At 44.7% G+C, this 50,508-nt stretch overlaps 2 protein-coding genes and 1 long non-coding RNA gene across 3 annotated transcripts; 2 read left to right on the forward strand and 1 right to left on the reverse strand.

The window, feature by feature from the left end:
• Nucleotides 1-7,130: 7,130 nt before the first annotated feature.
• Nucleotides 7,131-10,402, reverse strand: LOC138974163 (uncharacterized). The gene is made up of 2 exons (XM_070346866.1): nt 9,725-10,402; nt 7,131-8,717 (listed from the first exon to the last, which is right to left on the reverse strand). The coding sequence occupies exons 1-2, from the start codon at nt 10,326-10,328 to the stop codon at nt 7,444-7,446; spliced, it is 1,878 nt and encodes a 625-aa protein (XP_070202967.1). The 5' UTR covers nt 10,329-10,402; the 3' UTR covers nt 7,131-7,443.
• A 9,045-nt stretch (nt 10,403-19,447) lies between these two features.
• Nucleotides 19,448-40,754, forward strand: LOC138974157 (uncharacterized). Its single transcript, XM_070346860.1, has 8 exons — nt 19,448-19,540; nt 20,199-20,618; nt 20,959-21,077; nt 31,428-31,704; nt 32,315-32,344; nt 38,460-38,600; nt 39,274-39,516; nt 40,033-40,754. Exons 1-8 carry the CDS (start codon nt 19,483-19,485, stop codon nt 40,110-40,112), a joined length of 1,368 nt encoding a protein of 455 aa, XP_070202961.1. The 5' UTR covers nt 19,448-19,482; the 3' UTR covers nt 40,113-40,754.
• On the forward strand, nt 25,980-28,862 carry LOC138974131 (uncharacterized). The gene is made up of 2 exons (XR_011458323.1): nt 25,980-26,476; nt 28,185-28,862. It is a non-coding gene; the product is annotated as an uncharacterized lncRNA (long non-coding RNA).
• Nucleotides 40,755-50,508: the final 9,754 nt, after the last annotated feature.

Consider the following 50,508-nt stretch of genomic DNA (forward strand, 5'->3'; position numbering starts at 1 on the left):
TCTTTCTCTGCTAAGAGATTTTAACAAATCTCGGAAGAAAGTCTCTGCTGACTTTCAATTGTTTCTTTCACAATTTCTGATGTTTTATAATGTGGTCACCCTGAAAGTTGCATCGCCTTTAAAGCGATCCAATTGAACAAGTCTTGCAGAAGACTTCTTCTTTACCAAGTCCTGTGTTGAACAGCAGTGAAAGCAGACTGCTTTTCCTGTTTAACCTTTTCAAAATTAGATCTAACTTGTTCGCGTATCCATTTCTGGATCTGCAGGCTGGTACAGAGTTACCTCCCTTTAGGCTGTTTTCAAATTTCCCTTGTTTTAACCTAATTTTTTGGTTAAAACTTGTCTAAATTTCTAAATTCTTTCTTAATAAATATCAATTCCACACTTTGGCCTTAAATCAAAGTGTTTCCCTTCACAGATATCCCCTTGGGGTTGTCAGATGAGGGTAGTCTTCCATGCCAACAGAAGCTACCATTCAGAGAGTGGTTTGCTTCTTAGTTGGATACCATGGGTTGACAACTCTCCCCATCAGTACCACCTGACCACTGATGAGACACAATAGTGTGGTCTTGGTACAAAATGGTCCTCCTCAGGACTAGATTACCTTGTGATACGTCCCCCACAACGGGACTTTACTCTGCAAATCTCGGTCCCCCTTGAGGAGGGTCAAATGCTCCCAATAGGCTGTCTGTAAAAGGATACTTTTTTCTCTGTGTCTTTCTCTGCTAAGAGATTTTAACAAATCTCAGAAGAAAGTCTCTGCTGACTTTCAATTGTTTCTTTCACAATTTCTGACAAGGGGGACCGAGATTTACAGAGCAAAGTCCCTTTGTGGGGGACGTATCGCAAGGTAATCTAGTCCACACACACGTACACACACACACATCTACACACACACACACACACACACACACACACACACACACACACACACACACATACGCACTCTTTTCCCTATCTCTCTCTTATACTCACACACGCACACACACTTACCATTTATTCACACAAAACACAGGCACATAGAAGACAGACACACACACAAACAATCTCTCCCACACACACACACACACATATACACACCCACATACACACACACACACACACACACACACACACACACACACACACAAGTCAACGTTAGTGCGTACCAAAATCTAAAAATTGTCTTCTTATATTTTCCCCCAAACAGCAAAGAAGCATACAAAGAAGAAGAATATGCAACTTTTCCTGCGGAAAAAAGGTCGTAAAGCTCTGAAGAGAAAAATGCAGCAACAAAAAGGTAAAGCTCTAAAGAGAAAAATGCAGCAACAAAAAGGGAAAGCTTTAAAGAGAAAAATGCAGTAACAAAAAGGTAAAGCTCTGAAGAGAAAAATGCAGTAACAAAAAGGTAAAGCTTTAAAGAGAAAAATGCAGTAACAAAAAGGTAAAGCTCTGAAGAGAAAAATGCAGTAACAAAAAGGTAAAGCTCTGAAGAGAAAAATGCAGTAACAAAATGGTAAAGCTTTAAAGAGAAAAATGCAGTAACAAAAAGGTCGCACAGTTTTAAAGAGAAAAATGCAGTAACAAAAAGGTAAAGCTCTAAAGAGAAAAATGCAGGAACAAAAAGGTAAAGCTCTGAAGAGAAAAATGCAGTAACAAAAAGGTAAAGCTCTAAAGAGAAAAATGCAGCAATAAAAAGGTAATGCCCCAAAGAGAAAAATGCAGTAACAAAAAGGTCGTAAAGCTCTGAAGAGAAAAATGCAGCAACAAAAAGGTAAAGCTCTGAAGAGAAAAATGCAGTAACAAAAAGGTAAAGCTCTGAAGAGAAAAATGCAGCAACAAAAAGGTAATGCTCCAAAGAGAAAAATGCAGTAACAAAAAAGGTAAAGCTCTAAAGAGAAAAATGCAGCAACAAAAAGTTAAAGCTCTAAAGAGAAAAATGCAGCAACAAAAATGTAAAGCTCGAAAGAGAAAAATGCAGTAACAAAAAGGTAAAACTCTGAAGAGAAAAATGCAGAAACAAAAAGGTAAAGCTCTGAAGAGAAAAATGCGGCAACAAAAAGGTAAAGCTCTAAAGAGAAAAATGCAGTAACGAAAAGGTAAAGCTCTGAAGAGAAAAATTCAGCAACAAAAAGGTAAAGCTCTAAAGAGAAAAATGCAGTAACAAAAAGGTAAAGCTCTAAAGAGAAAAATGCAGTAACGAAAAGGTAAAGCTCTGAAGAGAAAAATTCAGCAACAAAAAGGTAAAGCTCTAAAGAGAAAAATGCAGTAACAAAAAGGTAAATCTCTAAAGAAAAAAATGCAGTAACAAAAAGGTAAAGCTCTAAAGAGAAAAATGCAGCAATAAAAAGGTCGTAAAGCTCTGAAGAGAAAAATGCAGTAACAAAAAAGTAAAAGCTCTGAAGAGAAAAATGCAGCAACAAAAAGGTAAAGCTCTAAAGAGACAAATGCAGGAACAAAAAGGTAAAGCTCGAAAGAGAAAAATGCAGCAACAAAAAGGTAAAGCTCGAAAGAGAAAAATGCAGTAACAAAAGGGAAAGCTCTGAAGAGAAAAATGCAGTAACAAAAAGGTAAAGCTCTGAAGAAAAAAATGCAGTAACAAAAAGGTAAAGCTCTGAAGAGAAAAATGCAGTAACAAAAAGGTAAAGCTCTGAAGAGTAAAATGCAGTAACAAAAAGGTAAAGCTCTGAAGAGAAAAATGCAGTAACAAAAAGGTAAAGCTCTGAAGAGAAAAATGCAGTAACGAAAAGGTAAAGCTCTGAAGAGAAAAATGCAGTAACAAAAAGGTAAAGCTCTAAAGAGAAAAATGTAGTAACAAAAAGGTAAAGCTTTGAAGAGAAAAATGCAGTAACAAAAAGGTAAAGCTCTAAAGAGAAAAACGCAGCAGCAGAAAGGTCGGAGAAACAGATACACGAAAAACTTCAACGGGACCAAAAAAGGCTATCCAGAGAAAAATGCCTCCGGAGAAGTCATCATCGAAGAAGACATGGCAAAGGGTAAGTCATATTTGTGTTTATTTCCCCGTTTTTGGCTCAAGCCAAAAGACTGTAAGTCTCGATCACACACCTTATTCCCCACTTCCACCATCACACCTCTCCGCATCGCACTTTTCAACGCTCAGTCTGTTTCTTCAACTCAGCAAGCATGTAAAAGAACAGAAATCGTCGGGTTTGTCACAGACAATGACCTAGACATTTTGATTTTGACCGAGACTTGGCTCAAGGAGAACGGTGACGACAGTGTTATTGTTGACTTGACACCAGCAAACTATTCCCTCCGATCGTTTCCCCGCAGTGTCACTCGCGGTGGTAGAATAGCAGTGATCTTCAAAAACTCTCTCTCTAGTCATGTGTCGTTTAATTCGGTACTGCCATTTACAAATCCATCCTTTGAGTGTGTACAAGTGACACTAGCCCTTCATCAGAAACCAGTTCAGTTGTTTTGCATCTATAGGCCTCCTCCAAACTCAAAAAACAAATTGACTGATGTCATGTTTTTCTCTGAATTTCATGACCTTGTTGACCATTGTAACACTTTGTCTGGAACTCCTGTTTTGCTTGGTGATATCAATGTTCATTTTGATGACTGCAACCACCCTTCCACTATCAAGATGTTAGATATTTTAGATGTTTTTCAATTCACACAGTCAGTCAGTCATCCAACGCACAAGAAGAATCACATACTGGATTGGGTTATGCATAGGCCTGATGATCATATTGTTCAATCTGTGTCTGTTACACATGTCTTAGCCTCAGATCATTTTTGTGTTTTGTTTGATCTGATGACCCAGTGTCCTCCTCCTCCACCCATGTTTAAGTCTGTCCGCTGTCTCCGTACGATGGATAAAGACGCTTTTAGGGACGAGCTGTAGAACGCGCTGCCCCCCCCCCCCCCCCTCCGCTGACCAACTTGATGCCACACTTCGTGCTGCTCTTGATGTTCATGCCCCCGATTGACCGGCCGCAGTAAGGTATTCCCACTTCCCACTGTTTTCCCCGCTAGTCAGCTGCCAGATGTATTCAGTGATTATTTTATCAAGAAGGTTTCTGATATTCGTTCTGAACTTGATCAGATGAGTGCACATTCTGCTTCCTCCAGTCATGTTGATGTTCCCACTGATTGTTCTTTTCCATCATTTCAGCCAATCAGTGAAAAAGACCTTAAATCCATAATTCTGAAGTCCAAACCAACAACTTGTCCACTTGATGCCATACCCACACCACTGCTTTTTGAGAATCTTGATGTGTTGTTCCAACTCTTACTCAAATTGTCAATGATAGCCTGTTATCTGGTGTTTTTCCATCATTGTTCAAAACTGCACTTGTCAAACCACTTCTCAAAAAACCTAGTCTTGATGTCAATATTTTGAAGAATTATCGTCCTGTATCTAATTTATCATTCTTGTCCAAAGTTTTTGAAAAGGTAGTTTTGAAGCAGCTGTTGTCATATTTGAACACCCATGATTTGATCTCGCACTCTCAGTCCGCTTATCGCCCTTCTCACTGTACTGAAACAGCCCAACTTAAAGTAATCAGTGACATTCTGTCTGCTCTGGATGGTGGTGATGTGTCAGTGCTTACCCTACTTAACCTTTCTGCAGCGTTCGACACGATTGACCATGTCACGCTTCTCCATAGACTTCAGACTCTGTACGGCATATCCGGTCCACCACTAGCATGGCTTGAGTCCTATCTCATTGGCAGGACTCAGGCTGTGCTTGTCGATGGCCAGATGTCTGCTCCAGCCCCACTTTCTTCCGGCGTTCCTCAAGGTTCAGTACTCTGTCCCATCCTTTTCATCATGTACACTAAGCCCCTCTCCACACTGATTCAAAACCATTCTGTTTTAAATCAGTCTTTTGCTGATGACACCCAGCTGTATAAACCCAGTCCCCCTGCAGAGACACATTCCGCCATCCAGACCATTCAGACATGCATCACTGATGTTAAATCTTGGATGGTCGATAACAAACTCAAGCTGAATGATGATAAGACTGAAGTCTTACTGTGCAAAAAGAAGAACACTACATTTCCCCATCCTCAACCTGTTTCTGTTCAAATAGGCAATACCGACATTCTTTTCTCACCATCAGCTAGAAACCTTGGATTCACCCTTTCATCTGACATGACCCTTAACAAACATATATCTTTAGTCTGTAGAGCAGCTTATTTTGAGCTTCGTAAGATCAGCACCATTCGCCACACACTCTCCTCTCAAACAACTAACACTCTTGTCTGTGCCTTTGTTCTTTCTAAACTTGACTACTGCAACTCTCTTCTCTCTGGCTGTCCTCTGTGCCTCCTGCATAAACTACAAAAAGTCCAAAACTCGGCAGCACGCCTCATTCTCAAAGCACGAAAACGAGATCACGCAACACCACTTCTTCACACACTGCACTGGTTACCTATTCAAGCCCGCATTGACTACAAACTGTCCACCCTCTGCTTTAACTTCTTTTCTGGCTCGTCTCCTGCTTACTTCTCTGAACTCCTCACCGTCTATTCTCCAGCAAGACAACTCCGTGCCTCTTCTGACTGTCGCATCCTTACCATTCTACACACCAAAACCAAAACATACGGACAACGCACTTTTACTTTCTGCGCACCCACACAATGGAATTCTCTCCCCTTTCACATCCGCCACTCTTAGTCACCCCAAGCATTCAAACGAGCACTTAAAACGCACCTCTTCAAGAAATACAACCCCTGATTTTGTTTTCTCAGTCCATCAGTGTATTTGTTGTTTTAGTGATAATGTATATAAACATCTAGGACTGTTTTCAGCATTGTTGATAACATGTTCTGTTTGATTAAGGGTATTCAGCTGGTATTTCCTTGTTTTTTACTACCTATTTTATTCATGTTTTTATTACTTAGTTAGTGGAAGAATCTTTTGTAATGTATGTTTGATGGTGTATGCTTTTAATTAAGCGTTGTTGACTATGAATGTAGATGTAAATGCTTGTATAACTGTGTTTTAATTTTAAATGTGTCAAGCGCAAAGAGCATAATTGTAAAGTTATGATGTTGCGCTATATAAATGCTCATTTATTATTATTATTATTATTATCACGTAAGTGTAGCCTATGCGAGGGTAATTTTTGTCTGTCTGTACATGCGTGCGTGCGTGCGTGCGTATGTATGTATGTCTGTGGTAGACACTTTAACATTTGACTGAACACCGAAATACTAATTTTACCTGGTTATTATTCAAGCAACAGCTTCAAAGTATTCAAGCAATGATCAACATTTCGTCGGCACGTATGTAGTTAAAGTGTGTATCCAAAGAAAACGGGTGGTGGTTTTTTTTGGGGGGTAAAAACAGCTGACTGGTTTGTGTCGTGTGTTCAGTCAAATGTTAAAGTTTCTACCACAGACATACAGACATACAGATATACATACGCACGCACGCACGCACAGTTGACAAAAGTTAGCATCGCATAGGCTACACTTACGTGAGCCAAAAAGGGGGACCATGACCAGTTAAGTTCAGTTTTACAAAAAGTTGTGCTTAATCTATCTATTTATTCATGGATCAATTACCGATTCCTCAATACTTTTATTTAATTCATTTATTTTGTTTCAGAAAAATCACAAAAAAAGAAATCTGCAAAAAAATCCAAACGCAAAAAAGTGTCAACGCCTAAATCAAAGAAGAAATCTCCAAGGCATTCAAAGCCTAAATCAAAGAAGAAATCTCCAAGGCATGTTAAGGGCAGGCACTGGTGTTAAAAGTGATGTTTTTTGTTTCATAACTCTTGGGTCAACAAGTGTTTTAGAATTTAAGTACTCAGTCTATCTCCTGAGAAAATGAAAAAAAAAATTGGACCATCGGTTGCCATGGTAGCAATCCAAGATGGCCGCCAAACTGCCCCTTTTTAAAACCCTAAGGCTTTTTTAAAACTGCATGAAATTTTGTTTTGATGCTTGTTATTTATACTTTAGGACAATACCGAAAAACTGATAGAGGCATTTTTTGATATCTCAAGTCATTTAAAAAATATCAGTGATGAAAGTGAATGATGTTGAACTTCATGAAAAAACGCCACCAAAAATGGTATAACTTCTCAAGAATTTTTTTTTTAACAAATCACTCTATCAGTTTCTGCAAAATAACACACTCAAGATGTATGCAAAGTTTCAACAAATTAACTTTATTAGAAAAAAAGCCTTAGGCTTTTAAAGTGTCAAAAATGATATTTTGAGAAAACGGACAAAACGTGTTAAAAATTGAGTTTTTGCTCAAAAATGTTTAGAAACATGTAACCAGACAACATGGACTTCAAAATCAAGTTTTTGAGAATACTGTAGAATAAAAAGAAACTGCATTCAACAAAATATTAACAAGATATCGGCCAATGTTTCAAGGTCATTGTGGTAAAAAATCATCAGCAGCATGCATTCTGCCTTCAGAATGCCCATTTATGATTAGCTAATGAGCTTGGCACTTGCCACAGTGTTCTGGTTAGGCCATCCCAGGGCCGTAGACCTGACCTTCTTGTGCGTGTTCCGCTCTGACGGCTAGACGACGCTGACGGGCGTAGTCCCTGCGCTGGTGCCTGGCACGTGCAGTGACAGCAGCATCGGCCTTGCGAATCCTGTGTTGGTCCCTGTTGCCCAGTGACTCAAGGGTTGACAGTGTGAGATCAACATACAGTTTGTTCATTACACGAGTGATCTCAAAGGCTCCCTCGTTGAAGACCGCCACTGCCCTTGCCGTCGCGCCGTCGACCCGCCCTTTGCCCATGAAGACTGCCTTGGGGCACCTCAGCCACACCAGGTTGTTGAGGGACTCGTTGGTGTTCTGAGTCCCCCCATGCTGCATCCTCTTCAGAAGGGCCTCGTCTGACATTCTCCTGAAGACAGGCACCATCTTCTCTGCCACTCCAGGTGCCAAGAAGGTGTGGGAGGGGATGTCGTTGTGCGATCGGGGCTCTGTGCCAGCGATGAGGGCCTTCTGGTAGAAACACCAGGTGTCAGGAGAAGTAGGACACCTGTAGTGATAAGGCCTCTCATCAGTTGACATGCTGTGGAAGAGGGTGGACCACACCGATGACCGCATCCTGTCGATGTTGTCCAGGTTGTTGACAATGGCCCCCCTGTAGTAATTTTGAAGGCTGTCACATTTACCCTCCGTGAGGCGCCCTACGCCCTTTCCACCCAGTCGTTCATCTTTTGCCAGCTTTCTGAGGGCGGTACCCATGCGCTTGTGGGCGTGGTTCACGCAGTCCAACTTCTCGACCTGCACACCTGGGTACGGGTCTAGCTCCACCACAGCTTTAAAGGCAGACGAGTCCCCGTCACAGAGCATCTCGGTGTAGCGAAAGTTGTGCAACCTGACTGATCTACCCCACAACACCTTGGCGGCTTCCTGCTCCATAGCTTTGCTAGAAGCATGATGGTTTCTGCAACATTTTGGAGCATGGGTTGCACGCCAGGCTTCCATCTCTTGAGCTGGAAGGTTCTTGGCCTCCTGAATTCTGCAGGCATGGCAGTATTTGGACAGCACATGGAAGTCCACAACCAAACCTGTCAAGACATCGATGGCAACCCCAACTCCGTATAGAGATGTGAAGCCCCTCTTCTGCCATGTGCCATCAAAGGAGACACTGATGTCAATGGTCCTCGTCTCCCCTCGGTTCATCGCCTCCTGCAGGTCTGCGTCGACTTCTGCGTAGGCCTTGCGGATGTCGTTGGCACTTTGGTAAAGAGCCTCTTCCCCAGCTACCACCTCAGCTTCTGTAAAAAATAAAAATAAAGATACATTATAAATTGGTCTTTTTATCATGGAAATATTCACATAGATTACCACCACCCCCCTCCCCCAACAGTCTTGAACACAAAATCTGTTCTTGTTGTGGGCATGTGTGTGCGCATGTCTGGGTGCATTTGTGTGTATATATACATGTGTGGACAGTTTAATAGTAAACAGTTGAATGTTCATTGGAAGGGGAGTAACTTCGAGCTTGTACATGTATAAAACATGTAGTCATTTACTGCTACCCTGCATTCTTTACAAAACAAATGGTATGATGCACACAACAGCAATGACAATTTTCACTTTTCACTTGGCAGAGTGAATGCTTGTGTGTTTGTTCCACAATGATATGAATTAGAGAGAGTTGCACCAGTGACAAAAGAAAAACAACAAACAAACAAAACATCACCCAGCGGGGACTATTAATAATTATGTTATGTACCCAACCAACCCCAACAAAAGAATGGGAATTACTGAATATCTACCACACAGCAAGATTCCAGTACATTTACAACTTCCTTCTCTGAATCTGATTTCTAATGTTATTCAGTTACCTTGAAACATAATATTGCTGTTTTTGTTATTTGTGTAAATCACACACACACACATACGTACAGTATGGTCTCTCTCTGTCAATTGTATGAGTGTGTGTGTGTTAGTATGTGTGTGTGTGTTGGGGGGGTAACAATAAGCCTATATTGCTTATGTGCTTTGGTTTTAGTTGTTTTATCTCAGTTATCTGTATACATGTTTGTATGCTTGTTTAATTTGTGCTAGTTTGTTTTAGAATTAATTTGTAAAGCACCTGGAGTCAATTGATGGGACTCCTGCTATAGAAAAGTTATTTATTATTATTATGTTTAACCACTACCAGCAACAACTGCTACTAAGTTCATTCACTACCAGCAGCAGCAACAACAGCAACAACCACTACTACACTACTACAAAAACCATGTACAAAGTTTTCTAAACATGAAAAAATACATACCAGTCACCCGCTTATCCGCTGCTTGAAAGCTCTGCAAAACTGGGGCTGGCATCCCCATAACAGCTCCAAACTTTTGAAGAGATGCATGGCTGGCTCCAATCTCATGGCTGAACAGTGCCATTCTGGTGTTGACATCAAACGGCTTATTCTTCTGTTCCGCGTAGTTTTCTCTTGGAGACGACATGTCCATCTTTTCATAGCCACACCCGGAGCACCGAAGCTTCAGCTTGTTGGCAAACCCCTTGTTCTCTTTATCACCGTCCGAGTTTCTCTCCACAATACTGACATCAAGTCCTGGTTCCAGGCACTCGGAGCACAGCACTTCACACAACAGCATCGTCAGTTGATGAACACTGACGATGGTGTATTGTTGCTCCATCCCATCAGCTGCAGGGATCTTTGCACTGGCCGCATCAATTTTTCTCCTTGATGAAGAAATTTGAAGTGAAGCATGTTCTTCAAGTTCGTCTTCGATCGCGCTCGTACTCGTAGTAGTACTTGAAGCAGACGAACAAACTGCGTCGTCGAGTCGCACTTTCTTTTCTGCCTTTTCACGAGCATTCGCCATTACTGCAAATCTCCCCAGTGTGCTTCTTCTTGGCATATCTAACGTTGACAATGTGGCAAAGCTGATGAAAAATTGAAGTTTCCAGAAAACGAGAAATGCAGTCGTGAATATTTCGCGCTGTTTCGATTCGATTCGCGCTGATAGTCGTCGTCGGCTTCTGTGGCGCACCCGCCAACCACCAACCCAGGCGGGTTATCCAGATCCAGATCCAGATTCTCAGCAGACGACAGAAACATTGCATTGTGGGAAGACCGAATTTCGCCAGAGTGTACCGGGAATATCCGGAGTTTGTCAGTTGTTATACGATTGGTCAATAGTAAAATCTATTTATACGAACTGTTCCGAACTAGTCATCGGCTTTCTTCGGCCCGATACGAACAGTTCCGAACTTATCATCGGCTTACTTCGGCCCGCAGGAATGTCTCCCAGTTTGTTCACAAACGCCAGAAAAAACCGTCAACGGATATTCCCGCTGGTCGCGTCACAGCTGATTTGCATAAAAGGAAAGACAACTCTTTCCAGTCATGCAAAAATGATCGCTGTTCAAAGAACTCGAAGAGCATTATCAACTCGCCAACAGACAACAACATTTGCTTGTTTGCGTTTTTAAAATCCAGAATTGCATACACAGACATTGTGTACTTTGCCGTTTAGACCGTTTATTAATATTTCTGATGTAAGATATATGCACCAGTGTGACCAGAAGAGGTTCAACATCCAAAATCAGAAAGAAAAACAAAATGACCAGAGAACAAAAAAATCACTTTTTTCACTGTGGTGTCTGCCCTACATTCAAAGCCTAAATCAAAGAAGAAATCTCCAAGGTATGTTAATCATTCAAAGCCTAAATCAAAGAAGAAATCTCTAAGGCATGTTAAACATTCAAAGCCTAAATCAAAGAGGAAATCTCCCAGGCATGTTAAACATTCAAAGCCTAAATCGAAGAAAAAATCTGCCAAGCCTGTAAACCTGTCAAAGCCTAAATCAAATAAGGCATCTCCCAGGCATGTTAAACATTCAAAGCCAAAATCAAAGAAGAAATCTCCCAGGCATGTTAAACATTCAAAGCCTAAATCGAAGAAGAAATCTCCCAGGCATGTTAAACATTCAAAGCCGAAATCAAAGAAGAAATCTCCAAGGCATGTTAAACATTCCAAGCCTAAATCAAAGAAGAAATCTCCAAGGCATGTTAAACATTCAAAGCCTAAATCAAAGAAGAAATCTCCAAGGCATGTTAAACATTCAAAGCCTAAATCAACGAAGCAATCTCCAAGGCATGTTCAACATTCAAAGCCTAAATCAAAGAAGAAATATCCCAGGCATGTTAAACATTCAAAGCCTAAACCAAAGAGGAAATCTCCCAGGCATGTTAAACATTCAAAGCCTAAATCAAAGAAGAAATCTCCCAGGCATGTTAAACATTAAAAGCCTAAATCAAAGAAGAAATCTCCCAGGCATGTTAAACATTCAAAGCCGAAATCAAAGAAGACATCTCCCAGGCATGTTAAACATTCAAAGCCTAAATCTGCTAAGCCTGTAAACCTGTCAAAGCCTAAATCAAATAAGACATCTCCCAGGCATGTTCAACATTCAAAGCCTAAATCAAAGAAGAAATCTCCCAGGCATGTTAAACATTCAAAGCCTAAATCGAAGAAGAAATCTGCCAAGCCTGTAAAACTCTCAAAGCCTAAATCGAAGAAGAAATCTCCCAAGCATGTTAAACATTCAAAGCCTAAATCAAAGAAGAAAGCTCCCAGGCATTTAAACATTCAAAGCCTAAATCAAAGAAGAAATATCCAAGGCATGTTAAACATTCAAAACTTAAATCGAAGACAAAATCTCCCAGGCATGTTACACATTCAAAGCCTAAATCAAAGAAGAAATCTCCCAGACATGTTAAACATTCAAAGCCTAAATCAAAGAAGACATCTCCCAGGCATGTTAAACATTCAAAGCCTAAATCAAAGAAGACATCTCCCAGGCATGTTAAACATTAAAAGCCTAAATCAAAGAAGACATCTCCCAGGCATGTTAAACATTCAAAGCCTAAATCGAAGAAGAAATCTCCCAAGTCTGTAAAACTGTCAAAGCCTAAATCGAAGAAGAAGTCTCCCAAGCATGTTAAAGTTTCAAAGCCTAAATCGAAGAAGAAATCTCCCAGGCATTTTAAACATTCAAAGCCTATATCAAAGAAGAAATCTCCCAGGCACGTTAAACATTCAAAGCCTAAATTGAAGAAGAAATCTCCCAAGTCTGTGACAGTTTCAAAAACTAAATCAAAGAAGAAATCTTCCTGGCATGTTAAACATTCAAAGCCTAAATCAAAGAAGAAATCTCCCGGGCATGTTAAACATTCAAAGCATAAATCAAAGAAGAAATCTCCCAGGCATGTTAAACATTCAAAGCCTAAATCGAAGAAGAAATCTCCCAAGTCTGTGAAAGTTTCAAAACTTAAATCGAAAAAGAAATCTCCCAAGTCTGTGAAAGTGTCAAAACGTAAATCAGTAAAGAAGCGTGTCAAACACATCAAACCCCCCAGACCTGTGGTACATCCTATCCCGTATACACCAGAAATCCCCCAGACCTGTGGTACATCCTATCCGGTATACACCAGAAATCCCCCAGACCTGTGGTACATTCTATCCGGTATACACCAGAAATCCCCCAGACCTGTGGTACATTCTATCCGGTATACACCAGAAATCCCCCAGACCTGTGGTACATCCTATCCGGTATACACCAGAAATCCCCCAGACCTGTGGTACATCCTATCCGGTATACACCAGAAATCCCCCAGACCTGTGGTACATCCTATCCCGTATACACCAGAAATCCCCCAGACCTGTGGTACATCCTATCCGGTATACACCAGAAATCCCCCAGACCTGTGGTACATCCTATCCGGTATACACCAGAAATCCCCCAGACCTGTGGTACATCCTATCCCGTATACACCAGAAATCCCCCAGACCTGTGGTACATCCTATCCCGTATACACCAGAAATCCCAAGACCTCCCACCAAGCAAATTGTCGACTTTATTGACCATCCGCGATTCCCTGAACGCCCAACCACCAAAGAACCTCACGGCATCCCCCCAACCCTGCCCAAGACAATGACACCTGTGGTAGACCCAGAACGTCCCGTCAAAATGCCGGAGTACAATGTTCCACCAACTGACGCTATGAGTGTTACACCTTATGAAACTACCGAGAGTCACAGACAAAGTCTTCACCACAAACCTCATACCAAGAATACCGAAAACGACGGAATACGAGGTGGAAGACATCCTCACAACAAAACCCAATAACGAACCGACCCGTAACCCTGTCCTGGATGAGGAAACACTGAAAACGGAAGTGACGCCGGAAATGACGTCACCTGCCAACTTCGTGACGACTCCCCTGGAAACGACTCCAGAAATTGAGACTACTGTACCAACGACACCCCAACTCCCCACAACAGTCCCACCCAGTGGTAAGTGTCCCTTCATGATGATGATGATGATGATGATGATGATGATGATTATGATGATGATGACGACGACGACGACGATGAGGAGGATGAGGAGGAGGAAGATGATGATGATGATGATGATGATGATGATGATGACGACGACGACGACGATGAGGAGGAGGAAGATGATGATGATGATGATGATGATGATGATGATGGTAATGAAGACACAGCTATACGTAAATTGTGCTCCATCATTACAACTCAGCAGTATGGGTAGCATATATATTCTTCTTCTTCTTCGTCTTCTTCTTCTTCTTCGTCTTCTTCTTTTGTTGTTGCTGCTTATGTTGCTGCTTATGTTTGAGCTAGACACTTGGACAGATAAGAAACAATCATAGAACTGTTTCAGTATTGCGCAATCTCAATCACGTCTTAAACTGCTGCCGCTGATGATGTTGACGAAGACACAAGTGGATGGGTGTTGAACAATTCAGTCTGCGTTCTAATGGTTATGGATATCGCACTTTCATCAGCCTTGGTGTGCTTATAGCCGTTGTTGTCAAGGCCTTACATTTCGAGAAATCAATACAAAACCGTAAATGCACACACCTTCTTATACAAAAAAAAAATCATCTCAGCATCCTCAAATCTGGCTTGGCTTTTACGTTTGTTAAGCCCAGCACTCTTCTTGGGTACATAGAGAATACTACATGGCTTGCTGTGTCGTACCAGATTTACACGAGTTGGTTTTTTTAAATATTGAACTGCGAGCGAAAGCGAGCTGTTCACTATTTGAAAAAGCAACGAGTGTAAATCTGGTACGACACAGCAAGCCATGTAGTATTCGGTTTATCCTACATACTGTACTTACGTGTATTTTACTAAAAATGTCCTGCATTCGAGGCAGCTAAATTGAAGACGCTTGTTTTGGAACCTCGATCTCTTCTAAAGCCTCGTGCAATCTATTACGTCAAAGCAAAGAAACGTCAATCTGAAAGTGTGGCGTGACGTGTTAGTTCTAAAGATTCATCGAGGGTAATTAGCGAGCGCAATTTGTGTTTCTATAATGACGTTTGTCTCGGTGACTTTGGCATCATTATGTAGTGGAAAAACAGGTCCCTGCCAGACTTGCTTGACATGACCTCATTTACATGATATACACACGTGTGATTTGAACGATTATTATCTCACGGGTGTCTCTCTCACGTATGTAGGATAAATAGTTACACCAAACATCAGCATCATGACAGCTTGTTTAGGCACAGTTTTGTCATTTTTCTTTGATCAAGTAATTTCTTAAGACGCCATCGGGTAAAGAGAGCTAGCAGAATGTTCCTTCTTGGTATGGACCCTGGGGCGGGAATGTAGCGCAGTCGGTAGCGCGCTGGATTTGTATCCAGTTGGCCGCTGTCAGCGTGAGTTCGTCCCCACGTTCGGCGAGAGATTTATTTCTCAGAGTCAACTTTGTGTGCAGACTCTCCTCGGTGTCCGAACACCCCCGTGTGTACACGCAAGCACAAGACCAAGTGCGCACGAAAAAGATCCTGTAATCCATGTCAGAGTTCGGTGGGTTATAGAAACACGAACATACCCAGCATGCTTCCTCCGAAAACGGCGTATGGCTGCCTAAATGGCGGGGTAAAAAAACGGTCATACACGTAAAATTCCACTCGTGCAAAAAACACGAGTGTACGTGGGAGTTTCAGCCCACGAACGCAGAAGAAGAAGAAGAAGAAGAAGGTATGGACCCAAGTGGAGGGTGACGGTCTTATCCCATGTAACATCTTGGCCACATCTCAGACGGTGAGCAGAACGAAGGACACGATAACAATGAAAATGTACTTACCAGAAACGCCAACAATGAAAATACGAATAAGTTAATTCACGAAGGACCAGTCAACGACTGTTTGTCACGCTCATAAAAAACCCTCAGTGTTAGGCATTTCTGCAGTGAGACTATACACGGGAAGCTACTGGAAGGATACCTGTCATGTGTTAGAGAGTATAATCTCTCAAACCATCGGAAACCATTGCCACGGTTACGTAAGCAAAAATGCCGTTCTCGTTTCTGAGTTAGGCACTTTTCCGTTTGGATACATGAAGACTTGTTTGGAGAATGTGAAGGTATGCAAAAGCCTTCTCGGGGTTTTTAATGCCGTTGTGCTGAATAAAAATGTTGCTGTCAGCTCTTTATCTCACGCGTATACCTCTGTCAACCGCTCGAGATAGGCAGTTTGAAACTTATAATTAAAATGAGATTGACAGATTGTTCGGAAACTAGACAAGATTTTTTTGCGTTTTTCTCAAAACTCTACAGAAATGACAAAGGCAATTATCTTATGAGCGTGACGTGTTGCTTTCCTCACAGGCGGGGGGGGGGGGGGGGAGGCCGGGTAGCTCAGTTGGTTGAGCACTAGACTTGTGATCCTAAGGTCGCAGGTTCGACACTGGGAAAGTACGGACACGGATCAACTTTATGTGCAGACCCAGAGACGGTAGCCATGTCCAACCCCCGTGTTGCCACAGCGGCACAGAAAAGACCTAGGTCATTCTGCCATAAGTGCAGATGGCTGATACCACTTAAACACGTATACACCTGTGTATCTCATCAAAAGCCGTGAGAGCGTAAAACTCGAACTATCATATGTGGCCATTTCTGCAAAAAGGGACATCTTCTGTAGATTCCTTTGTTCCTATTTAGCTCCCCATCCCCATTCTTTCAATTTGTTCTTCTGGTTTATTGTTGTTATGTCCACCATAACGAAAATGTGTGTAACTTAGTATTGTTCTGGTCACGTGATATAAGCATTTGCTTGAGTGCGTGTCCTAGTTGTGTGTTTTGAACTGTTCATGCGAAGAAATCCTGAATAAAATTTTGTTTAAACCAAAAGGGACACTCTTGACAAATTTATCAATTTTGAGTTTTTTATTTTATTTGACAGACTGTTATATTTAGAACGTGATGTGAGAATTTCAGACCTTGAAATTTATTTTTCACGGAGTTATGACCCTTTTTCGGAGATACCCCCAAAATGACTTAAAATTTCCAAACTTTTAAAAACAAACTTTAGCCGGGAAATAGCAAGTTCAATCATCTGCCGTTATTACTTGTATGGTATTAGGTCAAAGTAATGTTTAATTCCAGAGTTATTGCCCTTTTTGTAACGTTACCCTAATTTGTACTTTTGTCGTCTTTTTCTATCATTCTCTTATCCCATGCAAAAGAAAAAACAATCAGCCATAATTATGATTTATTTTCTCGAATATCTCGTCTTCTTTCACATTACCTTGTTTTTAATCCAAATATAACATATTTACATGTTTTTGGAATCAGGAAATGATGAAGAATCAGATGAACGTAAATTTGGATCGTTTTATACAATTTTTTTTATCTTTTTACAATTTTCAGATTTTTAATGACCAAAGTCATTAATTAATTTTTAAGCCACCAAGCTGAAATGCAATACCGAAGTCCGGCCTTCGTCAAAATTTCAATCAATTTGATTGAAAAATGAGGGAGTGACAGTGCCGCCTCAACTTTTACAAAAAGCCGGATATGACGTCATCAAAGACATTTATCGAAAAAAAGAAAAAAAACGTCCGGGGATATCATTCCCAGGAACTCTCATGTAAAATTTCATAAAGATCGGTCCAGTAGTTTAGTCTGAATCGCTCTACACACACACACACACGCACAGACAGACAGACAGACAGACAGACAGACAGACAGACACACACACACACACACACACACACACACACACACACACACACACACACACACACACATATACATACATACACCACGACCCTCGTCTCGATTCCCCCTCTACGTTAAAACATTTAGTCAAAACTTGACCAAATGTAAAAATAGTCAATTAAACTTGCGAAAGTGTCTTTAGTCTGTGACCAATATCAATGTGTTCGATCGCGTTGCCGGATAACGACGCTGCTATTTAGTCGACATTAAGGCAGCCACATTCACAGTCTTTCTCCAGTCTCAAGGAATGTTCGTATTATCCGCACATAGTCATGTAGATCCGTGGTTAGTTGCTCAGTTTCTTCTTTGAAGCGGACCCAGTTCACCTGCTGCCCTCTCCGTAGGGAGAGCATGTCCTTTCGCATGTCCTCCGAAGCTGTTTCTGCTGCCTCTGGTATCACGTAATACGTTCTGGTATTAAACACACATTTCACAATCAAACACCAGCAAACAATCGTCACTTTCAGCCAGCACCATTTTCTTGCCACCTTTGGACTGACGCACCATTTTCTTTAACGTTATGTTCCTGAATGTAGATTTCAGCTGCGTTTTCTTATTCTCGGGCAGCTCTGAAAGTATGTCGAACAACGGAGTTTCCGTCACGGCATCTTGAGAAGACTGGTTGTCTGTTTCCATGTTTTCATTTACACAAGACATGCTTGCTTTTTGTTGATACACAGCGTGCTATCTGGGTTAGGAGTGTCGTCATTCATGCGTGAATCTCGCTCTGCATCTAGAGGAGGGAGCATTGCCACATTGGAATGTGGTTGGGTGGACAAGCCACGGTCACTGGCACGTGCTTCGCGGTGACAAGTGACATGAACGTGCGTTCCTTTGCTGGCTTGACCTACATCAGGCTTATTGACATGACACTGGTTATTATTTGTCTCGGTCTGACGGCATGCGTCACTGTCAACTGTGCATTGAACATTGTCTCTCTTCATTCCTACCTTGGCACTGTTCTGTTCTGCTCTGCTCTTCTTTGGTCTCTTCTTTGCTGGTCTCTTCTTTGCTGGTCTCTTCTTTGCTGGTCTCTTCTTTGCTGGTCTCTTCTTTGCTGGGCTCTTCTTTGCTGGTCTATTCTTTGCTGGTCTCTTCTTTGCTGGTCTCTTCTTTGCTGGTCTCTTCTTTGGTCTCTTCTTTGCTGGTCTCTTCTTTGCTGGGCTGGTGGTTTGCGTCTCCATGCACCGGTCGGTGCGGGTGTCATGGCGAAACCACGGTCGTCCCGGTCACATTTCAAGCGGAGAACGAATACTGTTCCTTCTTCTGTTCCGGCCACTTTCCACGATGTCACCGTATGTTTACACAGTAGGGTTGACAAGACATCTTCTGCAGCAGTAGGGAGTCATACGACTGGCATTGTGGTGTCAGAAACGCTGATAAATCAGGAGCTCCAAAAAACGTGTGTTGCTCCTTTGACACGCCGGAAGCAATCCAGAGAGAGAGAGAGAGAGAGAGAGAGAGAGAGAGAGAGAGAGAGAGAGAGAGAGAGAGAGAGAGAGAGAGAGAGAGAGAGAGAGAGAGAGATAACCAATTTATCCTTCGCTGGGGGTATGCAGTGCCTTGGCATTGCACTTCTACTTAATAATTAGCATTTTACAAATTGTACGATTCACTCTTACAATGAAATGTGTGCTAGATTGCCTTCTCTCTTCAGAGCGAATAGATCAACCTACACTCGTTACGTTTCCTGAAACCAGCTCATGTTAATCCGCTATAGCATTTCCGAAAGATAGTCATGTAACTTAGTTTAATATGTTAAAATGGAACAGACAAAAACAAACATTTTACAGAAACCAACGCATTTGTCTTCACGATCAATCTCCAGAATCCATGTTACGTGTCGTCTTGGCTAGCGCGACGTGTACATCTTGGCAAACGCTTGACGTAATAAAAACTCAAGTTGATGACGTACGTTATACGTAGAGGATGTGGTACAGGTTCTAGACAAAATGCCTCATCTAGGAACAAAATGGCATGGCACGTTTGTCATGTCTTGTGGACAATTCTGCTGTGTTTGCTGCAAAAGGGTAAGAAGTGTGTATGCCTTGTACTTCCAAACGTATGCTGCTGTTCTTGTGCCACGGTTCTTATGCTGCCGTGTTTCAGCGAGGATAACCAAACTGAGCTCTCCGTATGGAAAATGAGTAAAGCAGCGTTTTGTAAAGCAATAGCTGTCAGTGTTTGGGAATTAAAGGGCATCATCTGGGTATCATTGGGTTTGTAAAGAACAGTACTGTGCCATTAACCACTGACTTACCACCGATCCACCAGCATGTTCAAGTCGTGTTCAATGCTGCTTTGTCAATCTGCAGAGGATTCGTGACTAATACTAATAGCATATATTCTTGAAAACAGATTCCAAAAACACATGTGTCACGACATTGCACTCGAATTAAAGCTTTGTTTTAAATCGGGTTCAAACAGTTCCTGAACAACTGTAACTAGCGATCGTATTACATGTAGGTTTTCAGTATATTCTTCTTATTTTTATTATTTATTCATGGGCTGAAACTCCCACGTTCACTCATGTTTTTGGACGAGTGGATATTTACGTGTATGACCGTTTGTACCCCGCCATTCAGGCAACCATACGCCGATTCCGGAGGAAACGTTCTCAGTACCGTAGCAGTTGAAGCAAAAGCCCCTGGCAATGACTGAACATGTCCTTGTTGTGTTGGATTGCAGCTCAGAGTCTAGAGCCTGACGGCCCGACTGATATCAAATTCACCCCAGCAACACTGACCTTGACACCCAGCGCCTCGGACGGTGACGGGGGGATTATTTCTATTGGATGTAGAGCAATCTCAGTAGTTGAGGACGAACTTATGACGGGCATGAAGGTTGAGCGTGTGCTGCATACCAGTCCTAATGCTGACCCTGTGACGATTGCGGCAGCTTCTCCACCACTGGAAGCGGATGCCGTGTTGACGCAGACGTCATTTCAAGGCTCTGCCAAGGTGTTTGGCAGTCTCCGAGAAAAGAAAATTTTTCTGACGTTGTACAAAGTCAACTGCGATGATGCTGGCATGATCATCTGCACTGCTACTTCAGAAGCTAGCAGTGCCTATAAGACGTACCAAGCTTCACAAAATCTGACGATTGAAGGTAGCTGTATTCTTTGTCTCTCTCTTTCTCTTTGTGTGTGTGTATGTGTGTGTGTGTGTGTGTGTGTGTGTGTGTGTGTGTGTGTGTGTGTGTGTGTGTGTGTGTGTGTGTGTGTGTGTGTGTGTGTCTCTCTCTCCCTGGTAAAAACAAACGTCCATGTACTCATGATCATCTTTATCTTTATGTGTGTGTGATGCTGTATTTTGAATTCTATGTGTAAGACGTACCACTTCCCTGTTATACATTTTGAAACCTCAATGGTCAATTAGAAATGATATTATCTTGAAACATGACTAGGGGCTATTATGAATGATATCACCTCATCGATGTTATTTTACAGTGAGCCCTGGCACACTAACACTGACTGCCCAACCCAGCGGTGTGTCCGATTGGACGTCCAGCGATACACTGACCATTCGCTGCGACGGTATTGTTGGCACTGTGAAGAACCAATATCAGGTATGGCCTATTTGGAGGGCCAGTGGTGGGCTGTTTTTATCATTGACTCACATGCGAAGCAAAAGTGAGTCTATGTACTCACCCGAGTCGTCCGTCCGGTCCGTCCCCCCCGTCCGTCCGGACGTCCGTCCGGAAAACTTTAACGTTGGATATTTCTTGGACACTATTCAGTCTATCAGTACCAAATTTGGCAAGATGGTGTATGATGACAAGGCCCCAAAAAACATACATAGCATCTTGACCTTGCTATTTTTCACATTTTTCCCATTTTCTCTGAAGTTTTTGAGATTGAATACCTCACCTATATATGATATATAGGGCAAAGTAAGCCCCATCTTTTGATACCAGTTTGGTTTACCTTGCTTCAAGGTCAAGGTCACAGGAGCTCTTCAAAGTTGGATTGTATACATATTTTGAAGTGACCTTGACCCTGAACTATGGAAGATAACTGTTTCAAACTTAAAAATTATGTGGGGCACATGTTATGCTTTCATCATGAGACACATTTGGTCACATATGATCAAGGTCAAGGTCACTTTGACCCTTATGAAATGTGACCAAAATAAGGTATTGAACCACTAAAAGTGACCATATCTCATGGTAGAAAGAGCCAATAAGCACCATTGTACTTCCTATGTCTTGAATTAACAGCTTTGTGTTGCATGACCTTGGATGACCTTGGGTCAAGGTCACATGTATTTTGGTAGGAAAAATGTGTAAAGCAGTTCTTAGTGTATGATGTCATTGCTAGGTTTAGTTGTAAAGATCAAGGTCAAGCATGTGAGTCGTATGGGCTTTGCCCTTCTTGTTTGAAAACAAATCAAAGGAACGTTTAAACGGTTCTTGAGAAGAAACGCTGTTCAGGATGCTGAGTACCTTGTGGTGGCGAAAGGGCTAAGTGCTATTGCTAATCATTGTTGCTCTCTCCTGGGAAATGTTCAAGAGGTACGATCTTCTTCTCTTCTTCTTCTTCGTTCATGGGCTTAGACTCCCACGTTCACTAATGTTTTTAGCACGAGTGGATTTTTACGTATATGACCGTTTTTACCCCGCCATTCAGGCAGCATACGCCGATTTCGGTGGAGGCATGCTGGGTATTTTCGTGTTTCTATAACCCACCGAACTCTGACATGGATTACAGGATCTTTTCCGTGCGCACTTGGTCTTGTGCTTGCGTGTACATACAAAGTGGGTTAAGCCACTAGCAGGTCTGCACATAAGTTGACCTGGGAGATCGGAAAAATCTCCACTCTTAACTCACCAGGCGGCAGCGACCGGGATTCGAACTCCCGACCGGCGGATTAGGAGGCCGATGTCTTACCACCACGCCACTGCGCCGGTCGGTATGATCAAACATAGGTAAATGTTAACGCTGGAGGAGCCTCAGTCCCGCACCACATTGACCTCTTGAGCCAGTCAGCTGTGATTGGTGACTGTGTTTCACACCTGTCAAGTTCTGTGTCACTGCATTTCTCGGTCAAGTTCTGTGTCACTGCATTTCTCGGTCAAGTTCTGTGTCACTGCATTTCTCGGTCAAGTTTTGTGTCACTGCATTTCTCGGTCAAGTTCTGTGTCACTGCATTTCTCGGTCAAGTTCTGTGTCATTGCATTTCTCGGTCAAGTTCTGTTCTATGAGGGTGACACTTTTGCAACGTTGGTACTTGCAATCGCATGAAATTTCTGCTGTTCGGTAGCCATTGTAGGCAATAGCGTATGGAAGGAACGATAACTCTTGAGAGCAAAAGTTTTGCCCGCAGGCCAGTGAACCTTCCGTATCTCTCGCATCGAAGAGCTATCCAAGCGGGTTATTGTGCAAGTTGGCTATTTGGATGTAACTGAGTTCAAAAATAATTGTTTTATTTTGTGGGGTTTTTTTTCACTCACAAATGTTAGGATGTTGAGTATGACTGAGGTTAGTGATGGTTGTGGGAAGGGATGTGACGGTTGGGCAAGTTTCCTATGATAATTTTGGGATGGAATAAGATAATGACTTGATATGTCAGGTCGCACGGGGATACAGTTTGGGGCAATTGCAGGAGGAAACATCAACGTTCTCTTGCATATCATGTTATGAGGGTATACAGCTATTCTGATGAACACGTGGGGGAAATCGGGGGCTGTGATTGGATGGTCTCGCACATCCCTTTTCCGATCATCAAAGCATAACGCAACGGAAGTTGGTATTTTTTTGCTGATATCCAAACGATATCGGCAATAACAAAGACGCATGGTTCCGGTTTCTTCCACATGTATAAAGTACACGCATACCTCGCCAGGTTTGTTTATGTGACTAGTACAGACTAGTCGACAGACGATGCCATTTGATTTGTGTGTGTATTTGTTGTTGCTTACTGTACATGACATACATTGCGTGTAAAATCCAGTTCTTTAACAGGCAACACACCTTGCAAAGTTCAAGAAGCTGCAATCTGAAGCAACCTATCTCTGATTCTAGCAGACGATCTTTCCTGTGTTTAACACAAACTCAGCAAACTCTCCTGTCTCATAGAACGTCCATTGTACACTCTTCAAAAAAAGTTAAGGATCGGTTGAAAAAACGGATCTAATTATAAAAAAATTGCCAAAAAATTAAACATCGACATAATAATTCAAAGATTAATGTGTTTGAATTAAGAAATGAACAATGAGTCTTGACCTAGAATTTTGTTTGGCAGGCAGAGTTATTTCCCTTTGTGGGACTTCTCAAAAGCTTCTGCATTTTGGAAGAAAAAGGGTGATTTTTATAGCCCCATGAAATTTGCGGAACGCATGCCAGGGCAAAAGGTTGTGATGCACGTGCTACAACAGGGTCCTGGCTATGAACATTGCTCACCAGCTTGTGTTTAAAGGTTGACACGCTGACACAATTATGCACCGTAGCAACATGCCCCCACGAAGAAAACTGAGCGATTTGAATAGAGGGAGGGCAATAGGATGGCTACAAGACGGTGTTGCTGCCAGGCAAGTGACCCAGAGGCTTGCAGTGGCTCCCTCTGTCATCATCAGACTAAAACAGAGATTCCACGCAACTGGAAGAGTGCAGGTGCGACACCGTTCTGGTCGGCCCAGAGTCACCACACAAAGAGAGGATCGCTTCATTCAGAGGCAGGCCATGCAACAAAGAATGGCTACTGCAAACAACATTAGGCAACGCCTACAACTGCTGTTAGTGGTCAGACGATCCGAAACCGCTTACACAACTTTGGTTTGCATGTAAGGCGTCCGGACCGAGGAACAATCCTGACTGCTAATCACCGAGCAGCTCGCCGAGCCTGGTGCACTCAACATGTGAGGTGGCAACGTCAGCAGTGGGCTCATGTGTTGTTTACAGATGAGTCCCGCTTTTGCTTGGAACCTGCTGATGGTCGCATCCGAGTGTGGAGGCGTCGCGGAGAGCTCTTCGCAGAAGGCGCTGTTCTGTAACGACAGCGTTTTGGCGGAGGCTCTGGGATAGTCTGGGGAGGGATCAGCACACGTCTAAGGACACCTCTGTAACATGTAGTGGGCAACTTGACCGTTGTCCGCTACCAAAATGACATCCTGCAACCCCTGGTCGTTCCAGCCCTCCAAGCGATCGGCCCTCGTGCGATTCTTCAGGATGACAACGCACCTCCCCATCGCTCCAGCGGGCCAGGGTCAACAGGATGCTGTGGCCAGCCAACAGCCCGGACCTGAACCCCATAGTGCACATGTGAGACGAGCTTTGTCGTCGGGTACAGCAACATCACCCTCCTCCTGCCAATCTGGGTCAACTGCTGCAATGGCTCCAGCAGGAGTAGAATGGAGTTCCCAGAGCATTCATATGCAACCTGATCCACTCCATGCGCCAACGATGTGTTGAATGCCTGGCACACAACGGAGGGCACACGCGTTATTGACACTGATTCACATTGTTGTGAATTCCATTTTCAAGGGTTGTCACGTTTGACACACTCTAGCTAAATTGTCGCTGCCGCGTTCGATCTTGTTTGTCATTAGGCTACTCCTTGGTTGTTCAATTTTTTTTTTAAAGGAAAAGTCCAAGGTTTTTAAATATGCCCAAAAACTTGAAAATCGAATGCCAAATGTTACAAACATCTCTGGAAAAATATTTTAAAAATTGAAAAAAAATTGTTGTTGTTGTAGTTGAAGATTTAGTGTTGCGGGGCTAACCAAGACAAGTCGCCTGGGGTCAAGTAGTGGTCACGTGGTTTTCGGTGCACTGTGACGTCGGTGCACTGTGACGTCACAAGTTATTGTGTTGATTCTACCACTAGTACCAGCTTGATTTTCACACAGAAAAGTCACCACTGTATGCCCGAAAAGAATGCCTCGGTGGAGAGCAGCCGCAAACTGCAACAACTCGTCAATGTCCCCAGGCATTTCATAGCACACTTTCCCTCATAAAACTCTGAGTCTCTTGTGGAAATGGAAGAGATGTGTGCAGCACAAGCGTGCAGATTTCAAAGTGTCGGGCACTTTCTGGACACAGATTTCGCCATTTTTCTGCAGCACAAAAGTTGGCGTTTCATCCCTGAAACAAATGTTTTGACCCCTGGCAGTGTCTTCCCTTCATAAAAGTCCGGAGAGGGCAGTATTACGACGAGCCATCGAAACTCCGAGGCGACATACGAACAGCGGATTATCTCACAAGAAGGAATGCGTTGAAGGTCAGAGTACATGCTTTTATTTTCATGCATACGTAAACATTGTTTTGATCCGCAGCGAATACGAATTGGTGCAGAACAGTGTGTCTGGGTCCAGCTGATATTCGCTGGAGTACAGATGCGCCACAGGCAAGATCTACAGAGTTACAACTTACAGAACGGTCTGAGCTGAGCTAAGAGTAAGAGTAAAAAGTAGTCAGGGTTGTGGACACGTAAGACAATGCGTGTGTCACGTTATTTATTCTGTTCAGTCGCAAACTATCCCCTGATATCAATTCATGAAATTGGCAGCGTTTGCTGGAATCATGGTTTAATGCTATTTTTACCAGATCTAAACTTTTGGTGGATGTGCAACCGGTAAGGTAAACAGACACCTGCATGCTAGAGACAAGAAGATTACGAATTGTGCAGGGAATTAATCTTTCTGCATTGACTGAGAGACGCAAAACCAGTCTAATTGCTACAACATGGATACACATCCAGACGACTTCCAGAGGGTGTCTAAATGTTCAGTGTACTGTATAGATCAGAAGCATACTTTCGAATTGATTTATACTCACACTCATTTTCTCTCTTCTTTTACTTCCAGACCTTTCATCATCACTCACGGCCACTGGTCAGAACAGGTCACTAGACACTGACACCGTGACCATTCCAGATTTCCCGGTTCTCCGTGATCACAACGCAACTGTTGACCAGTCCTGTTCCTACCGTCCAGAATCACCACAGGAGAAAACCAACGTGCCATTCATCGTAAGATTTTTGTTTTGTTTTGAAAATTAGTGCCTTATTCTAGCTTTGCAAAAAAACGAGAAAGTGTCTTTGACAGATACCATCCAAATAATACATTATGAAAACAAGTACAAGTTCATTTCTACTCATGTTAATCGTTTATGCTTTCTGTGCTGAGCGACATATGGATTGAATTTCTTTCGTAACTCACCTCCCGTCAACCTGCAAAACTATATCTGTCGAAGTAGTTTCAAATAAAGTTAGTATGCTTCCGAATAAAAAATATAAAAAAGGGTATTTTCTGAAATTTTTAATTATAGACCAAAACAAAACATTCACGAGTATGTTGTTGACCTGATGGTCTTTATGGTAGACAGCAAGAGTTGCATGTTCAAGAAGTTTAAGCAGTACATTTGAAAGAGCAAGGTAATTTAAGGTGGTATAATTTTAATGGTAGGTTCCACTGTATAAAGGCGACATGGAGGGTATCTTTGACGGACTCATTCAACATTCATACCCATGCACATCACCTCAAACACATAAGCTTTGTTCTTGAGTCAAATTTATTGGCTTCATAAATATTGTGAATTTGTGTCCGTTTGCAGATTGGCTTATCTATGATTTTTTTCGAAAATATCTTGCGATCTACGTACGCATAATGTAACACGTGAAGAAGAACATAAAAAGTTCGTCAAAAGGAATCTAATTTGCATTTCAACCCATTTGCCTTCCTTATTGTTAATTTTTTCTTCATAAAGACTACTTGAAATAAACAAAATGTTTAACCATTTCAAGGCCTCTGAACACGTTTAAAAAAAATGCAGGTCTTTGCTCACTATATCAGATATGCCAAGGCTCAGTTTACACAGGAAAAATCATCTGTCGACTTCAACACATACCAATAATCAACAGCCTCACTGCTTCTTGGAGCTGGATTTTGTGTGTGGAATGAATTACACATGTGGTGTTTTAGAATATAATTCATAGAAGATGTACATTCGTGCAGAAAGGCTTTAATTTAATAATTAGGTCTTCGTGATGTTCTCTTAAAATAATTAACATGTGTTCCCTTTACCGGGCCTCTGAACCAGTTTTGTGAATATGCAGGTTAAACTCGTGCTTTTTCTGTGTTATCAGTGTATTTCTCATCCAGGCATGGATGCGTCCTCTTAAATGGACAGCCCTTCCCGTGTAAACGATTGAGTTCAAAATCTCAAATCTTACCAGGCTTTTACATGGGATATGGCCATCCTTCCGTTTTGAAAAATACCAGAACTGAACACTCTGTATGGGTACTCTCTTTGGGAATGTATAATTTTATGAATTAATTTCTTTAACGCCACACGTGTAAAACATTCCCTAAGAAAGTCTGGCCTTGAAGTAAATGCAAATTAAACTATGTATACTTTTGACAAACTTTTTCTGTTCTTATTCACATGTTAAAATGTGTGCAGAGATCGTTAGTTAGGCCAAAAAAAAGAGGTCTGTTTACGGTAACATAGGCCCAAAAAAATAGGGTCTGTAGGTCGGGATTTTTTTTTTTTTTTTTTTTTTTCAAAAAACCATTATTTTTACGTTATTTTACACCCAAAAAAAAAAAAGCTTTTTTTTTTTTTTCCCCAAATGCCAAAAAAAAGTCTAGGGTCGCGCGAAAAAAATAGGGTCGGTCGGGTTACCGTAAACAGACTATTTTTTTTTTTGGCCTTACTTCCAAACAACCATGTTTCAGGCAACAGGCAAACGGACAATACTGGACACAGGCTATGCTGACCGGCTCATGGACTGACTACCTGATGCAGGAGTAGACCAACAGTGGAAAAAGTCTGGAACAAAATGTTGCAGAATGTGAACCATGTACCGGACCACGTGACAACCCAGTATCATCTTCAAACCATGCAGGAATCTGTTCAACACAGTCACACGATTTGTAAAAGTATATTTCAGCCTTCTGTAGCTCAGGGAGTTTGAACCCCACTCTTCATCCGTTTGGGAAAGTATTTCTGATTGTTTTGACTGCACAGGTTGGTAATGGTACTCTGATGCTTCTGCCGAGAAACCCCACTCGCTAGCGCACCAGCTGCCTGTTATGGGTAAGCGACGTGCCTGTATTTCCTGCAAAGCAAGACAGAATAAAACAGCAGCTTAGTTTGAGCTTTTAAGACATTCGTACAAGAGAAAACGTGTACGTGTTTGTTTGGAGAGGATGGATAGAATCATAAGACACGCTGTGTCTATGTGACGTAGAGCAGGTTTTCAAATTCATGCTGAAGCACTGTGTGATCGCTATTTTTTGGGGCATATATCTTACCTTGATTTCAGATAGACTGGGAACCGAAATGAGGATGTTTACATGAATAAACTATGCTGATATGTATGTGTTTAGAAATAAAGAATAGTTTTAATGATATATGATGGTGGTTTTTTTTTAACCCAATGTGATATTTTTGTATTTGAAAACAAATTGTACACTCTGTTGTCAATTTTACTTTCAGATAAATAAATCTATCATAATGAAAATCATCTGTTTGTGTTGTGTTACTTACCCATTTTGATCAATGTTGAGTCGTCCATATTCCTGTGTGTACGCATAGTATGCAGTTTGAAGGTAGTAGATGTCCGAACAAACATAGAGGATGTGTTGTTAGGCTGTCTATCTCCTCATCCAGGTTTTCCAGATATTTGAATTTCGTTCCCTCTTGGAGTTTCTGCACTGACACCTGATAAGCAAAATACACGTATCACTCTGTGATCATGGCAACATGTATCATCTGTATGCCCCGTTCAAAAATTACCTTGAGATTCTAAGGTATACACAGAAATTGCACTGAATCTCATATGGTTGCTTTTCGACACACACCACACATTTTTAATGGGACTGTGAGGTTTTGTTAATACAGTAAAATAATATAGTAGCAACGTAATGTCTGTTCGTGACGTTTGAGAATACCGATCTATGCACTAACGCATTGTCTTTTTGTAGTGTGACTGTCCGACATTGCGTACTCCTAAAAATCAATGATCAAAAAGTTTGAACTGCTGTAATCGTGTTTCAGCATATGTCTGACAGTGCTTATTTGCTTCCAAAACGGCTTGCGATATCACTAGCCATCAGCGTTTCGCCACTGCTCAGAAAATCTTATGATTTCAGATCTAGTTTGAGATCGGAAATCACGTGTGCTCGTTTAAAAAACTAAATTCATTTATTACTTCCCTTTGACCGTTTCGCAAGAAAAATGTCAGGATCACTATTAGTATTAGCACATGAAAGCAGCCCACCGCCATTTCAAAAAAGTTTCACTGTTTAGTGGTGTCGATGTCATGTAGTGTCTTACTGTCGCAAATAAAAATACCAGGATAATTGCAGTTTTGTCCGCAAGAAACAGACTTTGCGCAATGTTAACTTGCTGTCTACATGTTTTGTTGTGTGACTGAAAAATTACTCAGAATTCCAAGAGAAAATAAGGATAGTCGCGTGTGAACATCACTGTGGAAACATTTATTCTAAACTGGGCAGTTCAAGGACGAAATCCTTGATTAAAGATAGGAAAATAAACAACACCAGATGCCTGAAATAATAGCATAAATCAATGATCTTTACATGCTTACAGATCTGTGGAAGCACATCAACTGATCTGTGAAAAACACACCTGACTTCGATCTAGCATGCAAGAGGCAGCGACTACGGACTAGTGGTGTGTCAACATCAACAAAGAGAATCACATACCATTTCGTATTGCCCGAAGAGGCTCAAACGGGCACGCTAAAACCTCAGGCTGGCTGAAAACCGGTCCGTATTCCACTTGTCTTCCTCACTGCTTGAGCCGGCCATGTTTGTTGTTCAAGGCTCGTGACGTAGCACACGTATGTGCACAAGGTCATGAGCCAAGACTGCGCGCGCGATGGAACGATTCAGAACAACCAAAAAACGAGTCAAAGTATACTTTTTGGATTTCTGTGTTCATTTTTACACACGCATTTGTGGTTGATGAATTAAGAGGGTCAACATATCAAAAGTGACCCTAAACCTTGGACTTTCGGTCTTGTCTGTTTTGTGTGGCGTGCTTGTAAAAAAGTGATCCTTAAATTTTTTTGAAGAGTGTAGAGTGCAATGTTGAAATGAAGTTACCGGTCTGAAACATTAAGTCGTTTCTTCTGAGACAATCCTTGTTCTCTTGTCATCTACAGATTTACTGCAGTCTTCATCACGCGAATCCCCAACAGAAGTCAGACTTTCGAACATAGAATATACGCAAGCAAGCATGATACGTCATGACGTCATATGATTCCTAGCATATTGACGTAATGCTAAACATCCGGTTATCTCGAGTCTTCTCCGTAACACATGTCCGTGGGGTTTTCAATGTTCGGTGATTTCCTTGGATACATGCGCAAAGGGATATGCGCACTATAACCGTCGTCTGCAATCAACGACATGGACCATTCTGGTAGGTGTTGCTGACAAAAACATGATTTTAACACAATATAATGTCAGAATAGCTACATAAACGCTATTGTGTTTTCAGCGTAGCAATAGGTTTCCGATATTTAGACTCGAACAAGAATAATACGACTCGTCTTCGACTCGTCGGCATTATAGGCCTACTTGTCTCGTCTAAATATCGGTCCCTATTGCTACGCTGAATAAACAAGAGCTGTTAATAACAGCAAATATTCTTGAATCATACACAGTGGAACCCTCCTGTTAAGACATGGAACATCTGAGAAAACCAGATCTGAATAAGAAAGGAGTCTTAAAAAATTCGTACATTTACAGAGGTTAAGAAAAAACAGTTTCAGAAAACAGGGGCTTAAAAGGGAGGGAGTTCTATTGGGGTGGGGGGGGGGGGGTAGGGGGTCGTCTTGGAGGCGGGGGGGGGGGGGGGGGTCCATTGGAATTGGACATGACGATGGGGTGTCGTATAAAGCATTTGCTTTTCGTCAAAATGACAATCTAGTTATGCTCTGTTGAAAGATTCAATGGACATGGGAGTACCAGGACACAGCCACTCAAACCTCCGGAGAAGAAAACTGGAAGCCTTATCATCTGATCGGCCACCCAGCCACCGACATCAACACAGGCTCCTTAGTACCAACCGCCAACCCCTGCTACAAGCGTCAGACAAGTACACTGACACGGCGTCTGACCGGGTCCGATACAGGCCGACAATACCGCTGTTTCGTCATCAACCGTGAAGTGTCCAGTCGGGGTGTGGGCCCCGCACAAGTGCTCACGATTGGCACAGTGACAGGTTTTTATTTTTTTATTTTAATTTTTTTTTTAATATCCCAGTTGCATGCAGGCTGCTTTAGCCCTTTCTTTTTTTCCTCTTTCTTTTTTTGTTTCTTTTTGTTGTTGTTGGCGGGGAGCATCCTTCTTCATTGATCTTTTGTTTTCTTTTTTTCCCCTGCTTTTTATATGATTGTTTCTACTTTAAATATACCTATATCATTGACAATACTATTTCTAAATTAATTTCTAATTTAATTATTGATTGCGCTAATATTTTTAATATTGTTTTAATATGTTTCATCGGAATGAGTTTACGTATTATATGTTGAAGCAGTTCTTTATTGTTCTTGTATTTTGTGTTTTGTTTTTTCATGAATAAATCCTTTGCCTTGCCTTGCCTTGCCTTGCCTTGCCTTGCCTTGCTAATAGCTGAAGAATAAACCTGTCCACTGTTTGTTGAACGCGATACGATACTTCCCAAATACACACTTAAAGTTAAAGTATTCTTTCTGTTTGCTATCATTATTCCAGACATTAAACTGGACTGTGTGCGCTTGGATTTTTTGGCAGGTGGGGTATATTGAACCAAAAAGGCTCCAGATTACTTTACACCTCTGTCTGTATTGCAGAAATACCATCAACAGAACGGAATGCAACCGGTCAGTATGTTTATATTTTATTTGTAATGTTATATACTCTATAACCCCAATGCTGGGAAATTCGGGTCGCTTCCTCCCAGTGGAAAGCTAGCAGCAACAAGAGTCGCGCTACCCAGGTGTGTGCGTCTTTAGGTGTAACCAGCCACGTGAACTTATGGCAGAATGACCAAGGTCTTTTACGTGCCACTGTGGTGACACGGGGGTGGAACGAGGGCCCGGGTAGCTCAGGTGGTAGGGCACTGGATTTGTGATCGAAAGGTAGCTGGTTCGAACCCGGGCCGGGACGGACACGGGTTAACTGTATGTGCGGACCCAAAGACGGTATCCATGTCCCACCCCCGTGTCCCACCCCCATCTCCCTCCCCCGTGTCCCACCCCCATCTCCCACCCCCATCTCCCACCCCCGTGTCCCACCCCCGTGTCCCACCCCCATCTCCCTCCCCCGTGTCCCACCCCCATCTCCCTCCCCCGTGTCCCACCCCCATCTCCCACCCCCATCTCCCACCCCCATCTCCCACCCCCATCTCCCTCCCCCGTGTCCCACCCCCATCTCCCTCCCCCGTGTCCCACCCCCATCTCCCACCCCCGTGTCCCACCCCCATCTCCCTCCCCCGTGTCCCACCCCCATCTCCCACCCCCGTGTCCCACCCCCATCTCCCTCCCCCGTGTCCCACCCCCATCTCCCTCCCCCGTGTCCCACCCCCATCCCCCACCCCCGTGTCCCACCCCCATCTCCCTCCCCCGTGTCCCACCCCCATCTCCCACCCCCGTGTCCCACCCCCATCTCCCTCCCCCGTGTCCCACCCCCATCTCCCTCCCCCGTGTCCCACCCCCATCTCCCTCCCCCGTGTCCCACCCCCATCTCCCACCCCCGTGTCCCACCCCCGTGTCCCACCCCCATCTCCCTCCCCCGTGTCCCACCCCCATCTCCCTCCCCCGTGTCCCACCCCCATCTCCCACCCCCATCCCCCACCCCCGTGTCCCACCCCCATCTCCCTCCCCCGTGTCCCACCCCCATCTCCCACCCCCGTGTCCCACCCCCATCTCCCTCCCCCGTGTCCCACCCCCATCTCCCTCCCCCGTGTCCCACCCCCATCTCCCTCCCCCGTGTCCCACCCCCATCTCCCACCCCCGTGTCCCACCCCCATCTCCCACCCCCGTGTCCCACCCCCATCTCCCACCCCCGTGTCCCGCTCCCATCTCCCTCCCCCGTGTCCCACCCCCATCTCCCTCCCCCGTGTCCCACCCCCATCTCCCTCCCCCGTGTCCCACCCCCATCTCCCTCCCCCGTGTCCCACCCCCATCTCCCTCCCCCGTGTCCCACCCCCATCTCCCACCCCCGTGTCCCACCCCCATCTCCCACCCCCGTGTCACCACCCCCATCTCCCTCCCCCATCTCCCACCCCCATCTCCCACCCCCATCTCCCACCCCCGTGTCCCACCCCCATCTCCCACCCCCGTGTCCCACCCCCATCTCCAACCCCCGTGTCCCACCCCCATCTCCCACCCCCGTGTCCCACCCCCATCTCCCACCCCCGTGTCACCACCCCCATCTCCCACCCCCATCTCCCTCCCCCATCTCCCACCCCCGTGTCCCACCCCCATCTCCCACCCCCGTGTCCCACCCCCGTCTCCCACCCCCATCTCCCACCCCCGTGTCCCACCCCCATCTCCCACCCCCGTGTCACCACCCCCATCTCCCACCCCCGTGTCACCACCCCCATCTCCCACCCCCGTGTCCCACCCCCACCCCGTGTCCCACCCCCATCTCCCACCCCCATCTCCCACCCCCATCTCCCACCCCCCTCTTCCACCCCCGTGTCCCACCCCCAACTCCCACCCCCATCTCCCACCCCCATCTCCCACCCCGTGCCCCACCCCCTTCTCCCACCCCCATCTCCCACCCCCATCTCCCACCCCCATCTCCCACCCCCGTGTCCCACCCCCATCTTCCACCCCCATCTCCCACCCCCATCTCCCACCCCCGTGTCCCACCCCCATCTCCCACCCCCATCTCCCACCCCCGTGTCCCACCCCCATCTCCCACCCCCGTGTCCCACCCCCATCTCCCACCCCCGTGTCACCACCCCCATCTCCCACCCCCATCTCCCACCCCCGTGTCCCACCCCCATCTCCCACCCCCGTGTCCCACCCCCATCTCCCACCCCCGTGTCCCACCCCCATCTCCCACCCCCGTGTCCCACCCCCATCTCCCACCCCCGTGTCACCACCCCTATCTCCCACCCCCATCTCCCACCCCCATCTCCCACCCCCGTGTCCCACCCCCATCTCCCACCCCCATCTCCCACCCCCATCTCCCACCCCCGTGTCCCACCCCCATCTCCCACCCCCGTGTCACCACCCCCATCTCCCACCCCCGTGTCACCACCCCCATCTCCCACCCCCGTGTCCCACCCCCATCTCCCACCCCCGTGTCACCACCCCCATCTCCCACCCCCGTGTCCCACCCCCATCTCCCACCCCCGTGTCCCACCCCCATCTCCCACCCCCGTGTCACCACCCCCATGTCACCACCCCCGTGTCACCACCCCCATCTCCCTCCCCCATCTCCCACCCCCGTGTCCCACCCCCATCTCCCACCCCCGTGTCCCAACCCCGTCTCCCACCCCCATCTCCCACCCCCGTGTCCCACCCCCATCTCCCACCCCCGTGTCACCACCCCCATCTCCCACCCCCGTGTCACCACCCCCATCTCCCACCCCCGTGTCCCACCCCCATCTCCCACCCCCGTGTCCCACCCCCATCTCCCACCCCCATCTCCCACCCCCATCTCCCACCCCCCTCTTCCACCCCCGTGTCCCACCCCCAACTCCCACCCCCATCTCCCACCCCCATCTCCCACCCCCGTGCCCCACCCCCTTCTCCCACCCCCATCTCCCACCCCCATCTCCCACCCCCGTGTCCCACCCCCATCTCCCACCCCCGTGTCCCACCCCCATCTCCCACCCCCGTGTCACCACCCCCATCTCCCACCCCCGTGTCCCACCCCCATCTCCCACCCCCGTGTCCCACCCCCATCTCCCACCCCCGTGTCACCACCCCCATCTCCCACCCCCATCTCCCACCCCCATCTCCCACCCCCGTGTCCCACCCCCATCTCCCACCCCCGTGTCCCACCCCCATCTCCCACCCCCGTGTCCCACCCCCATCTCCCGCCCCCGTGTCCCACCCCCATCTCCCACCCCCGTGTCACCACCCCTATCTCCCACCCCCATCTCCCACCCCCATCTCCCACCCCCATCTCCCACCCCCGTGTCCCACCCCCATCTCCCACCCCCATCTCCCACCCCCATCTCCCACCCCCATCTCCCACCCCCGTGTCCCACCCCCATCTCCCAACCCCGTGTCACCACCCCCATCTCCCACCCCCGTGTCACCACCCCCATCTCCCACCCCCGTGTCCCACCCCCATCTCCCACCCCCGTGTCACCACCCCCATCTCCCACCCCCGTGTCCCACCCCCATCTCCCACCCCCGTGTCACCACCCCCATCCCCCACCCCCATCTCCCACCCCCATCTCCCACCCCCATCTCCCACCCCCGTGTCCCACCCCCATCTCCCACCCCCATCTCCCACCCCCATCTCCCACCCCCGTGTCCCACCCCCATCTCCCACCCCCGTGTCACCACCCCCATCTCCCACCCCCGTGTCACCACCCCCATCTCCCACCCCCGTGTCCCTCCCCCATCTCCCACCCCCGTGTCACCACCCCCATCTCCCACCCCCGTGTCCCACCCCCATCTCCCACCCCCGTGTCACCACCCCCATCTCCCACACCCGTGTCACCACCCCCATCTCCCACCCCCGTGTCCCACCCCCATCTCCCACCCCCATCTCCCACCCTCATCTCCCACCCCCATCTTCCACCCCCGTATCACCACAGTGCCATAAGTGCAGATGGCTGATACCACCTAAACACGCATACACTTGTGTATCTCATCTAAAGTCGGGAAAAGATACCCGCTGGGAAACAAAGCCCCACCAAAGGTCCCAGCCTGTATTGAAGGTGGGGCTTTGTTTCCCAGCGGGTATCTTTTCCCTTTATTTACGTTGCCGGGACACGGGTGCGGGAGACATATGTTCACAGAAATCAAAGTCCACGCGGACACAACGGTTAACAGCAGCGACATGTCTGGTATCTTATACCCTAGTCACACATAGAGGCCGCTTCTACTACGTTCTTAAATTGTCCGAGAGCGTGGCCAATCGTGGGAGGATCTCTATGAGCGTGGTTTGATCGGGGTGGGGTCGGGAAGCTGCAAGCTCTCCCCTCGCTTGCACAAAAGCGGGGTCGTGGCCCACAGAAAGCGTGGCAACGTCTTATTAAGAACTTTGCGGTAACGCCATTATTGTACAAGCAGCGTGGTAGCATCGTGGTGAGATCTCTGTGGTCGTGATAAAACCACCATCAGGTCCGCTCATCTTCGAAGGTGGGTACGTATAATCGCGGTCAAAATCCAGCACTTGGCAAATACACAAAAAACCTACATCAAGACTGTACTGCGCCACGCCCGGCTACGCTTGTTTTGTGCAGTTCAAAATAAGAATAGGGAGAGCGTGCAGCTTTCCGATCTAGCAGATCTTACCCCGACCAAACCACGCTCATGGAGATCCTCCCACGTTTGGCCCACGCTTGGCCACGCTCTGGATTTTGCCGGCAATAGGCCCCGATTTGATAACTTGTTCAGATCGGAGTGATCGTGGTAATTAAGGACGTAGCGCTGTGTGACGGGGCCCTTATTTCATGTTGATGTGAGAGATAAATAACAAGTCGCGTAAGGCGAAAATACAACATTTAGTCAAGTAGCTGTCGAACTCACAGAATGAAACTGAACGCAATGCAACGCAGCAAGACCGTATACTCGTAGCATCGTCAGTCCACCGCTCACGGCATAGGCAGTGAAATTGACAAGAAGAGCGGGGTAGTAGTTGCGCAGGGAAGGATAGCACGCTTTTCTGTACCTCTCTTCGTTTTAACTTTCTGAGCGTGTTTTTAATCCAAACATATCATATCTATATGTTTTTGGAATCAGGAACCAGCAAGGAATAAGATGAAAGTGTTTTTAAATTGATTTGGAAAATTTAATTTTGATAATAATTTTTATATATTTAATTTTCAGAGCTTGTTTTTAATCCGAATATAACATATTTATATGTTTTTGGAATCAGCAAATGATGGAAAATAAGGTGAACGTAAATTTGGATCGTTTTATAAAAGAAATATTTTTTTTACAATTTTCAGATTTTTAATGACCAAAGTCATTAATTAATTTTTAAGCCACCACGCTGAAATGCAATACCGAAGTCCGGGCTTCGTCGAACAATACTTGACCAAAATTTCAACCAATTTGGTTGAAAAATGAGGGCGTGACAGTGCCGCCTCAACTTTCACGAAAAGCCGGATATGACGTCATCAAAGACATTTATCAAAAAAATGAAAAAAACGTATGGGGATATCATACCCAGGAACTTTCATGTCAAATTTCATAAAGATCGGTCCAGTAGTTTGGTCTGAATCGCTCTACACACACACACACACACACACACACACACACACACACACATACACACACACATACACCACGACCCTCGTCTCGATTCCCCCCCTCGATGTTAAAACATTTAGTCATAACTTGACTAAATGTAAAAACAACCGTGCAAATAAGTTCCAAGAGACGAAAGCCGGCCTCATTATCTTGGTGGTGCATGGTGTTTTTGTTAACTATAGAAATAACAACCTCTCCATTTCCAAGACAAACGGGGTCGGGATATTTGCAGTTTTTCAACAACAGACCGTCGCTTAACAGACAAAACTGGATGAAATTATTGTCATGCTAAGCGCTCTACCCACCAGGCACAACCCCCATAATTACGAGAGAGACAATGGATGTGTATTGTACCTCGACAAACAGACCGTCGCAGGACAGACAGAACTGGATGAAATTATTGTCATGGTACGCGCTTTACCAAACAGATACAACCCTCATAATTCCGAGACAGACAAGGGGTGGGTATACATTGTCCCTCAAGAACAGACTGGCGCTGAACAGAACAGAAGCAGACCTCACTGTGTTCATGGTTTTTGTTCTACAGAAACAGATGAGAGAAACTTCGCCAGGCAACAGGGTGAGTGCCCGGATATTGGCGTGATCCTTGGGGGTCTCATTCCTGCTATCGTCGTCCTAGATCTCGCCTTTCTTGCTGTCATCATCAACTGCTTCAAACAACGCATGCGTAAGTGTTCTTTTGTACACTCTGTATCTCCACGTGGTGGCTGTTACTATGGATATTCTCTTCATTTGGATTGTGCGTTGTTTAGTGAAAGTCTGTGGCTCAAAGTCTGTGAGCATAATCTCTTCTAAAACTAGACTTTTCCCAACTTCCAATAACTTTCTTTTTGAGATTAACTTGCTAATTCAGAACAAAATAACGAATACAATACACAACCTTCGTACCTGTTTATTTTGTCCATAGCCCGGTAGCTCAGTTGGTAGAGCACTGGACTTGTGATCGAAAGGTCGCAGGTTCGAATTCGGGCCGGGACGGACACGGGTCAACTTTATGTGCAGACCCAGAGACGGAAGCCATGTCCCACCCCCGTGTCATCACAATGGCACGTAAAAGACCTTGGTCATTCTGCCATAAGTGCAGGTGGCTGAATACACCTAAACACGCAGACACCTGGGTAGCGCGACTCCGTTGCTGCTAGCTTTCCACTGGGAGGAAGCGACCCGAATTTCCCAGCGATGGGACAATAAAGTAATGAAAATGAAAAATGAAAATGAAATAGTAAAAAATGAAAAAAAGTGAAAGGAAATGAGCAGGACTTTCAAACTCTTTTCACATCGTCTTAGATACAGTTCAGCATGTAAGAGTCACGAACAATTTTCAAATGATCACAATTCAGAGAGACCAGCAACACAAACCAACAGCAGAGAGACTTACGGCAAAGACAATCAGATGACCTCCTTCAGTAACGTCAGTCGTACTGTTGGACAACGTCCTGTTGAACAACGTCCTATTGATCAACGCCCTGTTGAACAACGCCCTGTTGAACAACGTCCTGTTGAACCATGCCATGTTGAACAACGTCATGCTGAACAACCCCCTGTTAAACCATGTTCTGTTGAACAAGACTCCTCTACTGATGGTCAGTACATGTCTTAACACCTTCACTTACTGTGTGAGGTTGGCGGGGAGGCCTGTTTGTGTGTGTGTGTGTGTGTGTGTATGTGTGTGTGTGTGTGTGTGTGTGTGTGTATGTGTGTGTGTGTGTGTGTGTGTGTGAACATATGAGTGTGTGTGTCTCTGTGCCTGTGTTTGTGTGTATATGAGAGAGAGAGAATTAGATAGAGAGAGGCAGACAGACAGACAGACAGACAGACAGACAAAGACTGAGAGAGACGGACAGAGATTGAGAGACAAATGTCCAATTTACATTCATAAAATCGGCTTGCTCCGACACAAAAAACGTAACATTTTGTCAACTTTTAACCTCTTCAAGAGATTGAATGTCTTCTTCGATTTCACGTGCACCATACTCCACAACAAATGCCATCTGTGTTGCACGGCTCTGTAGGACACGTTCATCATCCATTGTGACCAGAAGTGGCTGACTCTTACCTGTTTCTGTGGGAATGTTTGACAAATGTGTTTCTTGTTGCAGACAAGCCCACCCCTTTCGATGTGCTGATCATAGAAGATGAGGGTGCGGCTGTATCAGTTCCAGGCGGAGATCCCGTGTGAAAGAATACAGAAATGAAGAAAGTTTAGATATTGGAACGTTTCTTTGTTGGACAAAGCAAGACATTCATAACTACACCGACCGACTGCTCTTTACAAGTGGACACAGAGCCAAATAATGTGGAGGTGCATTCACTAAGCTAGTTCTTGTATATGTTTTGTTAGACGGGCGCAGTGGCGTGGTGGTAAGACGTCGGCCTCCTAATCGGGAGGTCGTGAGTTCGAGTCCCGGTCGCTGCCGCCTGGTGGGTTAAGAGTGGAGATTTGTCCGATCTCCCAGGTCAACTTATGTGCAGACCTGCTAGTGACTTAACCCCCTTCGTGTGTACACGCAAGCACAAGACCAAGTGCGCACGGAAAAGATCCTGTAATCCATGTCAGAGTTCGGTTAGTTATAGAAACACGAAAATAACCAGCATGCCTCCCCCGAAATCGGCGTATGCTGCCTGAATGGCGGGGTAAAAACGGTCATACACGTAAAAATCCACGAGTGAACGTGGAAGTGTAAGCCCATGAACGAAGAAGAAGAAGACATGTTTTGTTTGTTCTCATAATGATTTGTCTGTTTGATCACTACAAAGACCGTGGGTTGACTGACTTGTCAATGTCTTGTTTTGTCATAAAAATAAACGTTCAAATAGCTAATACTTCATGTATCTTGGTTCTAGATCTTGAAACGTTAGCAGTCTATTTGTCTTTTTGACTTCCAAATGACATGCAACAACTGTCCAGTTTAAAGGGATGCTATTTGTCTGCCCGTTGGGGGGGGGGGGGAGAGTTTCTGACAAATTTGACGAATCTGAAGTGTCTGGGGAATCCACTGTGCCTTGATCTAGACGCACATGCCACGATTTTTTCATAAACTTACACCAAGTATGGTAATGTATAAAATCAAATTGAATGAATGAGCTTCAGGGCTTTGTTTGGCAAGCTACCACGGAGCCTATGGACGTGTCTTGAAAAAGACAGTTAACACATTCAGCAGAATAGTATGTACATTTCCAGACTAAGTGGTGAAGCAACTGGCAGTAAATGTAGATGAGTCATTCTCCAAAACTGGGAATAAGGCCCAAAAATAAAACTTGACTAATTTGAGTTGAATTATTGATTCAAAGGTTCTTTGTTATCAGAATGTCAGTTAGCAAGAAACAAAAAGGCAAGAAATACGTTTCCTTACAAAATACAGGTATCTGATAGGGGGGTATAGGCTTACCCGTCTCATTATGTGCACATCATCGTGACACAAATTTGTTAATAATGCAGCCATATTGAAAGATTATATGTTGTACTAATTATAGCTTGACAAGAATGTACAAGTAGTTGTTTGAAAAGAAAGAAATAAAAAAAATAAAATTGTTTTTTTTTTATAATATATATATATATATTTTTTTAATATACCTTGGCACGTACATACAATATACATGTACACACATTTAAATTGGTGACAGAAAAGGTTTGTGGACAGAAAAAGCGGAATAAAAAATGACAATGACAATGACAATGACAAATTCTTTATTAACAAGGGTAATGGCATAAGGTGCTTGTTTACATCCAGCCCTCGCCCATGGGAGGGTTTAATCTAATGATAATACGTTTTAAAATGTTGGAATATCAATTAAAGAAGTAATAAAAAATAAACGACAAACAAGCAAACGATTAGCAGACTAAACAAACAAACAAAAATATACATACAAACGAACATGACATATTATTGTCAAAGGTATAATGAAAACTGTTTCAAGCAACAAAAAACGTGTGAAACTTCGAGGGAAGAAAAAAAAACGTGAAACTGAGGAGTCAATGAAGCAACTACGTTGCAAGTAATAGCAATGTAGCATCGTTACATAAGTCATGTTATGAAATTAATTAGGTACATTTATCTACTGAAACGTGTAAAAGGTACAAATAAGGCATCAACAATATAAACATGTTCAGGCTAAGTGAGAACGAAATGTGCCATGTATAAGGAATGAGAAATATCTGTCTTTAAAAGTTTTGGCATTGACAGAATGTTTGAGACCGCTTGGAAGTGAATTCCAAAGATTAGTCCCCGAAAAGAGTAGGCTGGACTTAAAAAGATCTATACGAGCATCAACACACCTTTATTGTACATGAGTCTTGATTTAGGAGGAAGAATGTTTAAAAGTTTATAGTCTTCGTTGGAAACTGAAAGAGAGAGAGAGAGAGAGAGAGAGAGAGAGAGAGAGAGAGAGAGAGAGAGAGAGAGAGAGAGAGAGAGAGAGAGATATCCTGTGTAAATGTGAAAACGTTGTAACAACCTTGAATTTGACGAGGTGTTGAATACGTATTTGACAATCACACATATAATAAAAAGAAAATAATAAAAAAAAATGTATAATTATATCAATTTTATTGTGATCAACAATATTCAGATCATGCAAAAACAAACACCTGTTACACGACACTTGAGATTGCCACAAGTTCTTAAATGCCGTATAGTTGTGTTCTTTTATTCTACGTCGCCCGTCTTCGCAGCAACAGAAAACAACTCGTCAAATTGAGTTCGAGGATTTATTCAGCATTCAATACATACAACTACACAACGTAGCAGAACTCAAATAGAAGCCTTTTTAACATTCAAATCGCGCTGGCATATATAGTAAATACTCAATCTCGAGAATATTCCAGACCGAACATGATACAACTACATTATATGCGAACCGCCCATGGACTAGAATGGTGACGTTCTCTGTGACGTACATCAAAAGGTGCCGACACCCTTAATCCGATCGAACGCCACGAACTCACACTAAAACAGCATGGTAAACAACTTGTTTTGACAGGACTAGAAAGTTCACCTGCATTCTCGTCCAAGCATAAATATTGTGTTTACAAAATATAATATCGGTACTTTCCCACAAAGTACAAATAAGTCAACTACATGCAACACACAAAACTGAACCAAAGCTCAGCAACAGTAGCGTTTCCTAACATTACCCCCAACACAAGAAGAAATTTACCTAATTTCTTTCAATCATTGAAACGCTACCTGTACACATACTATGTATACATAACAGATTGAAATCCAGGTATGTACATTAGTCTGTTGGAGAATGAACACAGTTTTACTCACATACTCGGCTGAGAAAATCTGCTCCAACATTGTCTGAACCCTTAATCGATTCCACTCGCATATCAAAGTTCTGCAAGTACATCACCCACCTCATGATACGATTATTCACAAACTTCGCAGAGTTCAGGTAGGTGAGGGGTTTGTGATCAGTCTGAAGCACGAATTTCACCCCTTGGAGGTAGAGTTCAAATTTCTTGATTCCCCACACGATGGCTAAACACTCTTTCTCCATGGTCGAGTAGTTCTTCTCGGCTCCTGACAGCTTCTTGCTGGCATAGCTGACCGGAAACGGTTTACCTCCATGCTCTTGCATCAGCATGGCGCCGATCCCTTCGTCCGATGCGTCTGTACGCAAGATGAACTCTTTGGCGGTATCAGGAAGGCGTAGCACCGGGTCTCGTGACATCAGGTCGCGCACGGTCTGGTATGCCTTCTCCTGAGCTGGTCCCCAGAGTATTCGGTTGGGGCATCCTTTTCGGGTCATGTCCGACAAAGGTGCCGTTATGGCGGCGAAGTTTGGAATGAACTCTCTGTAGTACCCAGCCAATCCAAGGAAGGATCGCACCTGCTTCTTGGTTTCAGGACGTGGCGCATTGAGGATCTTGGTGACGTTTTCCAACAAAAGCCCCTTTTGACCTTCCTTCAGCGAATGACCTATGAAGTCAACGTTGTCGGTCCCCAAAATGCACTTGCTGGGTCTCACGGTCAGATTAGCTTTTGTCAGGCGGGAAAACAGTTCCCTCAAAGTCTCCAGATGCTCCGCAAAGGTCTCCGTGTGGACTAGCAGATCATCCCAGTAGTACACAACATTCTTCATTCCTTTGAGCATTTTTCGCATTCCCCTCGTAAGGGTAGCACCACTGTTCACCATGCCAAAAGGCATCCGCAGGCACTCATACGTTCCGTCTGGAGTTGCAAAGGCGGTCTTTGGTATGTCCTCTTCGCGCACAGGAATCTGCCAATATCCCTTGCTGAGATCGATCTTCGAGAAGATCTTACTGCCGGTTAACTGTCGGAATAGATCAGTTGCCGTCGGCATTGGTTCAGGATCAAACACGGTGATCTTATTCACTTTCCTGAAGTCAATGCATACCCTGTTTGTACCGTCTTTCTTCTTGACAACAACAACAGGAGATGAGTAAGGGGATGATGACTCACGGATGACCCCCATCTTCAACATGTTGTCGATGTCCTTCTTCAAGGATTCCCGAGCCTGAAACGGGATAGGGTATGGTTTTGAGCGAACAGGAACGTCAGATGTGAGGTGGACTTCATGTTCGACCAAGGACGTAGAGCCTGGAACATCAGAGAACCTATGGGTGAAGTCGCCCATAAAATCATGCAGCTCCTTCTGCTGGTCTTCTGTCAGGTCAGGTCCTAGCTTGACGTCATCCACTCCCTCTTTCTTGTGGAGGTCTCCCAACTCCAGTAGTTCCTTACCATCTAACTCGTCTAGTTCGGCTGGTTCTTCCGCACTTGCTGTGACCTGTACTGCTTCCGGAGGTCTCTCCACATACAGTTTCAGGAGGTTAGCGTGGTAGATCTTGGACTTCTTGCCGACATTCACCTTGTAGTCGTTGATCCCTACCACGGCCTCAACCTCGTATGGGCCTTTCCACTGCATCAGTAGTTTGTTGTGATCAGTGGGAAGCAGTATCAGCAATTTGTTACCTGGTGTAAACTTCCTGTTTACGGCTTTGCGGTCAATCGTAGTAGTGCTTTCCGCTATCCTGAGATTTTCTCAAGTTTTCTCTCGCAATCTCGAGAGTCTCCTCCAGTTTCTCTCGCAACTCGAACACGTACTGGTAACTGTTCTTCACTTCAGGTGTGTCCACATCTTTCGTCCACAATTCCTTTAGTATTTGCATCGGACCTCTCACGGTCCGCCCGTACATCAGCTCGAACGGGGAGAATCCAGTGGACTCTTGTGGCACCTCCCTGTATGCAAATAGCAAGGCATTGATGTAGCGATGCCACTGCCTTGGCTGCTCACTGCATAGTTTCTTCAGCGTGGACTTCAGCGTTGCATTAAATTTTTCGACCAGCCCATTGCACATCGGGTGATAGGGTGTCGTAGTCAAGTGACGAATGCTCAGCAGCCTGTTGACCTCTTCCATGCATTCAGAGACAAACTGTGTCCCCAGGTCTGTGAGGATCTCTTCAGGAACCCCAATTCTGCTGAAAATGTCCACAAGTGCCTCGGCAACAGTCTCGGTGTCAATTTTCTTCAGAGGCACGGCTTCTGGGTACCTGGTTGCATAGTCTACCAGGGTCAGTACCCAACGATGACCCGCTTCACTTGGCGGTTTTATCTCGCCGATGAGGTCAATGGCCACCCTCTTGAAAGGTCGGTCGATCAAAGGCATCTTCTGCAACGGCACTTTCGGGACCCTTCCTCGAGGTATGGTTTTCTGGCAAATATCGCACGATCGGCAGAATCGAGTCACATCTGCATGCAGTCCTGGCCAGTAAAACGCAGCCTGGATTCTGTCTGATGTCTTCTTGACCCCCAGGTGACCTCCCATAATAGAGTCGTGGGCCACCTCCATCACCTGGCGCCTAAGTGGTTGAGGCACCAGAACTTGACGTAATGGCTTCCCACCGTTGACTCTCGGGTGCTGGAACACTCTGTACAGTATCTTGGCCTTCACCTCAAAGTGCACCGTGCCTTCGCCCTTAGTCATCTCCTTGACAGGACGACTCCTGTACTTTGTCAAGGTCAAATCAGCTTCCTGTAGCTGAATCAGCTGATCCCTGTCCACGACAGCAGTTGCAGAACTGTTGGTGACCCTGAGTGGCGTAGTTGTTTTGTCCTTCTTCGCCTGGGCTCTGATCGTCACAGCGCTTACAACCTGCGGCTGGTCGCGGCGATGCACAGTTGCTCTGTCATCTCGTAACAGTTCGCTGATATCTTCATTCGCGAATGGCAGTGGGTCTTCCTCCTCAGCAGCAGGCTGAGCTGAGCCCATTCTCCATTCGAAATCAGGGTCATCAGGACGTCTCGCACCCCCAATGTTCCCAATTAGTAGATCGTACAAGGGCTTCTTCAGGCAGACGGCCTCAACTTCTCCTGTGAAGTATGGAGTATCGATCTGGTCTTTCCCTTCACCGAATGCTGGAAGTTTCGATGCCCTGTGTAGCATTTGCTGCTGGTTATCTCTTTGGCGTGGTGCCTCGTGCTGATTTTGAACACACACCATTTCTGTCTGAAGCTCTAAGCGCTTCATCTCCATTTTTATTTGGAGCTCTAAGCGTTTCAGCTCAATTTGCCTTTCTTCACGCTGTGCTTCTCTTTCTCTTTCTTCACGCTGCGCCTGTCTTTCTTTTTCTTCACGCTGCGCTTGTCTTTCTTTATCTTCACGCTGTGCTTGTCTTTCTTCACGCTGCGCTTGTCTTTCTTTTTCTTCTCGCTCACGCTGCGCTTGTCTTTCTTCACGCTGCGCCAGCAGTCGTGTCTGGGACTCGACGAACTCCGTCAGCTGCTTGCCTTTTAGTCCCAGTTCAATTCCTTTTCCCCAGAACTCAGCCATTCTGGTCTTTTCCGGTGCGTTCGTCTGTATTCTTTCACAGCCCCGAACGTAGACGAATGTAGTCTTCTAAAAGAACACAGTCTCTACTGCACCTCCGATGCTTCTCTCGTCGCTGTTCACCTTCGTAGACGCAGGCTGCCACCCTCCTCGTCTAACGTGACGGCGCACTCTGCTCACGATACGTACACGACGTACCCCAGTCGTATTTCGTAGTATTAATGCACTAGCTCCGCGACGAAGTCCGTCTCGTCCAAACGGCAGCTAACCTCTGTAATCCCGATACACTCCGGCGTCGCTCACCGTACCGAGCTGCGGCGATTACCAAACTCTTCACCAGTCACACCGAATCCACGGTTCCGTAGTCTCAATACTGATCCCTCAGGATACACCCGATTGATGGCTACCTCCTGTGACTGTCTTGACTGTCTTTGTTGCTGGAAAACCCTTGGCGTTAAACGTAGATCCTTGGCTTGGCCCCCAATTGTTACACGATACTTGAGATTGCCACAAGTTCTCAAACGTCGTATAGTTGTGTTCTTTTATTCTACGTCGCCCGTCTTCGCAGCAGCAGAAAACAACTCGTCAAATTGAGTTCTGCTAGATGTGCAGTTGTATGTATGGAATGCTAAATAAATCCTCGAACTCAATTTGACGAGTTGTTTTCTGCTGCTGCGAAGACGGGCGACGTAGAATAAAAGAACACAACTATACGACGTTTGAGAACTTGTGGCAATCTCAAGTATCGTGTAACAACACCATACTTTGAAAAATCCGAAAGAACAACTGACAACATAATGTGCCGGATATACAACAATAAAGCTTAAAGCAAAAGGCAACTAATACTGCAAGTGCTGTCCATATGTGTTTTATCTGCCACTCATGGAAACAAAGTGCACCTCACCAGGCTTTCTGTTCAATACCTGCAACATAAAGTTAATAGTATAAATCTTTGGATTGTATTATTACTGTCCAAGAATATAAACAAATTAACTTGCAATTCTATATGTGTTTTATTTGTATGCTATGCATGACCGCTTTACACTTATCTTGCTCTCATGATTGAAGAGTATTATAAGTAAGAAGACCGAATTTGTGTTCTTTCTAACAAGATATCATTTTTGCTATCAACAGCAATGGTGACATTCCTAATTGAGGGGCTATATTGCTCCCACACAGATGGTGCTTGGGATTGAGGTGGATTGATAGGGGGTTTTGAATTTAATAAACACCTTTGATTTAAAAGCAATAGCGACTAGTGCAAATATGAAACAAACATGATACGTTTCTCAAGTTAGAACTTCGATTGTCACATGAAGCATCAGCTTTTCACATAACACTGCCTACTTGAAGAAAAAACACACACGCAGCTTTCATATAGGCCTAAACAGTCCTCAACGTTAAAACAGCAATAGGTCACTTCTAAAATGCAAAGCAAAACTGAAAACGTGTTGTGCATACAGGAGACAACCGTTCTAGGTTAACTGCCCCCCGGACAATTCCCCCCGACAACTTCTCCCCTAGGACAATAACCCCTCGTGATAAATGCCCCTTGACCAATTGCCCCCCATTATTTGTTGGTGTTAACTGAGATATTAGGTGCTTTATTGCTGTTTCAAGGTAAATAAAGGTAGTTGACTTGTATGATTAACTCTTCATCGCTTTGACGCTTCCTGGTTTCGACATATACAGACATACACAGATTCAAACAAATACACACACGCACAAACACACACACATACACACACACACGCACGCACGCACGCATACGCACGCACACACATAAAAACACGCACACAGAAACACACACACGCACACTTAAACACACACACACACACACACACACACACACACACACATGTTTGGGTTTGTGCGTCACTGAATAAGCAGACTATAATGCAGGTCTCTCCAAACGGTGCTTGAACCGCGTCCTGTACGCTTATGTATCCTATGTACGTGAGAGAGACAGTCGTGAGATAATAATCGTTCAAATCACACGTGTGTATAACATGTAAATGAGGTCATGTCAAGCAAGTCTGGCAGGGACCTGTTTTTTCCATTGCTTCTGATGCCAAAGTCACCGAGACAAACGTCATTATAGAAGAAGAAAAAATTGCGCTCGCTAATTACCCTCGATGAATTTGTAGAACTAACACGTCACGCCACACTTTCAGAATGACATTTCTTTGCCTTGACGTAATAAATTGCACGAGGCTTTAGAAGAGATCAAGGTTCCAAAACAAGCGTCTTCAATTTAGCAGGACATTTTCAGTAAAATACAGGTAAGTACAGTATGTAGAATAAACAGAATACTACATGGCTTGCTGTGTCGTACCAGATTTACACTCGTTGCTTTTTCAAATACTGAACAGCTCGCTTTCGCTCGCAGTTCACTATTTAAAAAAAGAACTGGTGTAAATCTGGTACGACACAGCAAGCCATGTAGTATTCTCTATATACGCACGCACGTACGCACGCACACAGATACACATTTCGAAAACGCATGCATGCACGCGTTAACATTTCACGCACGCACGTGCAAACAGACACATATATAGACACACAGGGAAAAAAAGACACACAAACACGTACTCACACGCGCACGCACTTGCACGCACTCGCACACACACACAGATAAACACACACAGAAAAATACACACAGAAACAAACACAGACGCACACGCATACACTCGCACGCACGCACACACACACACATACACAAACACAAACACATACGATTCTGGGGAGGGAGGGGGTATTCGGGGGGCAGTTGTCCGGGGGGGTGGGGGGCCCATGGTTTGGGGCATTTGTCTGGGGGGCAATTGTCATAGGGGCAAATGTTCAGAGGGCAGATGTACAAGGGCGAATTGTCCGGGGAATAATTACCCTTCTACCGGAGACATCATTCACAACACGTCTCTTGTTGTCACTGGTGAGCACAAAACTTGGTCACTGGATAAAGCATCAAATTCATAATATTCGCTTTTGAAAATGCAATACTATGTCATAAGTGAGCAATCCAGGTGAGCATACACTTTTGTTTTAAGAAAAGGTTTTATTTTAAATCGCAAGATTCCGAAGATGCCGTTACGCTCACTTCATGCGATTACAGGACTGACAAGCGAAACCCGGTCCCCACTGAAGAACTTCATGGAATTCACACTTGCGTGATTTTAATTTGATATTTTTTTTTACAAACATGCTCATAAATGAATGAGCGACAAAATAATACCAACCTTGTCATGTGAGATTCCCAGGAGTTCAAACAATCGGGGTCTGCATCTCGCCGGTAGCAGAGGGCGTTACGAACGCAGCCGTCCAAAATGTCAACTTCATCTTCTTTTTCATGAATTACGTCATTATTCACGCCAAATTGAGAAAAAAAACCGCCATGCATCTGTATGGCGGGGTGATTAACAAAGGTGCAAACATGAAAATGTATGCTTTCATTCAGTTGAATTGATGCTAGCTTATGAAAACGGCCGTTACGAAGCCATCACGTGTGACACAAAACACTCTCTGAGACATCAAGTTCGTCCAAAGTGTGTCCTCGGTTGAATGAATGCATTTTCTGTATCTTCAAGCTGCACTTGTTGACTTGATCGTAAAAAAATAGTGATTACAAAGAAATTCATTTGGTTACAGAGGTCGGAAAAATCTAAGTGAGCGTGACAATATTCGATGCGTACGTAAGGCTGTTGTCAACTTCATTTTGTGGGGTCTCAAACACAAAGAAAATAACAACAATTGCACAGGAATGAACCTTTATCGTTTCACA

Source organism: Littorina saxatilis, linkage group LG8 (genome assembly GCF_037325665.1).
Source record: "Littorina saxatilis isolate snail1 linkage group LG8, US_GU_Lsax_2.0, whole genome shotgun sequence".
Taxonomy (NCBI): Eukaryota; Metazoa; Mollusca; class Gastropoda; order Littorinimorpha; family Littorinidae; genus Littorina; species Littorina saxatilis.

What these genes read in the sequence shown, in the direction of transcription:
- LOC138974163 (XM_070346866.1), bottom strand. Translation starts at nt 10,328, where the DNA reads ATGCCAAGAAGAAGCACACTGGGGAGATTTGCAGTAATGGCGAATGCT. An exon ending in AGCGGATAAGCGGGTGACTG is followed by an intron (nt 8,718 to 9,724) that starts GTATGTATTTTT and finishes TATTTTTTACAG; the next exon opens with AAGCTGAGGTGGTAGCTGGG.
- LOC138974157 (XM_070346860.1), top strand. Translation starts at nt 19,483, where the DNA reads ATGGCATGGCACGTTTGTCATGTCTTGTGGACAATTCTGCTGTGTTTG. An exon ending in CTGTGAAGAACCAATATCAG is followed by an intron (nt 21,078 to 31,427) that starts GTATGGCCTATT and finishes CTCTGTTGAAAG; the next exon opens with ATTCAATGGACATGGGAGTA. An exon ending in CTGCTTCAAACAACGCATGC is followed by an intron (nt 38,601 to 39,273) that starts GTAAGTGTTCTT and finishes ATCACAATTCAG; the next exon opens with AGAGACCAGCAACACAAACC.